At 46.3% G+C, this 72,089-nt stretch overlaps 1 protein-coding gene across 2 annotated transcripts; it reads left to right on the plus strand.

Annotated features, from left to right (window-relative positions):
* The first annotated feature begins 20,894 nt into the window (after window positions 1-20,894).
* LOC117875929 (potassium voltage-gated channel subfamily A member 3-like) lies at window positions 20,895-53,591 on the plus strand. Of its 2 annotated transcripts, XM_034767531.1 has the most exons (3): window positions 20,895-24,530; window positions 35,126-35,545; window positions 42,754-53,591. In XM_034767531.1, exon 1 carries the CDS (start codon window positions 20,978-20,980, stop codon window positions 22,733-22,735), a length of 1,758 nt encoding a protein of 585 aa, XP_034623422.1. In that variant the 5' UTR covers window positions 20,895-20,977; the 3' UTR covers window positions 22,736-24,530; window positions 35,126-35,545; window positions 42,754-53,591. The 2 variants fall into 2 exon arrangements, with proteins under 2 accessions (XP_034623422.1, XP_034623421.1); XM_034767530.1 differs by lacking the exon at window positions 35,126-35,545.
* Window positions 53,592-72,089: the final 18,498 nt, after the last annotated feature.

A 72,089-nucleotide genomic window follows, 5' to 3' on the forward strand; every position in this document is an offset into this window, starting at 1 on the left:
CCCTGGGCTCAGCTCCCTGGGCTCAGCCTGCCCACACTGACCTTTTCATAGTCCTGCTGCTATTCTATCCAGCCAGCCAGGCACTTGGTCTTTGGCAGCCTTCCCTGAGCTCAGTTCTGCCTGGTGAGTCTTCTGCAGTGAGCTGTCCATGGCCTGCTGCGCCTCTAGCCAGCCAGGCACTTGGTCCTCCCTCATCAAGTTCCACACAGCAACTGAAGGTTCTGCTCTGCTGCTTGCTTTTTATCTGGCCCTTCTGGCCCCTTATTGGTTGCTCCAGCAGCCCCTCTCATTAGCCGCTCTTCTGTAGCCACTCTAGGTTGCCTGGAGAACTTCTCGCTGCTCTATTCTGGGACCGGGGGCCTCCGGACCTAGTCCACCCTGCCACACTACCTAAAACCACGAGTCGAAACAGATAGCTGCAGTCTTTTCTTAACTAGGGCAGACAGCAAGTGTGAAAAATCGGGAAAGGGGGTGGGGAGCAATAGGAGCCTATATAAGAAAAAGACCAAAAAATCGGGACTGTCCCTATAAAATCGGGACATCTGGTCACCCTATTTCTTAACTAACATATCATGGCCAAGCTTCAGTACACTGAAATGTTAGCATAATGCAACCCCAGTCAGGCACATTCTCACCATGATAATAGGGACAGTAGGTACCCTGAATCATCCTCATTAAAAAACATTTACAATTCAGCTTTGCATAGATGTCATGCACTGTCCTTGCTGCTGTAATGGATCTATTAAAAGCATCACTGGAAGGCTATCAGCAAACAATAGGTGTGTAGAGGTACAGCCTGAAAACCCATTACAGAAGGGCTTTGGGAGACACGTGTTTTCCAACGCAATCCTGGCTCTCTTAGAAACCTGAAAGGCCTCCAGGACCGGAGCTGAGAAAGGAAGGTTAGGCCTACTCAGGCTCTTTGGTAACAGCCAGGGCCGGCTCCAGCATTTCTGCCGCCCCAAGCGCGCCAAAAAAAAAAAAAAAAAGCCGCGATCGGTGGCGGCAGTTTGGCCGCAGGTCCTTCACTCCTAGAGGGAGTGAGGGACCTTCCGCCCCTGAATTGCCGCACGTGCCGCACCTCTCCCTTGGCCGCCCCAAGCACCTGCTTGTTAAGCTGGTGCCTGGAGCCAGCCCTGGTAACAGCAAACAACATGTGCTGTTAGCCAGGCGTGGGAAGAAGAGGCTTCTTAGGATGACATTGAGATCCAGAATATGGATTTTTCAATAATACCCATTTTTACCTCACATGGATGAGTGGCAGCCACCATCTTGGCTGCCACACCAGTAGTTGTCTCAGAGACCTCCACCGATGAAAGCCTGAGTCTCAGTGCAGTGTGTGTCCACCCACACACAACAAGAAGTTACAGGTCTGAGCAGGATTTAGCTGTTTGGCTATTATTTATCTTGGTAACTGGGCGGTGGGGGACTATCTATTTTTATAACTGCAGCATTGCTAACCCCACATGTTCAAAAATCATGAGTCAGCCCCCTCCCCCCCAAATCATGAGATTGTCTTAAAATCATGATATTTAAAAAATGGAGTCCCTTTAATTTGCTGTCTGGCTTATGAGCCTTTTGGGGTCAGTCTTTTCCCTGCAATCACAAGGGTTGGAGACTTAAAAGTAAGTTAAAGCCAAGAGTCTCGCAGAATCACAAGACTCCAGAAGACCAGGCTTTAAGAAAAACACTGACTCTCATAAGTAGACTCACAAGAGCAGGTGATGCTGCAACTCTATTTTTCAAATGTCAAGGAGCACCCAGAGCCAAGGCCAGACACTTGCTCCATTTGATGGAATGAGTGCGTGGAAAGCAAAAGAAGAAACAACTAAAAGCAATTAACGAATTAATAATTAATTGTAAGGGGAAGCAGGTAGCTGTGTGACCCCAGGCACAGACTCAGAACCAGACTGCAACTCTGCTTTCTGGTTCGATCCCTGCTCTGGGGCTGGGATGGGAGGCCAGGGGAGGGTATGTTATTCCCCCAGGACTGTGACAGGACAGAAGCAAGACACCATTCCCTCCCCTACCTGGCCTCCCTCCTCCCCACCCTACTGCTGCTTCCCTCCACTGTGATGTAGCCAGCCAGTGCAGGAGAGGAAGCAGGATGTCTTGTGCCCCTGCCTGGGAGTGTTAGACAGGCAACAATGTGGCCTTTATGTGGGGAGGCAGAACTGGGTCTATTATATGTAAAAATACATATTGGCTACTCTTAAACTGACATTTGGGGAGGAAGGATGGTCTAATGGGTAGGCCAAGAGTCTAGCACTTAGGAGAGCTGTGTTCCTGTCCCTGCTCTGCTGTAGACCTAACAGGTGACCTTAGATGTGTCACGTAGGCCCAGATTCTAAAAGGTATTGAGGTACCCAACTCGCAATGGAGATTGGCGGTTCTGTCTCATTTCCCCAGCTATCAAATGTGGATAATAGCACTGCATGATGCCACACGGTAACACGTTAAAGATTGTGAATGCTTGGAGCTTATGGCCATGGGGGCCATCTAAGCATGAAGAGAGAGAGGGCTCTTGTCCATACTGAAAGGGCAGCTGTATGTTTCTGCCGTGTCAAAGCAAGGGATGTAAATGTTTGCTTTCGTAATATGATCTTATTCATGGACCCCAAATATGCAATCTCACGGAGGCAGGAGGAGGAAACAAGTATCGTCTGAAGCAGGCTGTTTAAATTTTAAACAACAACGTTATTTGCTGGAAATAGGAAGATAAACATGGATTTTAAAAGAAAGGGGAAATAAACTCGAGAAAAGGAAGTAAAACTTGTAATCTTTTAATGGAGTGTTTTTTCTTCAGTGACAGTTCTTGGTTTTAGTTCATTAAACAAGATCCCCTCCGATTTCCTTCCCATTCTCTCTGACTGCAGACTTATTACTGTAGTCATCTATATTTGCTGGAAAGCCTCCATCTCAAAAGTTATTCCTGTTTGTAGCCACTTTAGAAAATTACCAACGGACACTGACTTTTGAACCAAAATTAGTTCATTCGGGAAATTAAAGTTTCATTGATGTTAGCTGATATTTTTTTCTTGTGTTCATTTATAATTGAGTTTTTGTTCTTTAATTTTTTTGGGGGTGGAGAATCTTCCAGCAAAGCTTTTCATTAAAGGTGATCAAGAAGCAGAAACAGGCAATGACTCAACATCCCTTCCTGCCTCCATTGGGAGTGAAGCTGTTGCTCAGGTTACAGTCTCATGTGACATCTGATGTCACCATTCTTCAGATCCTCCAGTGCTCTTGCCAGCGTCCTCTAGCACTATGAAGACCTGATGTTTCTATCATTAAAAAAAGAGTAAAATAAAACAAACGCCCTCCCTCCAAACTTTATGAAGCTGCCTCATACATCATAAAGATGCTGAAAAGAACAAAATGAAGGATTTAGTTTTTGGTTTGCATTTCACCTTTAACTAAGCACTGGGCTAAGAGAATCCATAACTGTTAGAAGACTTCTTTGATGATGGTAGTGTCTATGTGCTCCAGTCGTGGACCAGGGCCCCATTGTGCTATGTGTTTTATACATAACAAAAAGATGGTCCCCATCTGAAAGAGCTCACAGTCTAAGTATAAGATGAGAGACACCAGGTGGATACAACAGACAGATGGGGGAGCAGAAGGAAACAATACTGATCAGCATGATAGGCAATGGTATCACATCAGTTGTCTATCCATTGTCAAGTGTAACTTTAAGGAGAGCAAGATTGGGTCCTACATTACTATATAGATTTTGTAATATTTATTGATTTAGGTGCCCATCCTGCAAATGCGTATTTGATCCTGTGAACTATATGTGTTTAATAGAACTGGTTGGAACATTTTGATTAATTTTTTTTGTCGAAATATGCTCTTGCCTCAAAGCTGAAAGATATGGCAGCGGTATATTGATTTCAACCAAGTTTTCCTTGGGAAGGTTTCTGAGGTCCAGGGTAGACTCTCAGTCATTTCCAGAGGGAGAGAAGAATCGAAAACCTGACCTTTTCTGTTCAAAGATGGGCCTTTTGGCAGAATTCATTTTCAAAAAATGTTCTTAAGGTTTTGTTCTGTTTCCAATGCGGAATGAAAACAAATTTCGAAACCTCAAAAGTTGTTGTAAAGTGGACTTGTTGTTCTCTGGCCTGCTCTAGTATTTCACGTCAAGATGTACCAGTGTTTACAGGATTCTATCCCTATAGAACAGCTCCCACGAGCCTCATGGTGCTTCCAATGATAGCAATAAGGTCCTGATACTGAAGTCATAATGCAGGCAAAACTCTCATTGAAATCCATGGCAGTTTTGCTTGTGTAGGACTGAACTCTTAACAGCTTGGCAATACCAAAGTTTTGTAAATTTGCAAGCAATAACACAGCACAACATTAAAAAACAAAACAAGAAAAACACAAGCTACTTGAGTATTTAGAAGTTGCTGAAGATCCAATAGGATTCCTAGATTTGGAAGTGAGTAAGAAAAAACAGATGTACCCCACTCAATGAAAGGGACAGATATAATCTCCCCCCTCTAATCTGGATGTTTCTGCCAATGCAACTCCGTCATCTCTGTGTTATCCACATTGAGCTTCATCCAATTTGCTCTCTTCCAAGCTCAAGTCTCTGGCTCTGGCTTCATTGCCAAAATAGGTCTGTTTTTAGCATAGCTATCCAGCTGTAAAACCCTAGTGGAGGGAGGGCATTATAGTTGTTACCATGAGGTAACTAGGCAAGGTCAGCACTATGGTCCGATTCATGGCTCATATGGCCTCGCTACCTCTGGTATAAACTACAGGGCCTTGTCTCCAGTGGGGCTCTACAATGGGATCTCTAATATGCTTTATTATCCAAACCCCGCCCCTGCCCCCCAACATCACCTTGTTTTCAGTGAAGATACAGCCTAAGTCAGACTCTGGGGACATAAAGCAACTGAATTATCCAGCTCTGGTGAAATGGAGATGCAAGGCAGAGTGTCATCCGTGTACTGATTGCCGGGTACCAAAAACATCTCACTACCTCCAAGTCTCCTGTACACACCAAACAGGAAGGGGGACAACAGAGAACTCTGCAGCACTCCCCACAGAGCAGCACTTGGATTAGATGAACAGTCACCCAATACTATCCTCTGGGTCCTTTCACAGAACAGAACCTCTCCAATACCACTCTATCCATGCCTGGGCCTGCTGCCATGTGGTCAATAGCATCAGAGGTTGAAATATAATTGGTATGGGCACCTGAGCTTTATCCACCACCAAAAAGACATCATCAGCCAATGAGACCTGTGCAGTCAATGTCCCATCACTCTACTTGTCTGTGATATCTCACCCCTGCATCTGTCTTGTCTATTGAAATTGTAAGCAGGCACCATCTACTACTCTGTGTTTGTACAGCACCTTGCACAATGGGCCCCACTCTTGGCCGTCCCTTGGGCACTGCCATAATAAACTTTTTAAATAATAATACCTAGGTTGAGGATGCCAGTACTGCCAGAGGTACCTCATCACAAACCACTCAGTAGTGAGAGGCAGGGTGATAAGTGGTGAGATTCTTATGAAATGCTGACTATGTCCCCACCCATCAGGAGTAATTTATAATATCCCTTAGATTTAGGAGTATTCCCCCCCCCCCCCCCAGACAAACCCTCCCTGATGTCAACGGAATTTCTGTGCAGGCTGTGAGAGCGCAGTAAGCAATGGAGATCTGCAGCGGGGACCCAAGAGCAGAATTTAGATCATTGGAAGGAAGGATGTCTTGCATTAGCAGAGCCACACTCTGTTCCAGGTTCTACCACCATCTTCTTAAGTGGGCAAATCACTTGGTCTCGGGTCCACATTTTCAAAAGTGTCTAGTAATTATGGATGATTCCGGGGCCTGATTTTCAGAAGTGCTGAGCACCCACAGCTCCAACGGAAGTCAAAGGGAGCTGCAGGTGCTCAGCACTTCTGAAAATCAGGACCAAGGTGGCTCAGAGGGGTATCCAGCAGTGCAGGCACTCTAAATTAATGGCCACTTTTGAAAATATGCACCTTAACTTCTGCAGCAGTCAAATGGGGGAGAATAACACCTACCTTGGCCAAGAATTATGGGTGGAGAAGTCCTTTGAATAACAGGCATGTTTTAGCCCTAGTTCTCAGCATCCGTGATCACCAGATTACGTGCCTGAAGGTGCAGCATGACGATGTGAAGAATAGTCAAATGGTACTTCAAGCAGAAGAGTTTTGTACACAGACTGCCAGCTAGAAAGTGAATAATGATAATACTTAGCACTTTTACGGGGCTTTGCAGCTTCACAGAGCTGTACAAACATGAACTAATTAATCTGAAAGTGCAGAGGCAGGAAGACAGGTCTGCAATAATGATTCTAGCACAGTGGTGTGCAAGTTTTAATTTCCTATTTAGCCATCTCCTTTGAGAATTAAAACCAGATGAGAGTCACAGGGGGAATCTGTGGACCCCAGAGCTCCCTGCCTTTGCCTGTCATCCCTGCCTAATTGCTACCATGTAGCATTTCAGTGCAGACTTGCTTTACTGTGAATCCAAGGTTTAATGCCTTGGACCAAAACCATCCTTTGTGCAAGTCCTTTGGTTCCAGTGGAGTCACATCAGGAGTCAACGTGGCCCTTGTTTGCTAGAAGATGCACAGAAATCAGCTAGGGGTGAAGGGAAGGATTCATTCATGTCTTATAAGTCCATCATGTTCCTCATTATGTCCCCACTGTCCACTTACCTTTGAGGTTCCACTTCCAGCTGAGGACCTGACTGGAATTCCCTTTGGAGTTGACCAACGTCACTGCTATACAATGAGAGGCCATCTTAACCTTCCACCACCAGGGACTGATTACGGTGTCTCTCTTAGTCCCGGCTAGTCTGGAGACTGAGACTCTGGGGGAATGAGAAATAAGTCTGCTTTAAAAATATGTACATCTATATGGGCCAAGCTTCATCGCCATTACTCAGTGAGAGTTTACTTCAGCATGGATTACAGGCCTGATCCTTCTCCATAGAAGGCAATCGGAATTTAGCCTTTGGTTTCAATTGGGGCATAACAGAGCTTTTAATACAGATTGAAGAATTTGGCCCTGTGTTATAGTCTAGGCTGCTACCATTGGCTATTAAGATTGCCTGACACTTCCCGTTATAAAACCCTCTTCTTAATTGAGTGTAACTGCTAAACTTTAACTATTTGGATGGACATTTTCCATGCCAGGTGTCTGCCTCAGGCTACATTTTTGGGAACGTTTCCGCCAAAATAGTTTAGCAATTTTGGAGAATGAGGCTAGAGGAAAAGACATTGTTTTGCCATTTTGAAACAAGGCTGGCAACCTTTTCTTTGAGAGGCTCAGGCTTGGAGCAGGAACTTGAAATTTGGGCCTTTACCAGCAATTTCAAAAGTCCCTGGTTAAAGGGAGTCATTCTGTCACTTGCTGCCCCTGCTAAAAAGTACTATGTTAGTTGACACATTGCTATTCACCATTGGCTTCAGAGCTTTCTTGATCAAGTTTCTGCAAGCCAGGATTGGATGATATATCCCTCTATTACAATGTTCATTGAACTAGTAAATGAAAGGATATAAAAAGATTTTGAGTACTGAAAAAAAATAAAGCCAAGAGACAAACACAGTTCAAAAGTCCTTGCCTGCTTTGCAAAGGGCAATTATAGCTCACAGACATGCTGTACTCTGGGAAGACACCTGAACGCCCTTGATAAAAATCCTGCCTGCAACACAGCTTGCTCAAGCAACACTGAACTATTTGCTGTTAAAGCAAGGTTTCCTAGTGAATTGGGCAGTGGATGTAGGGCTCAGGACTCCAGGGTTCTGTACCCCACTAATCAACACATGAACTAGGGAAGGGGACTTGGTTTGACTCACCTGACTTGGTTGACTCACCTGTATAATGAGAAAAATAGATTCCACAATGATGGGAAAGGTGCAAGAACCTAGAGAGAACAGATGAGACTAGAAGACATCCCAGGTATATTGTGGGGCTCAATTGTTACTTGTGTAGAGAACCTTGGGTGAAAGTTACTGTGTAAAGGAAACACTTTATTAATCTGGAATTTTTAAAGCAGCCTATAGGAGTTAGGCACCCAAACACTTTGGAATCTTTACGATCCTCTGAAAATCCCAGCCTAAAGCACGAGTGTCATGAGACAAAGCTCTTGCGTTAGCACATACTATCGCATAGTATCTGGTATTTCTCATAGTGACTGCAGTAGTGCAGATCCACGGATTTACAGTAAAATGATTGGTCTTGGTCTTCAGGTGTGCTCAGGCTCCACAGATCTCATTGGCTTCATGTGGAGTTGTGGTTTGGCTGGCTTACATGGGACTTAAGTGATGCATTGCCCTTGTGCTGGGCCTCTGCACCAGTGCGAATGTCTGAGGGGTAACATTCACAGAATCAATTATTTGCTGTGAATTCCTTTCCCCAGTTCTGATCTTCACAACACGTTTCAGGGAGCAAAAAATACAGTCAGTCAATTCCATTGACCATGCTTTTGGTATTCCAATCTTTATACTGAAATTGTAGCATCACAGAGTCTTATTTTACTTTGTACTGAACAAGTCATAATGGCATCATGATAAAGTCTCCAAGGACTTGCCTTGATATTATGTTTCATCATAACCTTCCCTGGTAATTGCGTTATTGTGTGGTCTTCTCACACTTGCATGGGCATTTTGACCATTGTAATGAAAACACAATAACATTGCCATGCTATCTCCCTGGATTTGTGATTAAATTGCTTTGCCAATGTAATTTTATATCTTAACAAAAAACCTAATGGCCTGGAAAAGGCACTCCCTAAGAACTCACTGGATATCATTTTGCTGTCATTATAATGGCCTCATAACATGATCTCCATTAGAGTGAAATTTGCATTAACATTGTTTGACCAGCATAATCCCACTCTGTGTTCACATTTTTATGATCTTAAAGTAGATCTCGTTATATTCTGAGTTGTAACCCCTGGATTTCCAAAGAGTTGGGTGGGATTTAGCTAGACATCTCCAATTAAAGCCGATGAAGTCATCTCATCAACTAACTCTCTGCAATTCCGAGAAATTTAGCTGAGCTTGTTTAGCCACCAAATCTTGTTCTTCAGTGACAAAGCAAAGTAATGTTATTGCTAAATCCATAGCATCATGACAAATATTATGAAAAATAGCTACTGTACATGCTCAGTACCTTAGAATCCTAGATTATTAGGGTGGAAGGGACCTCAGGAGGTCATCTAGTCCAACCCCCTGCTCAAAGCAGGACCAATCCCCAAATGACCCCCTCAAGGATTGAACTCATAACCCTGGGTTTAGGAGGCTAAGGCTCAAACCACTAAGCTATCCCTCTCCCCCAAAAATCACAGGGCTGCCGGCTTGCCCCCGTTATCCCCAATGGGTTGACCTGATGGCCCAAATTCCTGCTGGATGCCATCTCCACCCAAATGGACCTGAGGGCGGGTTGTACGGTTAGCGCTTTTAGTTCAGTTTTCTTTACTCTATTAAAAAGAATGGCTCCACTTCACCTGAATGACTTTCTGCCTCCAATAGATAGGGCCAGATTGTGCTAATCCTGCACTGGGGCACAGAGTGTATTTATTATTATCTTATGTGATTCTGTAGTCCAGTATGGCCTAAAGGACCCAAATGATGTCAGGGTCCCATTGTGCCAGGAGCTGTACAAACCCAGAGTAAAAGGGAGTGCCTGCCCTGAAGATCTTAGAATCTAAATATAAAACGGGTTGGAGAAAACAAGTACTATTTTCCCCATTTTACAAATGTGGAGCTAGGTACAAAGGACCAGATCCACAAAGGGATTTAGACACTTAAATCCCAGATTTAAGTGCCTAAGTTCCAGTTTTAGGCACCACTGCAGTCCACAAAACCCCTCCTTGGTGCTGCCAATCCCCGGAGCTGCCTCAGCTTACTCGGTGCCTAAATTTTCACTGTGAAAGCTCCATAGGCATCTAGGTTTCTGCCACTAAGCATGCACTCTGGAGCCTGACAGGTGCCCAGCTGTCCACCATCTCCCATGTAAGCCTCAGTGTGAACCACATATCAAGGGATGATAGCCCATAGGTACTGGAATTAGGGGTGCTGCTGCACCCCTGGCTTGAAATGATTATCATATACAGGGTTTACAGTTTGGTTCAATGGCTCTCAGCCCCCCTGTACAAATGGTTCCAGCACCCCTGGATAGGCCCCATGCAAAATCCAGTGGGAGAAAGAGGTGGTGGTGGCTACTTCCTTATAACTTTTAACCCAGTTGTTAGAGTGCTCACCTAGGACGTGGCAGACCCAGGTTATGTCTATACTACCCGCCAGATCGGCGGCCAGCGATTGATCCAGCGGGGATCGATTTATTGCGTCTAGTCTAGACGTGAATAATCGACCCCCGAGCACTCTCCTGTTGACTCCCGTACTCAAGCACCACGAGAGGTGCAGGCAGAATCGACGAGGGAGCGGCAGCAGTCAACTCACCACAGCGAAGACACAGCGGTGAGTAGGTCTAAGTACGTCGACTTCAGCTATGTGAATATTATCCACGTAGCTGAAGTTGCGTAACTCAGATAGATTTCCCCCTCCCCCCACTAGTGTAGACCAGGGCACAGGTTCAATTCCCCCCTCTGCCTGAGGCAGGAAAAAGATTTGAACAGTGGTCTCCTACCTCCGAGGAGCGTGCTCTAACTAGTGAGCTATAAGCTATTCTGATGGGGTTGCAATGCCTAAATGCCTTTGCAGATCGGAGACAGAGAGATTAATTGACTTTTCCAAGGTCACCCAGGAAGCCCATGTCACAGCCAGAAATAGGAGGAGAGGAAGGGTTTCCTAGTGGTCAGAGCACTAACTTCTGGTGACGTGGATTCAAGTCTCTGCTCTGGCATAGTCTTCCTGTGTGATGAGGACACGTCATTTAGCCTCTCGGTTCTCCATGTGTAAGATAGGGGATCACAGCAATTTCCCACTTCATGGGACTGGTGTGAGGATAAACACATTAAAGTCTGTGAGACACTCAGACCCTATGGTAAAGGGGCTTATGATACACAGATACTCCTCAATCTCTAAGTCACAGCACTAGACAATCCCTTCTCTCAGGGCAGGGCCGGTTCCAAGTTTTTTGCCGCCCCAAGCAAAAAAAATTTCCCGTGGCCCCCCTCCCCGCCCCCGCCCTCGCCCCAAGTCCGCCCCTTCCCCACCCTATTCCAACCCCTTCCCCAAATCCCCGGCCCCACTCCTCCCCTGGGCCGCCACATTTCCCCTCCTACCCCTCCCTCTCAGGCTTGTAATCCTGGGGGGGGGGCGGCGCCAGAGGAACTGCTCACCTCCGCTCCGTCTGCTCCCCTAAGCGCACCACTGCCGCTCCGCTTCTCCTCGCACCCAGGCTTACCGCGCCAATCAGCTGTTTTGCAGCAAGCCTGGGAGGTGGGAGAAGCGGAGTGGCGGCGCGCTTGGGGGAGGAGGCGGAGGTGAGTTGGGGGGAACGGTTCCTCTGCTCCCCCCAGGGTTACTTCCTGTGGCCCTCCCCGCACCCCCCACCGCCGCAGCTCACCTCCGCTCCGCCTGCTCCCCTGAGCGCGCTGCCGCTGCTCCGCTTCTCCCCCCTCCCTCCCAGGCTTGCCGCAAAACAGCTGGTTCACGCGGCAAGTCTGGGAGGGAGGGGGGAGAAGCGGAGCAGCGGCAGCGCGCTCAGGGGAGCAGGCGGAGCGGAGGTGAGCTGCGGCGGTGGGGGGTGCGGGGAGGGCCACAGGAAGTAACCCTGGGGGGAGCAGAGGAACCGTTCCCCCCAACTCACCTCCGCCTCCTCCCCCAAGCGCGCCGCCACTCCGCTTCTCCCACCTCCCAGGCTTGCTGCAAAACAGCTGATTGGCGCGGTAAGCCTGGGTGCGAGGAGAAGCGGAGCGGCAGTGGTGCGCTTAGGGGAGCAGACGGAGCGGAGGTGAGCAGTTCCTCTGGCGCCGCCCCCCCCCCAGGATTACAAGCCTGAGAGGGAGGGGTAGGAGGGGAAATGNTACAGCACCCCATGAGCAGGGCCGCTCCAAGTTTTTTGCCGCCTCAAGCAAAAAAATTTTCCCGCCTCCCCCAGCCCCGCCCCAACTCTGCCCCTTCCCCACCCCATTTCAACCCCTTTCCCAAATCCCCGGCCCCGCTTCCTCCCCGGGGCACGCCGCATTTCCCCTCCTACCCCTCCCTCCCAGGCTTGCAAAACAGCTGATTTGTGCGGCAAGCCTGGGAGGGAGGGGGGAGAAGCGGAGCGGCGGCAGCGCGCTCAGGGGAGCAGGCAGAGCAGAGGTGAGTTGCGGCAATGGGGGGCGGTTCCTCTGCCTCCCCCCCAGGGTTACTTCCTGCGGCCCTTCCTGTGCCCCCCACCGCCGCAGCTCACCTCCACTCAAGGCTGGCTCCCAGCTGTTTGCGCCCCAAGCGCAAAAAAAAAAGGAGTCTGAGTGCCGCCCCTTGGAAAGTGCCGCCCCAAGCACATGCTTGGAGCGCTGGTGCCTAGAGCTGGCCCTGTCTCAGGGTAACTTTGGAAACAGTGGATCTGATGGTGCATGAACACCCCCATGCACCGCTCTGAAGAGGGGATACAAAAGGGGCAAGCCCTAGCTATTTGAAATGTGAGCTGTTCTGGCTGGGCACAGAAGTTTCATTGTATTATTTCTGTTCCCTGACTGCCGGATCCTAAGCCTCAGAATCAGACAACTGGTGCAAATATTTGCAGTTATGAATTGAAAAGTCACATCCTGCAAATATTGCGCAACCTTCGTAATAAACGTACTGTCTCTGTGCGCATCCTTCCCAGGAAATTTGCCCACTGGAAAAAGCTGTAGAAAGCAAATGCAAAATGCAAGTGAACATGGCTGAAGCGTGTTTGCTTAAAACAGCGAATGAATAGCAGCAGGACTTTCTTGGCAGTATTTGCCCAGTTCTAGATATGAAGGGCCTGATTTTCAGTTAGGGTAAAGACCCTTTACACCACTCTGACAGCACAAAGGCACCTTAAAATGGGCAGAAACAGCCCCTGAGTGTACCCTTCTGCAAGGGCATTCCCAGCCAGTGCAGAACTGGTGCAAGGGTTCTAAACTGGCTTCAGCATCGGGGGCAGATCAGGTGCATGTTGGGTGCATGGCCAGAGTGCACGGTGCCGGCATTGGGAAGCTGAGCCTAAATTAGAGCAGCTGCATAGTCCTGGATTATGGGGACTGTAAAGATGGTTTAAAACCTCCTTCCCTATCACTGTCCCAAGTGCAGCAATATAGTCACTGAGAATCAGGCCCAATGAGAGAGAGAGAGAGAGAGAGAGAGAGAGAGAGAGATATCTCCACAGACATAGAGATCTGCAAAGAAAATGATAGTACTCAACTAAGCAACGGTATCAACTGGCTTCTTGGACGACAAAGGTCTCAGTGGAGAGGGGGAGTTTGTAAACATTTCAGAAGCATTGGCTACATTGCTAACGATGGACTGAGAAACAAGCAAACAGCATTTGAAATGTTTTATCCAATTAAGATTGAACTCTATTGATTTCAGCGGAGGAAATACAGCACATCAAGGTATTTCACAGATCTGAGGTGACATGATAGCTGTTCTGAATGAGGTACTGCTATCTTGATGTAACAACTGAAGCATAGTGAATTCTGTGCCATAGGGAGAATTCCAATACGCTTACAGCACATTAAGACATCACAGTAATATACCAGGGCTGCAAGGTTTCTTAGCCTTAAAAAAAAAAAAAAAAGGAAATTGGCTCAAAACAACTCCACACTAAAAGGAGGAATGGCTCTGATTTAAATCCAATATAGGACAAAACCTCCCATCTCCATCTGCAATTGAGATACCATTGCTTATTGCATCAGTTGGACTATTGCACAAATGCAAAGTGGGGGGAAGAAGAAATAGCTTCTCCCCATCATGTGTGTAACCTACTGGTGAATGTGTGTTACAGGTACCCTGCTGTGCCAATCCACAAAGGATATGAGTTGTTACAGCCCCCCACCTACTACACTTGGCTTTTTAGTTCAAGCTGTGGCAGCTCATGGTTTTTAGCTTTGGAGATCCCTGGTATGTTGTCTAAGATGGTGGCTATCACACATGAACACCAAGTCTGGGGGAAAGATTGTGGATTGTCAGCCGTACAAGGAGATCCTTGTGGGATACCTTGAGCAGCTGGATGGTTGGGGTAGCTGAGTGGATGGACTTGTCTAAGCAGGTACCGCAGTTGGGAGGCTTTTGACTCTTGGGTGGAGGCACATAACACAGGAAAGGGGATGGGTGGGCAAGTTAGGCAGCTGGGTGGCAAAGGAATGAAATGGGGGAAGTTGTCAGCAGCACAGGATAAGCCGTGTTTCAAGCGGAAGTCAACCGTCTTTTTCTTAGATGACCTTCTCGTTATTGCGAAAGAGAGAGAAAAACAAAGGAAGGACCTTGTTCTGGTTAATGTTGTTATTCATATTTATTTGACACTATGCAAACACTTAAGAAGGAGGCTCAGTGCTCTGAAGAGCTACTATTCTCAGGACAGACATAACCAGGCTTCAGGAGAGAGGGACTAACAATAGGCAATGTATGTACAAATTAGCTTGATGCACAGTGGAAGGGGGTCTTTAAGAGGGATTTAAATGTGAACAATTGTAATGCAATATCCCTTTTCTGGTTGACCAGAAACATAAAGCAGATGTTTCCCCTTATCCCGCTAGAAAAACGAACTGCCATCAAAGAACAATTGTTTACTTATGTCTAAAAGTAGCAATACCAAAGAGCTCACATGCTAGGATGCTGGTGGAACTATGTAAACTGCAGTGAGAATGAAAACCTCAGCTAGAAGGTGGCCCGGCTTAGCCCAAGATACTGGCAGAGGAAAGTAGTCAATGGAAATGCTACAGCACTCACTGGAAAGTGTCACTAATCACTTCATCCAGGAAAAGAATCTTCTAAGCATGGAAAAGGGAGGAGATTTTCAAAAGCACAAATGGGAGTTATGTGCCCAACTCTCATTGACATTCAGTGAGAGTTGGGCACCTAAGCGTGCTTTGTGCCTTTGAAAATCCCCCCCTTACAGGACCATTGAAGAAAAATGAGGGTAGAAGTTTGCTATATTTTATCACAAGCTTTCTTTTCTTGTACAGGTTAGCACTGCAGACCACCCCCGGCGTGTGCGCGCGCACACACACACACAGAGAATTTCATAAATGCCAGTTAAAAATTTAATTCAGTTTGTTGAGATCACAAGAACTAGTGGCCACCAAATGAAATTAATAGGCAGCAGGTTTAAAACAAACAAAAGGAAGTATTTTTTCACACAACACACAGTCAACCTGTGGAACTCCTTGCCAGAGGATGTTGTGAAGGCCAAGACTATAACAGGGTTCAAAAAAGAACTACATAAATTCATGGAGGATAGGACTATCAATGGCTATTAGCCAGGATGGGCAGGAATGGTGGCTCCAGCCTCTGTTTGCCAGAAGCTGGGAATGAACGACAGGGGATGGATCACTTGATGATTACCTGTTCTGTTCATTCCCTCTGGGACACCTGGCACTGGCTACTGTTGGAAGACAGAATACTGGGCTAGATGGACCTTTGGTCCGATCCAGTACGGCCATTCTTATGTTCTTATCAGCTGCATTAAAAAAAAAAATCTAGATGAAAAAAGCACAGAGACAGAAACCCTCAAGGAAGGATTTAGGAACCTGGCTTTAGGCACTTGGTTTTTTTTTTTTTTTTTTTTTTTTTAAATCTTGGCCATAGAGTGGCTTCTGGAAAACTTTCTCCATGCAATTGCACTGGGTTAATAAAGTTCTTGCCACCACTCACAGAGCAAAATCAAGGCAGGTCTTCCCCAAGAACTGAAACTCTGCTTAGAATTAAGTTTCTATTGTGGAAAAAAAAAATCCCTTTGATAGAAAAAGGTTCCATTGTACAGCATTTATGTTTGCATTGCTGAGAGGATGCTTGGCACGAAGACACAAGGGGCCAGACACCTCACTAGAGTAAGCCAGTGTAGCTCAATTGATTTTTGATGGACTTAGGTTGACTCACACCAGCTGAGATCTAGTCCAGGGTGTCAGGAGAACATACACACAAATATCCTACTTTTTGCCATATTTCTTTGTCCTCTGTCATTTCAATAAATTCATATAGTTTCCTTGACAGATTCATGTAACCCCCATCATGCTACTAATAAAACCCATCTATCAACTGGACAATCAACCTCATGGCCCTAAAATAGTGCCATTTTCTTCAGCTACAGCTTGTGGGAAGCCAGAGTTCTCTATATGCAGTGTTTGGCACTCATTTTTCTTGGAGATATGTTATTCTCCTGACTGAAAAATTCCACATCAAACTGTTGTATTTACATACATTATGCCTTCTCCTCTTGAGCTTTTCCTTATCCATTAAAGCTGTTTATGGTCTACAGCGTTCTTGTTTGTGTCCTAGAGACCAGACAACACTGATTTATTGGCAACATTTCCAGCAGGGGGAAGAGGTAAACCACACAAAAGTCTTCATGCGCTACACCTATATAATGAGTGTAACATGGCAGTTAGAGCAGGAACATGCGAACCACAGAAAAATAGATTCCCCTGGCTCGGAAGTTATTATCTGTTTAGAGTTGAGAATTTCCTTGGCTTCCTGTCCTACACTGTCGGACTAATAATAGGTGATGACGGTACTAGATTTACATTGCATCTTACTACATGCACCATCTAATATTGCAGATCCACAGGGGAATCCTGAGGGTTGGCAGGAGAGAATATGATTCTGCCTGTGCTGGGTCTATGATGGGGAAACTCTGAAGGAAGGATACTATTTATTAATTATTAACATGATTACTAATTACGGTAGCACCCAGAGGTGCCAGTCAGCTTGGGGACCCATTGTGCTGGATGTTGTACAAGTGGATAGTAAGGAACAGCCCCTGCCTCAAGTTAAGATGAGACACAGTAAGTGGTACTAGTGAGCACCTGAAGGAAGGATAAGAATAACGGTGAGAGGAACAGACGGTTGCCTTGACTAGTTGCATACACAAGTTGCAGGTGAGTGCCACTGAGACAGTCACCCAGGTGAGTGTCTTCAGGTGCACATATTTTCTGAGGTGACCATCCTGAAGTATAATGGACATTTGCCAAAGCATGTTATACTGGCTGCCAGCTAGGTACCAAGGAAACACATGGGATGTACGTAGTAGTTTGAAAGGAGGCCTTGCTTGGAATGGATATAAAGTCCCAGGGAACAACTGGCTGATCAGGCTGTGGGTTAGAATGCTGAGGCTACAACGGGATATGGAAGCATTTCCATGTCTCAAGGCAGAGAGAGTGGCAAAAGGAACCCTAGTTTGATGACCCCTAATGGGTGTCGTTTGCAATACGCCAAAATTTTCCTGTCGATAAGTCAGCATTGGCTCTTTTTGTCATTTTGTTTGTAGTTATCCTCTCATGCTTGGCTCCTTTTATATATTTGTGTATTTTATACAGCTCGTTATTAAGTATAAATACATTTGATCTTTTTATCGGTTTCTCCCCTACCTTCTGGAGGCTGTTTTGTTTAAAAATAACCATAGCAATAAATCAAAATGGGGTGTAGAATCTAGAACAATGGTGCCCTACATTTTCTTGGTACCCTGCTCCCCCAGGAACGCATTGCTATTTAGTCAGGATCCGGCCTGGACTCCTCCTCCGATGTGGCAAAACGAGAAGGGCAGTGAATCACATACAGAGAATTCTACCCAGTATTCACCCAGGATGGGAGACAACACTAGGCACAGGAAAATGAGGACACTTAGAATAAGAGGAATTTTGTGTCCTTTATTGAAAAAATCCATCACATTGTGTTGCACAACCCACTAGTTTAGGGACCAGGGCAGAGGTGAAAGTAAGATGGTACAGTACAGCGTATCGGCAAGAGCCGGTACACAGCCAACCATACTGGCAGGAGGAAGCTTCCCCAAGCTGACAATTTAAAAGGGTCCTGGGCTCCTGGCAGCAGCCAGAGCCCCTGGCCCTTTAAATTGCCACCAGAGCCCCCTGACAGAGCCCTGGGGCAGTGGCAGCAATTTAAAGGGCCCGGGGCTCCGGCTGTGGTAGCAGTGGCTGGGAGCCCTGGGCCCTTTAAATCACCGCCAGAGCCCTGGGGCTCCCGGCCGCCACTGCTACCCCAGGGCTCCGGCAGCGGGGCTCTGGTGGCGATTTAAAGGGCCAGGGGCTCCAGCTGCTGCCAGGAGCCCAGGGCCCTTTTAAATTGCTGGCCTGGGAAAGCTGCCCCCCGGGCTGGCGGTGGCGGCCAGGAGCCCCGGAGCTGCAGTGGCGATTTAAAGGGCCTGGGGCTCCCGGCTGCTGCTACTGCAGCCAGAGCCCCGGGGCCTTTAAACTGCCATTGGAGCGCCAGGGTAGCAGCGGCAGCCGAGAGCCCTCGGGCAATTGAAAGGGCCTGGGGATTTAAAGGCCCCACCCCTTCCGCCCAAGGCCCCGCCCCCCACCTTGCTCAGAACCCCGGCCCTGCGTACCAGTTAGTCCCTTAAGTTACTTTCACCCCTGGACCAGGGATAACTTAATTATCACTGGGTGTGCTCCCCAGCTGTGGGCAAGTTTCACGCGGTAGATATGTGGCGAATATCGTCTTGGTGAGCGTGTGTGCTAAGGTGGACAAGTGGGCGGAGGTGACTATTAAAGCTGGTCAACATTTTTTGTGCAGAGTGTTTTCCTGCCAAAAATATCAGTTTCATCAAAACTGAAAACTTTTCAAGGGAAAAAAAATCCATTCTGATGAAAGAGCTTGGTTTTTCCCGCAACAAATTGTGAAACACAGACTTCCCATTTGAATAAACATTTCTCAGTGAAATAAAACATTTTTTTATTTTGTGGTGATGTAAAATGTTATTTCCTTTTGTTTTCGTCCAGTTTAAATAAAAATAAAAGCCAACAACAAAATAATCAAAATGCTGACACAAAACAAAGATGTGCCTTTCACCTCTCCAACGCACCATCAGTGATCTACAACCCATCCTGGACAATGATCCCTCTCTTTCACAGACCTTGGGAGGCAGGCCAGTCCTCGCCAACAGACAACCTGCCAACCTTAAGCATATTCTCACCAGCAACCACACACTGCACCATTACAACTCTAACTCAGGAACCAATCCATGCAACAAACCTCGATGCCAACTCTGCCCACATATCTACACCAACACCACCATCACAGGACCTAACCAGATCAGCTACAACATTACCAGTTCATTCACCTGCATGTCCACCAATGTTATATATGCCATCATGTGCCAGCAATGCCCCTCTGCTATGCACATTGGCCAAACCGGACAGTCACTACGTAAAAGGATAAATGGACACAAGTCAGATATCAGGAATGGCAATATACAAAAACCTGTAGGAGAACACTTCAACCTCCCTGGCCACACAATAGCAGATGTAAAAGTTGCCATCTTACAGCAAAAAACTTCAGGACCAGACTCCAAAGAGAAACTGCTGAGCTTCAGTTCATTTGCAAATTTGACACCATCAGATCAGGATTAAACAAAGACTGTGAATGGCTATCCAACTACAGAAGCAGTTTCTCCTCCCTTGGTGTTCACACTTCAACTGCTAGCAGAGGACCTCACCCTCTCTGATTGAACTAACCTCCTTATCTCCAGACTGATTCTTGCCAGCATATTTATACCTGCCCCTGGAAATTTCCATTACATGCATCCGATGAAGTGGGGGAGATAGCTCAGTGGTTTGAGCATTGGCCTGCTAAACCCAGGGTTGTGAGTTCAATCCTTGAGGGGGCCACTTAGAGATCTGGGGCAAAATCAGTACGTGGTCCTGCTAGTGAAGGCAGGGGGCTGGACTCGATGACCTTTCAAGGTCCCTTCCAGTTCTAGGAGATGGGATATCTCCATATAATAAAATAATAAGTGGGCATTCACCCACGAAAGCTTATGCTCCAATACATCTGTTAGTCTTAAAGGTGCCACAGGACTCTCTGTTGCTTTTTTCATTTCTTTGTAATCTTTCATTTGTTTCTCAAGAACAAACCAAAATGCACTGGGTTTCCAGATGTCAATTTAAAACAAAAATGTTATATCTCCAAATTCCCCATTGGGGGGGAGGAGAGGGATAAATTGTGCATTCAAAATTTCTTGCAGGAAAAATTAAGGTTTTCAGACTAACTCCAATGAATATTATCAGTAAGCGTTTCCCCCGGAAGAGCTGGGTGTGTTCCTCCTCCTGCCATGGTGGGCATCTCCCTGAGCATCCTTGTGGGCTCCCGCTGGCCTGGGCGGGAGGGTTTTGTGCCTCCCCTGGGATGGGCATGCCTTAAGCTTCACCATCCCCTGGATTGAGCCCCTCTGTGCAGGGCCGGCTCCAGGCACCAGCTTCTCAAGCAGGTGCTTGGGGCGGCCGCTCCGGAGAAGGCGGCAGGTCCAGGTATTCGGGGGCAATTCGGCGGATGGTCCCTCACTTCGCCTGGGAGCGAAGGACCTCCCGCCGAATTGCTGCCGCAGATCGCGATCGCGGCTTTTTTTTTTTTTTTTGGCTGCTTGGGGCGACCAAAACCCTGGAGCCGGCCCTGCCTCTGTGGAGCAGGCATCTCCCTAGGCTTCCCCTTCCCCGGGCTGTGCCCTGCGTGGGACGAGGCAACCTGCCCCACTCCATGCACATCTCTTTACGCTTCTATGCCCTCCACCTGGGAGGCATCTGGGCTTCTTCTCCGGAGCAGCACTAGGGCTTCTGGCTGGGCTGCAAGGACACCTCTCCCCGGGGTGCCACCTGAGCTCCCGCCGGGCTGTCCCAGCCCAACACCCCGCTCCCTCCCCGGCGCGGGGCGGTCTGTGGGCGGCCCCGGCGCGGAGTGACTGGCGCTGGGCGGCGCCCGGGCTGGGGGCGGATTTTTTGAGCCGAGCCCCGGCGCTCCTCTCTAGAGCGGCGGCTGGCGGCAGCGGCGGCGGGCGGGTCTCTCTCCCTCTCCGGCCGGGCGAGGCGGCGGCGCCCCCCCGCTGCCCTGCCCCGCTCTGCTGTATGGACGAGCACCGGAGCCTGCTGCGCTCGCCGGCCGCCTCCTCCTCCAGCAGGCATCCGCGGGGCGGCGGCAGCAGTAGCAGCCACCACAACCCGGGCTACACGGAGCCGCCGCCCCCCGAGCCCCCCCAGCCCGGCCCCGAGCAGGAGGAGGGGGAGGAAGCAGAGGAAGAGGAGGGCGGCATGACCGTGGTGGTGGGTGGGGGGGACCCCCTGCTGGAGGAGCCCCAGCACCCCCACCCGCTGCTGGCAGGGGAACGCTACGACCACCCACCGGCCCATGTCCCACTGCCCCCCGGCCACCACCCGGTGGGTGGCGGGGAGCACGAGTGCTGCGAGCGAGTGGTGATCAACATCTCGGGCCTGCGCTTCGAGACCCAGCTCAAGACCCTGGCCCAGTTCCCCCAGACCCTGCTGGGCGACCCCCGCAAGCGGATGCGCTACTTCGACCCCCTGCGCAACGAGTACTTTTTTGACCGCAACCGGCCCAGCTTCGACGCCATCCTCTATTACTACCAGTCTGGGGGCCGCATCCGGCGCCCAGTCAATGTGCCCATTGACATCTTCTCGGAGGAGATCCGCTTCTATCAGCTGGGCGAGGAGGCTATGGAGAAGTTCCGTGAGGACGAGGGCTTCATCCGCGAGGAGCAGAGGCCCCTGCCCGACAAGGAGTTCCAGCGCCAGGTGTGGCTCCTCTTTGAATACCCGGAGAGCTCCGGGCCGGCCAGAGGCATCGCCATTGTCTCAGTCCTTGTCATCCTCATCTCTATCGTCATCTTCTGCCTGGAGACCCTGCCTGAGTTCAGGGATGATCGTGACTATGAGGGGACGGGGGGGACCTTTGGCACAAGCAGCGGCCCCTTGGCGATGGATGTCTTCACCAACTCCTCCTCCGCGGCTGTCTCAATGGTATCGTCCTTCACCGACCCCTTCTTCGTGGTGGAGACACTGTGCATCATCTGGTTCTCTTTTGAGTTGCTTGTCCGCTTCTTTGCCTGCCCCAGCAAGGCCACTTTTTCCAAGAACATCATGAACATCATTGATATTGTGGCCATCATCCCCTACTTCATCACCTTGGGCACGGAACTGGCTGAGAGGCAGGGGAACGGCCAGCAAGCCATGTCCCTGGCCATCCTCAGGGTCATTCGGCTGGTCAGGGTCTTTCGTATTTTCAAGCTCTCACGACACTCCAAAGGGCTGCAGATCCTGGGGCAGACCCTCAAGGCCAGCATGAGGGAGCTGGGCTTGCTTATCTTCTTCCTCTTCATTGGAGTCATCCTCTTCTCCAGCGCTGTCTACTTCGCAGAGGCAGATGACCCCACCTCAGGCTTCAGCAGCATCCCTGATGCCTTCTGGTGGGCGGTGGTGACCATGACCACGGTGGGCTATGGGGACATGCACCCAATCACTATTGGGGGCAAAATTGTGGGGTCCCTCTGTGCCATTGCTGGGGTGTTGACCATTGCCCTTCCCGTGCCTGTGATAGTCTCCAATTTCAACTACTTCTACCACCGGGAGACTGAAGGCGAGGAGCAAGCCCAATATCTGCATGTAGGGAGCTGCCAGCACCTCTCCTCTACGGAGGAGTTGAGGAAGGCACGTAGCAATTCCACCCTGAGCAAGTCGGAGTACATGGTGATAGAGGAGGGGGGCATCAACAACACTGCATTCAAACAGGCTGCCTTTAAGACGGGCAACTGCACAGCTACAAACAATCCCAATTGTGTGAACATCAAAAAGATCTTCACTGATGTTTAAAAAAAAAAAAGCCTCTGAGGAAATGTTGAAATAATAATAATAATGCAAAGTGACCATGTAATCAGTATTGTCTGGAACATGCATCATCATTGGTCTGTGTGCGCCCTTGTCCAACACCTATATTTTTTAGATCATTCCTTTTAAAGAACAAGGAAGAGGATTACAAAATAATCAGAAGATAAGAGGATGGGGGTGTTTGCGGAAAGAAAGATCAGAGGACAAAAAAGAAGAACACGCTCCCCGTTGAAACAGGTGTTTTTTCTGCAACACGTTGCAGGGCTGCTTTGTGGGTTTTTTTTGTGGGCAGCCGGCCTCTTTTCTCGTTTTTGCAAAGAGTCGCTGTGTAGCCGGTTTCCCTTCCGATCACGCACACACGCACTTGTTGGACTGAAAACCGTGAGTTGGAAGGGAAGAAAATATTATATTGCAGAGCCTGTTGGCGGGCAAGGGGAGGGCATAACCATTTAATTTTGCAAAGCATCTCTGCTACCACATTGTTAAATGATGCTTAATACTGAACGTGTGGTATATGTCCTTTATGGGCACATCTTTGATTTCTTTTCTTCCCCAGCCAGATCATCTATGAAATTCTAATCTCTTCAGAGACCCAAGTGTAATCAGTTTTGATTTAATCAGAAAAATGCCCCCCTTCTCTATTCCTAATTCCCTTCTCCCACAACTGTATGGAATTGTTTCATCCAACCCAAAATTCCTGGCTGCACGGTGTGTATGGGGAAATGTTCTTCCCACATGGAAAGGTTTAACAATTGACTAACTGAACAGCATCCTGAGCGTTTGAACATCCTATCATGCAAATGCAGATTGGGGATAGTTAAGCTCCCATTAAACCAGTAATGGGCTTTTTGAAGTGACTCCAGCCTCAGACAAAACCTACCAAGAGCCTAGAAACAAAGAGTGGGGGTATTTTTGTCCATTTCCAGTGCATCTGAGATAAGCGTCTGCATCTATCACAAGAAGATTAAAGTGACAAACGCCTTCCAGCGGAAGTTACTAATTCGGACCTGAGTGATGCAGTTTCCATAGCAACCCTGGTTTCCTGGGAAACCCCAAAAGGTTGTCATGGTATCCCTTCGCCCCATCCCCCTTCATCCTGTGCTGTTTCCACAGTAACCCTTCCAGATGGTTCCAACTTCTGTGATTCCACGGAAAAGCCGCTGCCCTGGTAAACTGCACACACACATACCGAGAGTTAATCCCAGAGAGATTTAGGAGTAGAAACTAGTTATTATCCTAGATGCATGGTTCTTTAGATCTGAAACATTCCTGAAGTCCTGGTACCTACCGAATCAAGAAGCAAGATGATCATCCCTGGAATGCTGCTGCGCACATGTGCTGAATAAAACACCTGTTCATAGGCAATAAATGCAACAAACCTCCAAATTCCCCTCGCTATCAAGTTAATATCTGGGCAGTAAAATTGAAAATTGATTCTCTATATGCAAATCTATACATCTGCTCAGAAGTTCTAGAAAGGCGATCTCATCCCTGACAGAATAAACCATACTTAAACTGATGGTACGTGACCTAGATTTTTCAAAAACCTCCCTCCAACTCCAAACAGCAATTCCACTTTCAAGTGTATACGGAACTGAACAACCAGACAGGAAACTTTATAACACAAAAGGATATCAATCTTTTGACATTGGGGTGTGTGGAGGGGGAGTAAGCAGAGGCCTATAAAGTGCAGGGGTGCAAAGTAACCAAAACCCTGAGGGAAAATATGCCTGCCTCATCTCATCCAAGTCAGCAGCTGCGGAACATCAGACAGAAACAGGTGAGTTATGCGCTGTGGAGAGAACAGATTATGCTTTTTAAGACATTTGTGCTTTCAGATATAGACCTCATCTTTTTGTACCAACCACAGCATCCAGCTCTCCCTTTACGAACATGTAAATGAGCTAAAGTGCAATAATCTTTTCCATAAGAGCCCCCTGACTTTTTTCCCTCCAGCTAACTGTATGGTCTTATTTAATTTTGATTTTTCATATCATTTGATTTCAATAATATGTATTTAGTTTAAATAGCACTACACATACTCATTCTGCAGCGAAGCATCAATACAGTTTGTGGCTTTGATCACCAATATTATGCTAAAATTACAATTTTCACAATGGTTTAGTTCACTTAGTCTCAGATCCCTTTTAAAAAGAAAATCCAATGACAACCCATTCCTCCCTGTAAAGATGCAACCTTGGTGTCAGCAGTAAGGGTCTGATTAAGATGCGCTTAAGTCCCATTGAAGGTAAGGGCTTTGCTGAATATGGATGGGTTTAAGCTTAAGAGTTTTGCTGAATTGGAGGAATTTGTCTTATTTACAGCAAAATAATGTAGAAAGGAATGGGACTGGGCAGGTTATTATAGGCAAATAATTATCTGATTTTAATTATAAGCTCAGAGTTTTCTTAAATTTATAATATGGTTTTATTCTTTATAAAATTCTTGGCTCTATTGAACTCAACAGAGTTTCACCATTGACTTCAGAGGAGCAAGGATTTCACTCATGATTTATATGTGATATTCTGTTCTGATCTTATTTAACTGTACCCCTTTGCCTCCATCTTCTTTTTAGCTCTCCCCTCTTTCAATTAATAAAACCTTTGAGAAAATTCATTAGGCCAGATCAGCTAGTGTAAATTGACATAAATTCACTAGAGCTCCATCAGTTTACAGCAGCTCAGAATCTGGTCAATTAATGATTATGCAATGGTCAGATATTATGGTGAGGGGAGCTATAGTTGTAGCTAGATAGATGTGAGTGCCCCTTTCTTGCCAGTTTTGTTTTAGGGGTGGGAGGATGATATACAGAAATTTGATCCTCCATATTTTTCTTTCCATACTTTCATGAACACTTTTGTCATTCGTCCAAGCACAAGTTGTTTGTCCATCAGTTGTCTATATAACTCCTTAACATGCCTTTTACATTTGTGTACCTGTACTTAAGTGTGATTTCAAAGACAGCAAATCCTCACTTTGATAAAACCATATGCAAATTTTCTCACAGAGGGAGAACATTCAGTGTTCCTCATTTTCTATTGAGGATATAAGACTTTTTTGGACGTGTTTTTGAAATGTTAATCACAATTAAAGATTTTATTCACCTGGATTACAGTGGGAAAGCAGTGGAAATACTGTCCGCTTGACTTCCACTCAGAGCACAATAGATTTCCAGATGAATTCTGTGTTTGAATTCTTCTAGTGTCAACATGTTTGGATATGTGGGGGAGACATCTTATAAGCCCAAATATGGCACTTTGGAATCATTTAAAAAAAAAAAGCACACCTGTGTGCATATAATGTGCAGTGAGGTGTAACTAATAATTTTGGATTTGCACGACCACTTCTTACCACATGGGGGGGGGGGGGAGGCGGGAAGGTGACCAAATAATTGGAAAAAATTATGTTTTTGTCCAAAAAAGGTGATGTCCATAAGAGAGCTTGAAAAAAAAAAATCCAGTGAATAGGATGCAATAAAAGAGCCCATTCCCCAAATATAGCATATGGTACAGCTGACAAAGCATGTCTGACAGCCACCAAAAATCGCTGCTGCTCTCTTCTTTACAAATGTAAACCGTGTAGACAAAATATTGAAAGCAGAGAGGTGGGAGGAGAATGGGGAAAAGTGGAAATTCCATCGCTGGCTACCTGCTCTTGTCTCCACTTCATAGCAGTGAGTTTAGCTTGGTCAGTATCAGGTACCGTATCTCTGCACAGTTGTGCAGTCTGAAGGTTACGCTTTCATTAGCTTTTCCAGACGGAAAATCTCGAGACCTTTCCTGTAGAGATCGGGGAGACTGTTGCTCCCAGTGATGAAGGACTGTTCTCTCTGCAGCCTGCTAGCGCTCTGTAATGCATTTTATCTCCCATCTTGCCATGTGCCTAGTGGATCTCTCAGGACTCTGACAGTCATTTTTGAGATAAAGATCGGCACTTTGCAGCACGTCAGACTAGAATGTTTTTAACATGCTTAGAAGGGGCAGTGTTAGAAGATTAGTATTATCTCTTCTGCTGCAGGTAAATTGTCTAGCAGTTTATGGACAAACCTTCCCTAGCAGGGGTTGTCTAGTGTTATACACCATTATATTTAACGGAGGAAACATGAATAAAACTTCCCGTTTGACATTGTATGTGTACAGACGTCAAGCAGTTCAAAGCTAGGATTTCTGAAGCAGCTGTAACTTGGCTCATCGGTAGTACTTTTGATTGCTCTACATGATGTTAACTTGAGTGGCTATAAAATGCATAAAGCAACAAAGGGTCCTGTGGCACCTTTAAGACTAACAGAAGTATTGGGAGCATCGATACTTCTGTTAGTATTGTTAGTATTGTTGCTCCCAATACTTCTGTTAGTCTTAAAGGTGCCACAGGACCCTCTGTTGCTTTTTACAGATTCAGACTAACACAGCTACCCCTCTGATACTATAAAATGCATGTGCCTAATGGCATGGTTACCATTGCGGTGGGACCCGTAACTGAATTTTCTGGCTTCTGTGCTTTCTTGCTGCATCCCTGTCTTTCACATCTCTCATCTGGCAGCAGGGGTGACATTCACTCCCTGCATTGAAGGACAGAGAGGACAGAATAGAAATAGACCGTTCCCGCCACAAGGAACAAAACCCCGTGCCTCCTTGCTATTTGTAACCCATTGTGGCGTGGTTGTCTGGGCTTTCACAGACCTGGTCTTCCAAATACTTTTTTTTTTTTTTTTCCTTTCTTCAAATTCAGAGTTCATGCAGGGCCACCACGTATCTTCAGGACATTAATGAGCCATTATAATTCTTGGCCTTCCCAAATTCTTTTGGTTTCATTGCACTTGTGTGCTGCTTATTTCCTAGACCCCATAAAGAAGGGTGTGATCCAATGCACACTGAAGTCAACGGGAACTTTTCTGGTGACCTCCGTGTGCAGGTCCCATCACGGAGAGACTGTATCAATGATACAGAGGAATTTAGAAGTCCTTTCCACATGGTAAATTGTCCCTGGGCTGCATATCAGAGGGAGTCTGCTACCAAGATGGGGTGCAAGTGTGTGTGTGGGGGGGGGACGGACTGCAACCACTGATAAGGGCTCTTAAGGGAGCTTCACTTTACACCTTCCAGTTCTAGTGTAGACATGCCCTAAACTTCCTCTAGGATGGCATGCAATGGGTACCACAAACAGCAGATTCCAGCCTTCACAGCAAGGGCCTTGTTGATACCTGGTGGCCCTGGTGAATTCTTCTTACCAGGTATCCAGGATCCTTGCAGGAGGAGGAAAGGGGCTGAATCTAGCAAGGCTCCCATCTATTCTGATCAGGGACAAGTTGAGGTTTCAAGTAATTATCTTAAGACTTCAGTGCCACAGTGGCTGAACCGGCAGATCCTTTGATTCTCTCCAAAGCAGTACCCTTAATTAGCCAATCCCCGAGGGAGGGGTGAGCAACGGTCTCATTCTGTGTAAGGTCATTGCCATGACTGCTAAATATTTCATGAAGACACCAAGTACTGGTCCAGAAGGTAACACTGAATTAGTAATGCTGTTCCCCTATGGGAAATCTGAGATGGTCTCTTTCTCTTTTCCACATTTCGCTGCCCTCGTCCTCAAGTTCCTTCTCCCTTTACCCACCCTCCTGTCTTCCTCCCAGAATTCCTTCCTCTCCCTCTCTTCAAACCCAAGTGCCCCACCCAACAGATATACAACTAAGTTTTGGCAACAAATCGGAAACAAAAGAGTTCCACAGCTTTTTCTCTGACATGTCTTGTGCCTGGCATCCTCCTGAGTGCTCTACCTTGTACCTACTTCTGTCTTTTTCTATTGTAAGTTTTTTGGAGCAGGGGCTCTCTCTATATGTTTATACAGGTCATCGCACAGTAGATCTTGATTTAGGCCCATTGGGCACAGTCCCAATACAAATAATTGATTATAAGAACAACACTGCATAACCCCGTGTGTGCGTGTGTCAGTCAGGCCTGGAATGCGTAGCTGGTCAGCTTCCTCCAGAAGAGGTAAAATTTCTCCCTGGGAAATCGTTTTAATAATACCGAGCTCCGACATAGCACTTTTCACCAGTAGATCTCAAAATGCTCTACAAAGGAGGTCAGTATTATTCTTCCCATTTTACAGATGGGCAAACTGAGACATGGAGCAAGGCGGTGACTCTCACTGGTTCACCTAGCAGGGCAGTGGCAGAACCAGGAATAGTACCGAGGTTTCCTGAGTCCCACTGCATGTAGTAGCATGTTCCAGTGAGTATCCGCTGGAACATGCTACTACATGCAAGGCACAGCCTCTGGTAAATTACGTACTCCTTCCCGTCATGAGAGCCAGTAAGAAGGAAAATACAAATATATTACTATCCATTTGGTATTGCGCCAGATTCTTTTCCACACTATGGGACCATAAAGGCGTCAGATCTGGCCTTCTGGACATTCCCCAGGTATAGTGCAGAGAGAGCTGGTTTTTGTGCCCTGGCAAAGGGGGCATATTAAGGATGTACCCAAGAGGACAGGGTGTGGGCAGGGTGCTGCTGTACGTCAGTGATGTCCCAGCTGGAGATGGAGTGAGCCTAGAACCTACCCTGGCCCTCAGGAGCTGCAAGCAGTTTGCTGGGTGCTGCTGAGAATCTGGGCCATTGTATTTCTGTTGCAGTATTTTAGACTCATTTTTCTAATTTAAAGAGGTTTTTAAAGTGAGAAATTTTAAAGTAAAACAATGAGGGCTGTTGGTTTATTTTAAATTCTTTCCGCTGTGTCCTGCTTATTTCCTAGGCAGTGGTTACCTTGGAAACAGCTGTAGGTTGGGATTGTCTGTCTTGGCTTTGATGGGCAGACTCTTTGGTGGCGAGCCTGTGTGTCAGATGCACAAATAAATACATAATAACGTAGTTGGGTAGCTTTTGCTTGTGTGAACTCGTGAAAAGAAAATAGCCCGTCTGGAATACCAGTTAGTCGAGAAGTTTTTTAGGAATTAAATTTGGACTGGTGGGTTTGTTCAGTGGAGGTGGGGAAATTGGTCTGAACCAATTTTTAAATCAGGAGTGTATTTGCCCCCCCCCCCCCAAAGATCTGCTCTAGGAATTATTTTGGGGAAGTTCTGTGGCCATGTTATATAGGAGGTTAGACTAGATCAGCAGTCCCCAACCGGTCGATCACGATTGACTGGTCGATCCTAGAGGATCTCCCAGTCAATCGTTATCTCTGGTAGTGCAGTGGGGCTGCTGCTAAGGCAGACTCCCTATCCCAGTCCCACGCCGCTCCCGGAAGCGGCCAGCGCAGCCCTGCGGCCCCGGGAGCGTGGGGGCAGGGGTCTCCTTCCGCGTGCTGTTCCTGCCTGCAAGTGCCGCCCTCACAGCTCCCATTGGCCGGGAGAGCTCCAGAGGCGGTGCTTGCAGAGAGGCGCAGCAGGCGGAGCCACCTACCTCCTGCCTACCCCAGGGGCCGCAGGGGCATGTTGACCTCTTCTGGGAGCGGTGTGGGGCCGGAGTAGGCAGGGAGCCTGACTTAACCTCGCTGTACCCGCCGCTGACCGGGAGCCAGTATCCCATACCCACTCCTGCACCCCGAACCTGCTCCTGCACCCCAAGCCCCACCCCGAGCCCCCTCCCCCCGCCTGCACCCAAACTCCCTCCTAGAGCTTGCACCCCTCATCCCCACCTGCACCCCAACGCCCTGCTCCAGGCTCAGCCCAGAGCCCTCTCTCACATTGCGAACCCCTCGGCCCAGAGCCCGGACTCCCTCCCGAACGCCAAGCCCCTGCCCCAGCCCAGTGAAAGCAAGTGAGGGTGGGGGAGTGCAAGTGATGCGGGGGGGGGAGATGAAGTGAGTGGGGCAGGGCCTTGGGGTAGGGGCGGGGTAGATCCTGGGTTGCCCTTGGATTCAAAAAGTGATCTTGGGCGTAAAAAAGCTTGGAGACCACTGGACTAGATGATTACAGGCCTTGAAATCTCTAGTGAGATGATTATTTTTGCTTGAATCCCTTAAATAAAGTTAGCCTGATTATTAATACCAAATTAATCTGAAAACAAGATACACATAAGGTGGCGCATAATCCCAGGGGCAGCTGCAGAGCTATTTCGGAGGAATAGAGCTAGGTGACTTTTTTTTTTTGCCAAATATGAAATTCACTGAAAAAATGCACCAACACTCTTTGCAAATTCATCGAAAACAATTGGAAAACCAACTCAGAAATGTCAATGATTTGTTTTGACATTCCCTTTCAAAACTAGATTTTCAAAAGAAAACGTTTTGAACCACTGTTGAACACATTTCGTTTCACCCAACCGAAGTGGTTGTGGTTTTTTGTTTTGCGGAGGAAAAAAAAAATCGGGTTTGTTTCTAATCAAACAAAACTCACCTCTCCCCTCCTCTCCCTGGAGCTGTCAGTCCAGCCACAGACCTGAAAAAACAAGAATTGGTTCAGCTCTCATGGGGAAACTGGTTGTGAGCGCTCCCTGACCTGTTCCTTGATCTCCAACCACAGCAGGAGTTTTATGGGGAAGGTGTTGGTGGCACGCTTCCCCTTTCTGTTTCAAGGAAGACTAGCTCATTACTCAGGGTATTGGGGACTGAGACAACCTACACCGTGGATGTTTGACATCTTTACCCCAATATACCTAACGTTGCAAATGCATGCATCAAAGTGAAATCAGCTACACAGCATCTTTTTCCTCTTTACCCTCTGCCCTCCCTCTTAAATCAGTTGCGTCCTGTAACCAGTTAAAATTCCTTACAAATTATAGAGCCAGATCCTGAGCTGGCGTGTATCGGTGTAGCTCCATTGACTTGAATGGAGCTTGATTTATACCTTCTGGGGATCTGGCTCTCAACCAAATTTTTCTGATGGCATGAGCATCCGCAGCCTAATAGAATTTGATTGACACCTCACTTGTCCGGATGAGATCGGAAGCTTGCAATGCATTCCTCCACACGCAGATGGACACCCTCCTTCATGCCATATAGCTGAATATTGCTACGGCTGTCGGTTTCTGTCTGCGGACATGGGCTCAAAAGCTTGTTTTTTGTTTAAACCCTCTCCCCTCCCCGAGATTTAAAGAATTCTAATTCATAGCATTGCCGTTGGGAAGCGGCATAAGGAGGAAGATCAACAGGAGGAAGGCAGGAATGGTTGGGCTTAGGAGATGCGGGGGGTGACTGGTTTATTTCATTTTGATATCGCAGGACGTCCCAATCCTGCCGCCCAGCAATGAGGTTTCTGCAGAGAGCAGTGACGGTGCAGGTAGAGGAGCTGGGTTCAGAGAATGGGGAGAGAGGACAGAGCAGCACTGACCCTGCCTGCCCTGGCATGTGTGTTAATGCTTGCCGTATTCAGAAATAGTTTCTGCTGGCATCAACCCAGGCGCAGGAACGCCTGGGCAGAAAATCTACCAGGGGAGGGTGCGTCACTGGGAACTACCCGCAACCGCCCCTCTGGAGGTCTACACTGGCAGGGCACCGGTCACAAAACACAAGATGCCCCCTTCCCCCACCAGAAAAACGTGAGGGAGGGCAGTTTTGGTAGTTTGCCTGCCCTTCCTTGGGGTGATATTTCCCTGGGATGCAAGGGGCCAGGCTCCTGAGACTCACAGCACAAGCTGTGGCTCCCAGATCCAAGGGCTGGTTCTACACAGCCCCAAGCCCGGTGTAGTTTAGATTAGAACAGCCTCAGGGCTGCTTTGATATACACCAGCTGGTTATGGCTCCCAATCAGCTGTCCATCAGCCAGGGACTGCAAGAGTGGTCTGGCTGTGCTCCCTTCCTTCCCTGGCACACCCCCTGCACCAGGGGCTGTATGGGAGTAAAGGGGTCGTGTAGAAACCACTGATGCCTTTCCTGCTGGAGGAGATCAGGTAGTTTTGTTAGGGTTACCATACGTCCGGATTTTCCCGGACATGTCCGGCTTTTTGGGCCTCAAATCCCCGTCCGGGGGGAAATCCCAAAAAGCCGAACATGTCCGGGAAAATAGGGAGGGGCCGGTGCCGCTGGGTGCTGGGCCGGGGGCCGGGCTGGGCGTGCTGGCCCGGGGGCTGGGGCCGGCGGTGCTGGGCTGGGGCTGGGGCCGGGGCCGGGAGTGCTGGGCCGGGGGCCGGGGTGCTGGGCCAGGGGCCGGCCTGGGGCCGGCACCCCAGGGCCCGAGCCGAGCCAGGCTGGAGATGCTGGGGCCGGGGCCGGCCGCCGGAGGGAGCCGCTCGGTTGGGGGGGCCAGACTGGGCCGTGCCTCCTCCCCCCCCCCCTCCCCCAGCTTACCTGCTGCCTGCTTCCCGCTTCCCGCGAATCAAATGTTCGCAGGAAGCAGAGGAGGGGGCGGAGTTGGGGCAGGGACTTTGGGGAAGGGGTGGAGTTGGGACGAGGGCGGGGCCCTGTGGAGTGTCCTCTTTTTGGACACTCAAAATATGGTAACCCTAAGTTTTGTGGCCCAAAGGGGCTGAAGCAGGGAGAGAATGCACTCCATACACATACATTACATACTGCAGGCTACATTCCATCGCTCTCAATTATACCAGTGTAAGCCTGCAGACACTACTCAAGTCAACAGAGCTACTCAGTTATATGTGTATCTGAGACCAGAATTTGGCCCTGAATCCATGGACTCTAAGTAGCTGCTCTTTGCTCTCCTTTTTGCAACCGTTCCAATCTTTCGGGATGGGTCACAGTAGACGTATCCAGATTTCACATTTTGTACTAGGCTTACTGAACAGGGAGAACGGAAATACGCTCACAACATCTACGTGAACAGCATATTCATCATATGCCCATTAAGAAAACATTCCCTCTTGCAGCCGAGGAATATGTACCTGTGCTTGTTCTTTTTATTGAAGCCATTTTAACACTGCGGCTGGTAGTACAGGGCAAAATGCAACCAACAGTGCTTTGCTGAAAAATACTGCTCATTAATTCCACGGTGACTATTTGATTAGACCTTCTATGAGCAAAATGCTGTTTTACAAGCTCCACAAGTTTCACGAATCCATCTGTGTGTCATATATCAACGCACAGGCCTTAGATTTTCATTCTGAGTAAACCCTGCAGTAACACATTGATAAACATTCCTGCATGAAAATCCCCTCGGGGCTCCATCATTCTCCCCCTGCGCGCCGCTCCCCCCCCCTTTTTAAAAAATGAATTGAGACATGATCAAGTAAATTAAAACTGGTGTGGGGGAGGGATAGCTCGGTGGTTTGTGCATTGGCCTGCTCAATCCAGGGTTGTGAGTTCATCCTTGAGGGGGCCACTTAGGGATCTGGTGCAAAATCAGTAATTTGTCCTGCTAGTGAAGACAGGGGGCTGGACTCCATGACCTTTCACGGTTCCTTCTAGTTCTATGAGATAGGTATAAATATCTTCATATAAAAATATATATATAGACTGAGATGAAGCAAGTTTTAGCTTGTCAGTCTGGTTCAGTGTGGCTAAGTTTCTCACCCACTACTGCTTTCATCCCAGGTCACAGTCTGAGTAATCCTGGTGAGATGACTACATTCATAAACTAAAATCCAAACAAACTGAAATGCACAAAGCTTGATATATATGGTTGATTTTTTTAAATAGATCATTTTTCGGAAGGCACTGCCATTCAGACATTTTTCAATGTTTTTTCTATGAGTCTGCACATGGACAGTGTATGCAGAGATGTGTGTGTGTGTGTCTGTTTATATTGATCAACATGGGGGTATGCTGTAGTCCTACATTTAGGTTTCAGAGTGGTAGCTGTGTTAGTCTGTATTAGCAAAAACAATGAGGAGTCCTTGGGGCACGTTTGAGACTAACAAAGTTATTTGGGCATATGCTAACACTGACCTCCCACTTGGTAAGGCAACTCCCATCTTTTCATGTGCTGTGTATTTATACCTCTCTACTGTATTTTCCACTCCATGCATCTGATGAAGTGAGTTTTAGCCCACGAAAGCTTATGCCCAAATAAATTTGTTAGTCTCTAAGGTGCCACAAGGACTCCTCGTTGTTTCTACATTTAGTGCACCTGATGTTTGTCTGTAAGTTAATATTTGGTATTAAGGATTTTATACAGATTTGGGATTTTTTTGTGAATACAAAACAATACAAGTGCATCTGCTTGATTTGGGCAAAACAGACACAAGTGTTAGGAGTTGTCAGACCAGATCAGAGCAGGAGCTCATGTAGTATTATCTCTGACAGTGGCCAGAACCAAGTGCTGCAGAGGAAGTGCAAGAAACCCCATAGTGGAGAGTTATCGAATCGCTCTCTGGACCAGATAGAGTTTGAACAAAATCTCTGCTGATTTCCCCAAATGCCATTTTTCAAAGGACTGAAACACAAGCTAAAACAGTGTGCTTCAGACTGAACCCTTTAAGCTGATAATTATGAATATATAATGGATTGATCATTAGTGAGCCAGCTCATGGTTCTAATCTCTCAACAGATTGAACACCGGAAGTTTTGACTGTCATTTAGGAAGAAGGGAACAAATTCAATCAGCGTTGATGGATGGATGTGAAAGCCCCGTTCTGCAGCTGACTGTGTATGAGAGTGGGGCTCCATGGAGCAGCGCATCCACATACAGTCAGGTTCAGAGTCGGGACCCAGAAGATTGTAACAAAGAGCCCGCAAAGGATTCAGGCAGATTTAGTGACTGGACCCCCTAGGGGCTGTACCATTCAGCAGAATTAGAGAATAGAAATTAAACAAGGCAATGTATTTGCTGCTATTCAGATGAACAACCAGGAGCAGAACAAGGCCCAGGGTTATTGCCATAGTATGGTTCAGTGGACAGAGCACTGGATTGGGACTCAGGACATTTCGATTCTATTTTCTGTGACACTGGCCTGCTTGCTGACCTTGGGTAAGTCACATCCCATCTCTGTGCCTCAATTTCCCTATATGCAAGAGGGGGATAATGATACTGACCATCTTTGTAAGGTGCTTTGAGAGCTACAGATGAAAAGCAAAATATATGAATTATAGAGTTTAAGGACAGAAGGGACCACCAGATCATCTGGCCTGACCTCCTGCCCCAGCACCTGCACACTAAACCCAATAATCAAAGTTAGACCAAGTATTACAGCCCACAGGAGAATAAACTATTTATGTGTCACAGGCAGAGAACAGGAGGGACTGAGGTGCACCAGTGCCCAAGGCCCTGCAGTGGCAGGGAACTGGTTAAGTGGGAAATACCCAGATAATTTGGCAAGTGACCCGCACCCACATGCTGTAAAGGAAGGTGAAAAAAAACCCAGGGTCACTGCCAATATGACCTGTGGGGACAGTCCTTCCCCGCCCACATATGGCCATCAGTGACCCTGAGCACTGTATTATTATTATTTACTTTAAACCTACAGGTGGGTGAACCACATGGAAGCTGGAGCTTTTATGAAACTTGCCTATTCTTTGAGGGTATTTGCAAAGCTGATTTAAGGTTCATGAACCTTTTTTCCTCCCCTGTAATTTAAACGTATGTTTAGTTTGCCAGAAGCCAGGAATGAGCAACAGGGGATGGATCACTTGATGATTACCTGTTCTGTTCATTCCCCCTGGGGTACCTGGCACTGGCCACTGTCGGAAGACAGGATATTGGGCTAGATGGACCTTTGTCTGACCCAGTATGACCATTCTTATGTTCGTTTTTCATCACAAGGGAAATTCATTCAAAAATATTTTCCTAGCTGAAAGGGAGCCTGTGCTTTGTATTAGGTACAGAAGAACTGCCCCCAAACTCCCTGCACACCGAGAAAAGCTAGGCCGTGGCGAGTGCTTTGACTTGTTGACGGCACTGGGGTTAAACTGGGCCAAATTATTCGTGCAGTTCCATTCAAGTTGACAGGGATGCAACAGGGCAGATTTTAGCTCACTCAACCAGATCCTCACTGCTGTACTTTGGAGTAGCTCCCGTGACATCCAGCGGAGTTATACCAGTTTACACCAGCTGAGGATCTAGCCCAACGTATCTGTTTTCATTAGAATTTCTCTCTCTCGTTTTCCCTGCTCATTTCCTCCTCTGTGTCTCTGTGTTTGCTTTTCCTCCTCCAGCCTTTGCTCCATTTCTCTCTCATTTCTGAAGTGTCTATATCAAATTTTCATCCTAATTTCCCCCTCCCCCCGCACTTCTTTTATCATTCTCTCTCCAAAACAGAGCTCAAACCTAGCATTTGAGCTCAAGTTAAGTTCCCAAACCCACAGGACTGGAGCGGGTTTGCAATGAGACAAAACAACTTTGTCCATCCCTAACTTGAAACTAGCATACACATCTTCGAGGCTGTCAAGCTGGCATCTCTCGACAATGCTCAATTCACTTTGAAATATAATCTGTACTGAAAGGTGTGAAAGGAAGCTAGCTTGGCGTTGTGTGCCTGGCACAACACGCTATGGAAGGAAATGCTTTTTAACACCTCGTACGTGTCGTGTATGCCAACGCATAGTCCTTGAACTTTAGGTGTTTTTGAATAAGGCCTCGAGTCACAGATTGCTAAGCATTCTGCTTTAAAAAAAAAATCCCCTCTGGCTTTCATAATCATCTCCTCCCTCACCCTTTTCATTTTTAATTGAATGAGTCTAAATGAAGTCAATGGGATGAATTTGGCTCCTGTCCTGTACAGGAAAGCAAATCCCATTTCAGATTGACCTGAATCAGGCATTGGATTTTATCTTCTTGCTCTGCTTTCAATAGGACTAAACTTTCCAGCCAGTATTGCTCTCATCTGTAGTTCTAAATCTGAGTAATCCCGAGAAAGGCAGCGTTATTTGAAGGCACCAAAACAGACAGTAAATAAGTCAACGATCCTTCCTCACCCATGCCTTACTCCTGCCTAGCTGCAGTTTGGATCATTGCTCATTCGCTCAGCTGGGTTCCCCAGTCCCTGCAGGAGTAGGGAGATGGGGTGGGAAGGGCAAAGTGGTGCTTCCTCCCCGTTGCTCCTGGATGCACCGCCTTGGTGTTGGTTGCTGGGGCCACCAGCAGGGGTTGGGCCTTGCCCCACTCTGGAGTCACCTGGGGCATAAGGCTGTAGGAGCAGGCAGCCAGTGAGTTCCCCACCTTTCCAGGGGTGGTGGGGCTCAGGGCTTTGGGCTCCAGCTGTGGCAGGCTCTCGCTGGAGAGCTTCGGGCTCCAGTCCTGGGTGCTGGCTGCATGGCAGCAGGCCCAAGGGTCCGGCCACATAGCTTCAGGCTCCATCCTCGGGCCTCATCCTCCGGCCACGGGACTTTGGGCTCTGGTCACAGGGCTTCAGGCTCGAGCCCTTGTTGTCTCCCCCAGCCCCCACCCCCATCTCCCCTGGCCCTCCCCCAGGGCTTAATTTGTCCCCAGGCTTGCCAGGGCTGAGTAAGTCTGCTGTGAAAAGTGATACTTGTATGTTTGTTAATATCCCTTTTCACAACAGACTTACTAGCTAGCAGTAAATGAATTACAATGATTTGGATGTGTATATGTGCATATTTATTTGTTTTCCCTAAAGCTAATTAAGTATTTAAGGAAAACGTGAGAGAGCGGCCACCAGCAAGAGTTGGTGGCTGCACTCTGAGGCCACCAAAAAGTTTGTCCCGAGAACCCCTGTAATGGCAGTTTCTGAAAACCCCAGACTTTACTGAGCCTGGACAGTCACGATTTAAACCCGGCTATGAGCAGAACCTGCACCTGGTTATGTTAGGCTGTGAGCCTCTCCTGGCACTGGATGCAGATAGTGACCATGCCTCGGCAAGCAGCTTTTGATACCAAAGGCCCCGGGGTTCTCTTTCTGCAGACCCCAGGACCAGGAGGGATGGTTGGAATCATTTTTAGATGGTGGGGAGAGTGCTCCTTTACCCCACGAACACAAGGGGTTCTCTTTTTTCACCTCTTCTATTTCAGTCTTGAACAACCCCCAGCTTGCAGGGGAGTGGGGGATAAACTCCCTCCCCTTAGTCCCTTGCTTCAAGATAGGGCTCTGGTTTTGATGTTGACCTGTGGTGCCCACTCAGCAAAACGTACTTACGGTAGCTTCATGCAGGGCTCAGGTTTTGTCCACAGAGAACCAGATGCTTCCTGTTTGGTTTATGGAGACTCATTATATCTAGTTCTGTGTCTTGTTCATTGGCCTTTTTAATCAGTCTCTTTATAACTTCAGAACAAACATTTCTTTGGAGCTGAAATTTAGCACAGTTGGCTTCCACCTGAGAGTGAATTATTTGCCTAGCACGGGGAAGGGCTGAGATTCTTTGAATTAGACACACACACAAACCTGCCCTTCCAAATTGCTGGGTGCTGCATACTTGTTTTTAAATTGCGCACTTTTTTGCTCTGCAGGAATCCCCCTAGGCTGGCCTGTTTCCATCCTCTCCTTCAGCACTGCCAGAGGAAAGTGTAAATGGTGCTGAGACAGATATTGCAACTACATGCTGTATCTATTTTTGGGAGGCCGTGGGGGGTGGGAGGTCATATTGTATTTTATGTTTAAAGTATGAACGCCTCAAAAATCATTATCTTGAGACAGGCCCATTCGTACCCCTTTGTACCAATACAGATGACAGGTATTTATGTGCTCCTGGTTCACTGTGGGGAGGTGCGTTTCCTGCAGAATCTGCAGTCACTAGTGGGTGATTAATGCAAAATCCCCCCATAGGTCACAATTTCAGGGAACTGTGCCTTTGACCTTCCCGCTGCCGGGGTCTGTTCTAGGAATGCCCGTTCAGGTCTAAGGCCTCTAGCCATTACCTCTCTTGGGGCAGGACTGGCTCCCTGCGACACAGCCTTGGTAGCCTGACCCCCTGGGGAATAGGAGAAGGGATGTGGGTCCCTGCCCTTAGAGAAATGAAGGCTAGAGGCCTCAGACCTGAATGGACATTCGTAGAGCTGACCACAGAAACGGTCAAAGGTGCAGTTGCCTCAGAACTGTGACAGGCTCCACAGAGGTGGTTGAGCCTCCCTTCCCAAGGAGGGGAATGGTCCATGCACAGATAGTCCTGGTGCCTAACTCTCAGCTACTCCAGTTTAAATCGAGAGTGATTCAGTTGAAGTCACTGAAGTTAGACAGGTGAGAAACACGTCTGAGAGGCAACTCGAGCCTAGTATCGTTTTAATGACGAATGCAAGGTTTCTCCCGGAGATGAATCTGGAAATGTGAGCTGCAAATGAATTTAAGTATGTTTTAAACTGACAGCCATATAGTTGTCATAAGTATATTAGATAATGGCCATTTGGGGCTATTTAGGATTGCAATAAGCAAACCTAGTGGTAACAAGATGTTTGAGTAGTACAGGAAAATGCATTTTACTTCTCTGGGTAGCCACTGTAGAGTCCTATGAGTGGTGAAAACCCATTATAATTCATGTGAAAAATCCCTCTTAGTAAACTAAAAGGTTTGGGGAAAAAGGCAAAATTGCCTTTGATACACTGACCGCATATTTGCCAAATATAAATTATCTCCCACCCCTCCAAAAGCCTTTGAATCATTGATTTATCTTTATGAAGTAGGGTTTTTGGAAAATTAATTAGAAGCAAATTTAAAATGTATAATTATTTAGAGGAATAGCAGTAATGTGGCTCATGAACATTTGTGCTGGAAAGAGTAAAATATGTCTGTTGTAGTATGATAATTGGGACTGGAGAAAGAGGGTCAGTTTTCAGGAGGGACTTAATTTGGTGAGCCAGCCGAGGTGCAGGACTGCAAGTTGGGGGCCAGGCTGCAGCCACTGGCAGCTCTTTCTTCATGCAGCATGGGCTTCTCTGCATACTCAGTATAGCTCTACAATTCTACCTGCCTGCTCGGAGCAGGGAGCTTGACCTTCGCTCTCCTGCTCCTGGGGGGCCCTAACCACTGGACTACAGCATCTTTCCTACTCTCTCGGGTTCAATCACTCATCATTTATCTACAATGGAACAGCTTCAACAGCAGAGCTTGTGGGAGCTCAACATCTGAATATCCCATAGTTCAGTAGTTATAGCATACAGAGGTGGGAGACCCCTGTTCAAATCCGCTCTCCTTTTCTGGCAGGAAGGGGGAAAATGAACCTGGCAGGCTGGGTTTTGTGAATTGCATTTTTAGGTACCTGCTTCTCCCTACTAATTGTATAGGGAACCTTGGCATCTAACTTGGCTTTGTGGGTCACAGCGTAGTTCCTATGATTTTCTAGGTGCCTAAAAGTTAAGCGCCATGACACTCAGCGTTGCAACATTTAAGTCCCTTTGTGGATTGCAACCTGGCTGCCTAAATATCTTTAAAAATCTGGTGCATAGCCTTGATTCTGGAACATGAACTGCACCAGCGGACACATGCAGAACCTCCTGAGACTCGGGGCAGGTGAGCAGAGAACCGGTGAAGTCAGCAGGACTCTGTTAGGTGCGGGGTGTACTTGCAGTCAGTCAGTTTGCAGACTTGTGTGCTAAAGGGGCCTATGGATTAGCACCTCCTACTTCATCCATTTAGGTTGCAATCCTGTAGCCACTGTATATCCTAGTCATCATAAGATCCAAATATGGACATAATTTAATAAGGCAAGTTTTTAAAAGCATTGCACGTTGGGGCACACTGGGTGCCGATCTCTTTTGAAAATCGTGTGGTTACTTAGATGTCTGCGTGGGAGCTGAGCTCTTTTGAAAATCTGACCCTGGTTGTGTGTGCTGAGAATTTGAAAATCTGGCTCCACATGACTGCAGTGGATTGGAAGAGGACATGGTCAGAGATCAGAGCAATTTATACTCCGCAGAAACATTTTTACAAGCATCTATGTGATTTAGGAGCCTAAATTGGAGTGAAAGTCAGTAGTACTTAGGGCCTGTCCACATGGGGAAATAGATGTTGCAAAATAGTTTCTGCGTGGACACGTTTATTCCACACGAGAACCTTTGTGCAGTTTAGATTAATCCATTTTGTAAGTAGATTCATCCATTAAGCTCATCTGTACAAAGGCACTCTTTAGTGCGGAGTAAGATTGTCCACACAAGATCTATTCCGCAATAGTTTTTGAAATATAATCTAAGTGTATGTCTTCACTACCAGCGGCAGTGCTGTAACATGGCTGTGTAGTCGTGGCACCAGCACTGGGAAAGAGCTTTCCCAGTGCTGTAAAAAAACCCTGCCCCCATGAGGGGAGTAGCTGCCAGCGCTGGTGCACTGTCTGTCTACGCTGCTACTTTCCAGCGCTGAAACTTGCATCGCTCCGGGGTGTGTTTTTTCACCCCCCTGAACGAGAAAGTTTCAGCGCTGGAAATTGGCAGTGTAGACAAGGCCCAAAGGTATGCATTTAAAGTGCAATAGCTTCCCCCTGTAGACAAGTCTAAGTCACTCAGGTGGATTTGAAAATGTTACCCTAACTACATACTCTAAGCAGGAGTTTTGGTTGCATTAAAAAAAAGCAGGACCATTAATTTTGTAGAGTGATAGATTTCCAAAACTCTCTCTGGTTTGTATCTCAAAGAAACAGTGGGACTTCCCCTCTATTAAAGGTCTCTTTATATTTGCTTTGTCCTAGTTAAATGTCTGAAATATTTAGATCTTATCTAAATGTGGCAGGTAAAGTTTCTCCGGGGTAGTGACAATATGTAATATTTGCAGTCATTAGAGAGGACTGGATTTCCCCCACCCTTTTACTACATTTGAAATGGTAAAATTACGGGTAGATTTGCCAATGTGGCAAATACTTAGGGTCAAATGCTGTTCTGAGTTCAGTGGTGCAAATCAAGACTGCCTGCTCTGGCCTTACTCTGCATTTCCACCGGGTACAAATGAGATCAGAACCTGGCCTCGCCTCTCTGTAATCATTCACATACATTTGCCATCATCAGTTCACACTAATTTTGTGCCAGATTTACAAGACTAACCAGTTGCTAAACATGATTCAGATGATATCAGGCCTTAACAAAACCAGCTTGATTGAGAGAAACATGATGAGGGAAAGCAATGTCATGCTAATTACCCCAGGTAGGATTTGAGACTCAACGTTAATGAGAGATAATAGTCAATAATTTGAGCATAGTTTTTGATCGGTTCCTGTCTTTAGAATAGCAAACTTTGTTATTTAGACTGTGCTGCATTTAGACTGTTAAACTGCTTTAATTAGCTATTCTGTACTTTTCATTTTTAGGGCACGAAGATTTCAGAGGTTCTTAAAGGGAATCTGTGCGCAAGATGTGTTCCACTTTGCCTTAAAAAAAAAAAAAATCCAAACACCTTGTTTTTCTTTCAAAGCTGTTATTTACCCTGCCCAACAGATAACAGGAGTCGTCTCAAAGTAAGAGCTACAAAAACTGTAGCTGGCCAGTAAAATATTTATTAAAAGAATCAGACACATTGAGAATGCAGTGACTAGTTATATTCTGTACTTCATGGACTGAACTGATGGATGGATGGCCTACCCTCTTATGTATGCAGTACTTTAAATTCTAGTGGCATAAAGAGTTCTACATGTTATCTGTGTTTTCTAACAAGTGCATTATGTAGAAGGGAACATCTTTTCAGCCAGAAGATTATCTTCAAACCACGTGCAATATAATAATGAGACCGAACAAAGCCAGGAAAAAGCAGAATGGGGTGGAAAGTCATTTGGACCTTATTTCAGCCTTTAAAAAAACAAAAACAAAACCCCACATACTCATGAAAGATTAAACAACCAGACCGGAAATGTTAAACAGAGCAGCTAATAAACAATCCAAATATTTTGTTTGTAACAATTCAACTGCTCATGCTGTTTTATTTCAAATGACTATCACAGGCTGCGTCCAGCCACGAGAAATGAATGAGTCATGTTCTATTTTTCTGTGAAATGTTGGTTATAACTAGGTATGTTCTGTACCAAAGGAATTCCAGTTTACTCTAGCCCTAATTACTCTAGGAGAAAACATCATCCACGGACGCCGAAGAGGAAGGTGTTGAAGTGTCAGCTAACAAGTTGAGCCTGGCTTTATAAAGCAATTCCGTTTAAAAGAAAACTGAAGTGTCCAGGCAGATAGCTATGGGAACTATGCGTGACTAATAGGGACTCTAGCATCACCATAATTCACTCCTCATTTCACAGACGTCAATACTCCCTTTTCTACAGTATGTTGAACTTTATCAGGAGTGCATATTATAGTATTGGTTTAGAATACTATAATAAAAAAGGAGTCCGTTATTCATTTAACAATTGCTGTTTTATTTTACATTTGTTTGTTATTTTCCCACTGACATCCAATGCACGGGGTTAAAGAGAGAAGCAGCAAATCCGCTGATAAAGCGGATCCTCTCGCGTTTGGAGTGATGTCTAGGAGACACTGCCAATGACAATGATGTCAGCTAGTAGGTGAGCAATTGCAAAGGGAAGGAGAGTGCATCACAAAGAATCCGTTGTTCATTTACTGACCATTATGATACTTGGTTGTTTTTGCTAGTAACACTAGTGTATTAAATAAGGCCCAGATTTTAGCATATGGCCGAGGAGCCTACAACATCAACCGGGGAATGGGTGTGAAAAGATAGTGTAAAGCTCACCTTTACACTCCTGCCCCATCCCAGGCTGCCGGTACTCTAGTCGGTCCCGTGGTAGAAGTTATGTTGGCTGCAAAGGCCTTAGGGTACATCTACACAGCAAACAAACATCATTGGCTGGCCTGGATAAGCTGACTCAGGCTTCCAGGGCTCTGGCTACAAAACCACTGTGTAAATGTTTGGGCAAAATAGCAGCTAGGGATTGAGGAATGCAGGGAAGTCCTGAGAACACCTCCCACACCACTGGCAGCAGGAAGCGGGGTGGCCTAGGTGCTGTTGACTGACTCTGTGCCACCAGAGTATCCCCTACACTGGTTACACCAGCACCGGCTCTTGTGTCAGCAGCAGCACACCACAGCTGAGACGCTTGTCCAAACCCTGCTCAGGGACATGGGACTTCAGTACAGCATCCTCTGCTCTGAAATCTTTGCTTGGAAGTGTGGGAAGATGCCATGTTGGGGTATGAATCTTAAGGTGTGCAGATCAGTGAGGTACAAGTGTAATCACTGCTTGATGGGAAAACTAGCAATAGGCTTTCCCCTTCTCCCCCACTAATATATATAGCGCCCAGCTGCATTCTAAGCAAATGATTCGTCTCCCCGTCCAGAAACGTAGCCACCTGGGAGATCAGATGCGTGGGTGTGAGGTGCGCTAGCTAATCTGCTGTGCCTATGTTTTTCCTAGGACAGTACAGCAAAATAGCAGTTCTCTGTACTTTCAATGATAGGACTTAAGCAAAGCCAAACTGCGAAGAGGCAGCCAAGCCCCAGTGCGTGGCTCTAAAAGGCTCTCTCCTGCCCACATTTTGTTTTTGGACATTCATACTCCTGCATCGCTCCATCTGACGCTCTGCCTACATCCGCTCAAAGCTGTACCAAACACTGACAAGTATTTTGCACGAGGAGAAGGGTTATGACTGCAATGGGTTTAGAGTCTTGTACAAAAGCAAATATAGATAGGGCCTGAGCCAAAGCCTATTGAAGCCGATGGGCTTCGGATGAGGCTCTGCATGGTATTACTTAAAAAAAAAAAGTGCATTGTTTATTTTTAACCACATCACGGCAGCTGTTTTCGCAGAGGCTGCTTGTCAACCCAGACTGGACTGGCTGAGACGGAGTTGGTTCTGTCTGCTGTGCAGGATGCAGAAGCAACAGCAGAGCCACCAACACGTGAAGAAGAAATAGCATGAGCAGAGGCATTGAAAACACGAGGAGTGGAGACTTTCTGTGGGGGCCGTTATTCTCTTTTGGGTCAGTATTCCAAGAGCATTTGCAATGTATATACAATACAGGAAACAGAGTAAAGACCATTGTCTATTGTACAGTTGGCTAGAACATGTGTCTTTCCCAGCTTTGTAACTAATGGTAAAGTGTGCTTGGAGCGGAAGCCTACATATACTGTATGTTCACTTGCATTTCAAACCAGGATACCAGGCAATCAGACCATGTTGAACATCCCTGGGCCAGAGAAATGCTTCCAAATGGGACTCTAAGTCAGGAAAAACATTTTTAAAAAATAAACATCCTCCCCCCCCCTCCCCCCCGGCTCTAGAAATCAAAAAATTTCTGTAGAGAGTTTTTGGGGCTATGAAGTCAACCGATTGACCTGTTTCACTTTGCACTAGAGCTACGAAGAGGAATCAAACTAAAGTTAATTTCTTCAAAACCTTGGGTTTGGGCTGGATCGACAGGGGCCTGTTTGTAGTTCACAATTGCCACCCTGGTCTGATTGTGAGGCCTGGCTGGTGTAAGATCCTCCTAATGCTCAATTTATAAAATTAGCAGTTGGGGGCAGGGAATAACTTCCTTGAAGGGACACTGCTAAGTTTGTTTAGGCCTCAAAACTTATCTACCTGAAAATTGTCCATGCCTTTAAAAACAAAAAACAAACAAACACAGAAACAAACCTTGCTGCCCCCCCCAAATTCTTTTCTTGAATTCTTCTCTTCCCTCCCCCAAACTAAAGAAACATTTCTGCTAGTGTCAGCAGACCAGAGGCCACAGGGCTGAATGCCCATATACTGTGACCATCATTCAGTAAGGCAGGTCTTCTGGTTCCTGAAAACAGTGGTAACTGGAGCTGGGAGCCTGCATAAGGGGGAACTTGGCAGAGAGTTTGTTCAGTGCACATGGCCCATTAGGGGTGTGAAGGAGAGAGAAGGCTCAGAGAATGAGCAGAACCCTTGATCATTGGTGGCTGAGTGGGCTTCTCCAAGTGAAATTTTCCTGTTTTGTAGATTAAGATAGAGCCCTGGGGTTGAGGGGTCAGGACTTTGGATTGAGCTAGAAGCCTGGTGGTAGCAATGGAAGGGAAGAGGTGGCTGAACAGGAAGGGACCGTTTCTTGGGTATAAAGCCAGGACGTATAAGATGGAAAGGGAAGGAGGAAGCGTTTAGGAAACTTGTGGAGTTGCTGGCACCAGTTCAAAGTCAGAATGGCAGGATGTTAGAACCCCCATTGCCTTTGTACAAGTTGCTCCACAAAGCAGAAGGGAGTGGAGTCCCCAGGCCCTCGGGTTGTGTAAGGAGAAGAGAATGAGTGTGCTGAGGGTCCAGGCATCACACAGCCACACTGAGGTCACCACGCTGGTCCATGCGAGTCAGGCAAACACACCAGGCCCAGACCTCCTCTCACTCACACGACCTTTACCCCAGGGCTACTCCACTGGGTTTAATGGAACCGCTCCTGAGTCACACCTGCATGAGAGCAGTCAGGCTGAACCCTGCATTTTCCCCCCGATTCACAAGAGAAGGGGTGTGGTGTATAAATGAAGGGTGCCAAACTGAACCCTTTTCAGTTTTTTAAAAACACTTTTGGGGTCAATTAAGAGCTCAGTCCTGAACCCACTTGACCGCTATTAATTTTAATAGGAGTTAGAGCCCTTAGCACCTTTTACAGGTATGTGAAAACAGCTCACGGAGGGAGAGTTTCAAAAGCACCCGAGTGATTTAGGAGCACAAGTCCCATTGACTTTCAGCATAACGTGTGCTCCCAAATCTCTTAGCGGCTTTTGGGGGGGGCGGAAAAAAAAAACACTCTCCCTCTAGAGACTGAAGTCCTGCTTGTCCACAGACCAGCACGGCCTAGAGGTGAAAGGTTCTGTTTTCCATTACCAATCCCCAGAGGCACCCAATCCCGGAAACTCTGCTTTACGGATTGAGGCCTGGCAAAGTAACACAGATAAGTACATTTAAAAAATAAAAAGACATTGGGCCAGATCCTCAGCAAATTTAACTTCACTGAAGCTGGGCTGATTTACACCAGGTGAGGTTCTGGCCCTTAAACTAAGCCCATCTCCCTTTAACTTGCTCTGTATATTTTTTCTTCAGATCTGTAGATTCCCACTGGCCTTCTCTCAAGGCCAGCTCCCTCCTATCAGAGCTATTTGTGCATCAGCTTCCTGACCTCAATGAGTCCTTACAGGGTTGAAAACAAAGCCGAGTTATGTGGCCCGAGCCTGGTACAGAACACTCCTACAGAGTGTCTCACTTGCCATGAAGAATCACAGGATTCTCTGCTTCATGTGTGTAGGACGTTTGAGACTGAAAGGATGTAGCTTCTGTGCACAGTGGGCGGGATTCTCAGAAAGGCCTAAGTTACTTGGTGGCTAACACCTCATTGAAAAAAAAAATCAGTTGTCGAAGGATTAAGGCTGGAGATTTTTCAAAGGGGCCTAAGTGAGCTAGGCACCCAAACCCCATTGAAATTCAGCGAGAGCTAGATGCCTAACTCCCTTAGGCTGCCAAAAGGCAACAGTAAGAGGAAATACTTCAAAGCACCTGCCATAATTTGACCAAAAGGATTTGTGTCCAACACAGAGACGGTCTTACTCTGCACCCGGCCAACATTCAAATCAAAGGAGCGGAGGTATGGGGGGGGGGCAGATTCTGATCTCATTTCCACCAGCATAAACTAGAGCAAGTCCACTGTCTTCAGTGGATCTGCTTCTGATGTAGCTGAGATCAGAGTCAAGGGCCCCTGGCTCTTGATTTGGTGTAATTGACAGTCTCGCTCTCAAATATTAAGTATATGTGCTAAAATGTTCGTTTACAGTGTTTCCTGCTGCTTAATATGCGTGTGGGGTTGGACTCTTGAGTCTCAAAATGAGATGAGCAAAGGCTTCGGCAGGTTTGAAGTGAGCCTAAAGGCACTTGTAACTAGCTCAGAAAGCACTTTTCCACCCCCGTGAACATCCAGGAATCGATTGGATTGCAAAACAAGCTGAGTACCAGTCTAGAGTCTGATCCAGCACCTCTCAAGTCATGTGGGTAGCCCTTGCTCACAGCAATAATCCTACTGACTTCAGTAAGATTACTTACATGAGTAAGGAGACAGATTGGAGCCACACATTGGCAGCAGGAAAAATTAATTTCCTAGAGTGCATCTCATCACCAACCTTGGGAAGCTCTGTGGCTACCAGTCCCAAAGGGGTTAAATGAGTCTTAAAGGGGTTCTTTTGGAACATTGGAAAGTATTCCTTAAAAGACAGAGAGGAAATCCATTTTTAATGGACTTGTACTTGTTTTTATTTTTCAGTGGTGTTACTGGGTAATTTTTATCTGGTGTGTATGTGTAACATTATACCTCATGCATTTGCAGTAGCAGCCCATTTTGTGGAAGTGTCTCTCTGGTATGGTTTGAAGTGCATATTTTGACTTGCAAGGTGATTAAAAACGAGACTCGCTTTGCCTGTCGCGTTTGGGTTTGTTGAGTGAGAACGTTCCATCAAAAACGTTCCATTCCAAGAACAAATCGCAATCCCATGTGTTTAATGCCGTGATGGTCTCTGTCAAGTAGCAAATTCACCTAGTGACAGACATCAACAGCTGATAAAAACTTGCCAAATTTCATACTATTTTCATTACTGTACATAGAGTTAACAATGAAACTGACATTCGGTAAATGTTTTCAAGGTGTGTTCTATGATGTTTCGTTGGGTTGTGTTACAAGCTAGTTGTCGGTGTGCTTTTCTAACTCATCAAGACGACTTGATACTCTTAACTCTTCAGTGCAATGTACTACTTGGATAATGCTGACTATAGCGTTGTGCATTTTAGGAGAATACATCATTTGGAAGACAAAGGCTGTATTGCATTTCGCAAGTGAAGGCAAAGTAAAAGTGCACCCAGTCACGCCTTCTAAAGGCAATTTAATTGTGGTTGATATCTGCAAAAGAGCAGGAAAATGGAGCATCTTCATTCTCACAATCTGATGCAGGCTACTCATCTTTAGTCATAGCCTTTCAAAACCACACACTGGGAGATGCTGGAAGCCTATGCATTATATGTGATCTTTAGAAATTGGGCACCATGCAGTTCTCCTTTGAACCCAACACAACTGTTGTCTTCTTGGAGTTTAAGGCCAGAAGGGACCATCAGATTATCTAGTCTGACTTCCTATACATCACAGGCCACCAACACCCCCCAGCACCCACACACTAAACTCAACAACCAACATTAGACCAAGGTATCACAGCCCATAGTAGTCTAGATTATTAATAAACGTAGGGTCCAATCCTCCAGCCCTGAGCTATGGACTTCAATAAGGCTGCTCATCTGAGTACAGGAACAATCTTGCTGCCCTATATTGGTTGGTATGGGGTGTGAGCCTTTCTTCTCCAATAGGCAACATGAAAGCATTGAGAGGCAGTGTCACTGGGGGGGGGGGGGGGCGCTTAGAGTCAGGACTCCTGGGTTCCATTCCCTGCCTCATCAGCAATTCACTTTTGGCCTGGTCCTGTTTCCACTTATGCCAACAATCAAGCTCCCATTGACTTTAATGACACAGAATTAAGCCCTTTGGAAAAGAGCTAAATTCCTCATATATACTCAGAGGTATAATACTTTACAAATGTTAATTAAAACTTAACATAAAGCTCATTAATATCCTTGGAGAAAAAAATGTTCTGTGTACAAAAGAGTCAATATTTACAGTCTAGATTTTACATTGAAATCAATATCTTTCTTCTAAAATTGAGAAACTTCACAGGAAGTCAAACTCTCCCCCCCCCCCCCCCCCCCCCCCAAAAATTTTTTGAAGCCAACACATTCTGGACCTTCTACTTCTGCTGTCTTCACTGCAGTAGTACATTTATCCAGAACGAGGTCCCTATAGCTTAGAAGATTAGAGCAGTGACCCTAGGTGAATTACCCTTTAAATCTGATGTTCTGACCTGCCAGCCTTTGATACAGGTGAAGAAGGGAATGTACAATTTGTCATGGTTATTTCTCTCCCCTCCCCTCTTAGAGAAACACAGTTGTGTGACTTAAAAAAAAATAATCAACCCAAAACCATTTTATCCGCTTTGGCAGATTATGTTTATGCGATACCTGCTTACAGTAACATTTTCAAGCTTATGCTCCTAAAGTTGGGGATCAGGTACATAAGGAGGCTATTGCAAAATAAGCTAGAGTATGAATTTAAAGTGCTCTATTCTGCACTAGCTCCCCATGCAGGGATGGCATGGTATTTACCAGAGGGGGTTTTTACCAGGCAACCTCATGGGGTTTACTGCTGCAAGCAAAAAATCAGTCCCAGTTCAAGGTATTTTCTATTTTAAAAATGGTTTCATTAATGCACACCACATTACACTTAATTTGAATGTGCAACTAAAACTGTGGTTCCGTAAGCCAGTAGGTTTGGAGATTTGATTTGTACAACCCTAACAAAGTAAAACTGCAGGAGGTATAATATTCATAGATGTATTCTAGTACTGAACATTGGAATGTCTGCATACGTTTTGGTTGGAATTTTCTCAAGGAAGTTATACGTGTCATGACATATTTCAGTTTTCAGTATTATCTAAATATTATGTGTACAGAAAACTCATCAAGTTGCTAAACATTTCAGTAATTTGCATTAGTATATTCTAATACTAATGTTATTTTTCCCAGTTTAAGCCAGCAGGTACAGTGTCCGGTCCTAAACTACTGTTTCCCCAGGAAACTGCCATCGCTGTCCCCATGTGCACACTCTTATTCTGCACCAAGGCTACATCTGCTCTGCTACCAGGGTGTCATTTGCAGCTCATGCGGACATACCCAAGCAGGCTTTAATCCAGCTAGTTTGCTACAAGTAGTGAGGGGATGGCATCAGTGTCAGGGCTGCATGCACCTGTCTGGCCCCCTTGGGTATATGCTTGCATTTCTAGCCTGTACTGAAGCCCACGCTGCTGTGTCCCCATTGCTGCTGGTCATGGGGTAGCTAGATTAAAACTAAGTGAGGATACATCTACATGAGCTGCAAATGATCCACCCCCCCTCATTGCAGCGTAGATTTATTTTAAGAGCATGGATTAAGCTAAGCCCCACAAAGGCACTTTTAGGGCAGAATAAGAAAATCCACATGGAGAGCTAGTGCACAATACCTATTCCAAGCTTCTCTCCCCTCCACCCCCCTCCGTATACAAGCCCTTAGGCTCCTACGATCATATTTAGATACTGAAATGAAAGTGACCTGATTTTCAGCAGTGCCGGGCACCTGATTCTCCCATTTTCCACAAAGGGATTTTGGGGGGAAAAAACAAAAATACAAACAAAAACACACAGGCCACTTTTATTTAGGTGCCCATGTTTGAAAAATTATGGCCTAACTGATTTGCCCAAGCTCGAAGACTTGGCATAAGAGCCAGGTTAGAACCCTGGGCTCCTAACTCCCAGTTTCATGGTCTAATCCCTAGCCCACACTGAGTTCTCTGATAGAAGCACATACTTGTCCTTTGCAATCCAGCATAAGAATTGCTAGCCCAGTCTCTCATTCTTCCTGCTATTATTGATGTCACCTCAACACTTAGAGAACACCTTACGCTGTTCCCTACCTGTGTTAGAGCTGCATTAAAGGCAATTCTTATCTCACAGTATGGTGGACACAGAGTATTTTACTGGTATATAGAGCTTTTAGGCTAAAGCAAAAGCACAACAAAATGGTAACAATCCCCATGGCCGAGCCTCCAAAAAGCAACCACTTTGAACGATCCATCTAAAGGGGGAGAGTCTCACCCTCCAACTCCAACCCATTTCTGCTAGACGAAAGGCTGGACAAGCCTCTGTTCTGACTGGGAGGTGGGGGAAGGAAATTCCTCCAGTGCAGGAATTGTGGAAGGCAACCATAAAGCTACCTTGTGAGGAACCCCTTGCAAACCCAAACATCTGGGACTATATAAATTACGTTGCAGCCACAAGGCAGCCCAGGTTCAGCAGGGCATAAAGGTGGCTTAAAAGTGGTCTCCCTCAGACTGCAAGTTGTGTGCTGCACCTCTTAGACCCACAGCACAGAATCTCACCCAGAGTTTCTAGGACAACTTGTTTGGACTCTTGCTTTAAGACCACCTTGTTTTAGGTGGCCAGTTATCAATGACAACTCAAGTCCACTGTATCCATAGAGAATGGGCTACAAAATGGTGTTGACAACATCCAACATGCTTCACAATAAAAATCTGATTTACTACTCATTCCAGAGAGCTAGGTTCAAATCGTAGATGAGTGGGCCACTCTGGCATTGTGTAATAGTACCTTACTCCTTGTGTAGTCCACTGTAATAGTGGGGACTATGCACTCAGTAAGGTACTACTCAGTGAGAGGAAGGTGGCAGAATCTGGCCTTAATTGTTGAGGGTGAGATTTTTCGGAAAAGCATCTGAGTGAATTAGTTAGAGCTCAGATCCTCAAAAGATATTTAGGGGTTTAACTCTCGTTGACACCTAAATACCTTTGAGGATCTGGGCCTAAGTGTTCAACTCTTTTCAATGGACAGAAGGTATCTAACTCACGTGCTTTTGAAAATTCCACTTAGAGAACTTTGCAATAAGATGTTGCATGTCTGAGACTGAAACCCAGCAAGGAAATACTAAGCCACCAACTTCCACCACTGAAATAGTTAAGTTCTCGCTTTCCTTCATCATACAGGACATTTCCATTTTGTTCTCCTATGACTAAAAACGACCGGATATATTTTTGCCTTTGCTTTCCCTAGCTAGACCTAATAGCTCTGTGATATACACACACTGAGTAGTACTGCAACATGTTTCTATCTGTATCAGAACACATCTGGATGCATTTCAGCAGAACTTTCAAGCTTGTCTTGAAGTACTGCCTTTTGAAATTCTGTAGTTAAGACAGATAAAACCAAACATGCGTCTCTTTAAAAAAATCATTCATGAATAGGTGCCACGAGAAGAATGTAATTCAAAACCTGGTCTTTTGTTTCAGGTTGTTGTTGTTTTTTAATTCCAGTTTTGAAAGTAAGTCATGTTAAAGTTGTTCCTTTGATACCAAACTAAACCAAGCTGTTACATACTATGTTCTAAAATGTAAATGCCATTGTAGTATGGGGCCTTGTGTTAAGTTACCAGTAAACACAAGTGATTTTTTTGGTTGTGTGATTTTTTTACCTAATGTTGAATTTATTTTTTTAATGTTTTGCATTAGAACTTACAAATATTAAATTATTTCATATGCAAAGTTCAATAAAATGTCTAAAACATGTACCCTGTTGACTCACTGTCTCTCATGACCAACTTTGCTGAAAAGACATGTGACGGTTGCGGGAGGAGGCAGAACAGCATGGTTACAATCCATGATATAAGCATCAAATTTGAAATACCTAGTCTCCTGGAAACAGATATTTACATCCCCTGGACTGACTCAGTTTATTTATGTCTGAAGGATGAGAAGCTGAGAACCTCGAAGTTCATTGGGGTCATGTTTGCCCCTATACAGAGAGGCCTAAGCATCATTTGAGTCCCACTTAAGCCCTCCGGGGCAGATTTTTGAGAGCACTCCACTCTCTTTAAGCACTTAAATAAGTGGCAAGATCTTCAGGAGAGTGCCCCACAATGGGTGCATGCTGGAATCTGAGCGCTTCTGAAAATCTGGTCAATTAGTGTCCCAACAGGAGCTGTTGGGTGCTGAGCACTTCTGAAAAATCTGGTGCTTATTTAAGTGCCTAAATTGGAGCGGAGCCATTCTGAAAACCTAGCACTGAATGTGGGTGTTGAGCCTTTGGAAATCTGGTCCTTGGTGCTGTCCCCTCTGCACATGGGTGAATATCAGCCACAAATAAATGTTGACCTCTGAATATTCATCATGGCCAAATAAAGACTCAAACTTCCATAGACATGGAAGATCAGCACATACTTATGTCCCAAATCCCCATCTAAATCCCAGTGATTTAATGAGCGCCATTTAACCTCAAACAGCTGTAACCAGTCACACTTCTCTGATCAAGCAATCAAGGAGGCAACACAACCCTGAAGAGAATCTCCAACACCACTGCAGACGTGGAGAGTTTGTAAAGATTAGTCAGGCAATTCCTTTCAGTCTTTTTTAAAGCACCTGGCACAACATCCTCTAGGTTAGTGGCTCTCAAACTTTTGTACTGGTGACCCCTTTCACATAGTAAGCCTCTGAGTGCGACTCCTATTATAAATTTAAAATACTTTTTTATATATTTAACACCATTATAAATGCTGGAGGTACAGCGGGATTTGGGATGGAGATTGACAGCTTGTGACCCCCCCCCCATATAATAACCTTGCAACCCCCTGGGGGGTCCCGACCCCCAGTTTGAGAACCCCTGCTCTAGGTAATTGTTTACAGATCTCATTTAAAAGCCACAGGCGAGATCTTCATTGGGTGTAGTCATTGAAGTCAACAGAGCTACACCGCTTTACACCAGCTGAGGATCTGGCCCAATGATAGTGTGATCAGCTGGAACCAAATTCCAAAATTCAGCACACTGTAAAGTCTGGGTCCGGATCCAGGCTTTTGCAGGTTGGACCCATCTCTGCAATAAGAGTGGGTTCAGTTAAACCCCTTTCCTTTTGTCAAGAAAGAAAAGCAACAACCCAGATTAGAGGTAAGGTCCAGACCTTGACCTTGCCTCTGGGTTTCCACGAGGCTTGAATGCCACAGCTGAGGAGGTCTCTTCATCAGAAATGGTAGGAAGAGTGCCAGTGTGAGGTGGGTTTATAAGGCATCACACCCTTCCATAGTCTTAAAATCCAGTAACAGGCTCAGGATGCGAAGATGCGAGACCCAGGTGAATAATCTGTTAAAAGAATGTAAGCCAAACACACAAACTACTTTCAGAAGCTGTGAAAGACAAGCTGGATAAAAAAAAAGATGAATTAACTAGAGATAGAAGCCCCCAGCTAAAATTCTGTTTAATAAATTCATAGATTTTAAAGCCAGAAGGGACCAGTATGATAATCTAGTCTGACCCCCTGCACAGGACAAGCCGAAGAGCCTAACCCATTCAGAACATTGTGGGGCTATATGAAATGCTGATCTGAACTGTGCATTGTCTCTGCTGAATTAAGATTTTCGCTTATGCCATTAAACCATGCTCACAGTTTCCTAGAGCAGCCTATTAATCCAGCAGCGTGAAATGCTGGCGCACAAAACATGCCTGCTCTTGTATTTCATTCTGAACTCACAACTCCACCAGGGGTCATGAGCCAGGGCTCAGTATTAAGCAAAAACCGGGCTGGGCTATCTCAGATCAAGTGAAACGTGTGCACTGGTGAGGTTCTGAGACAAGCCCAGGAATGTTTGCTGTTCAGCTTTTGAGCACTGTTCTGTGATCCACTAGCACCATCAGCATGCATACAAATGAATGGGTTAACCAAAGGCAGAAGAGAATGTGAACAGGCAGACAGACACAACTCCCTGTTCTGAGAGCTATTGTAGAGGAAGGAGGCGAGAATGCCCCTTGAAGACTGAAAATAAGCCTCTCCTCTGCTTTAGATGGGCTGAAATTCACCCCCCGTGCAGAATCATAGAAGTGTAGGACTGGAAGGGACCTCAATAGGTCCAGTCCCCTGTAGTCAAGGTGAGACTACGTATTAACTAGACTGTTCCTGACAGGTGTTTGCCTAACCTGTTCTTAAAAACCTCCAATGACAGAGATTCCACAAGTTAACAGTTAGGAAGTTTTTCCTAATGTCCAATCTAAACCTCCTTTGCTGCAATTTAAGACCATTGCTTCTTGTCCTATCCTCAGAGGTTACAATTTTTCACCCTCCAAAACAACGAAGTCCCATGCACCACTTAAGTCCCGCATAAGCCATAAGGATTTGAATGGGACCTAAATGATCATTTCAACCAGGAAAACAAACAAAAGACACAGGACTTGATTTTCCACTCCCCATATTTTGCGTCCATTGATTTTAATGCAGTTATTCCTGATTTACATCTGCATAAGTGAGAGCAGGGTCAACTCTGCCATACAGATCTGAATGGCAACAAATTACAGACTGTCCTTCAGCTGTTTCTGGAGGAACATGCTGTGACAACGTGGGAATTTTCTGTAGTAGTTGTACGAAGCCTATGTGTGCCCCAGTTTCCCTCTGTACTTTGCATGGTTACTGAGGGTAGGGGAAAAGGGTTAAGTCTGCTCTTGGGGGCAGCCCAGGGCATCAGATGTGTGTGTGATCTTGCTGGCTGGGCTACAATGAATAGGGTAATTAAGGAATTGTCTGGAAGCGACCCATAGCAATGCAGAATCTGAAAAAGGCAACAGAAAAAGCCCCCCAGGGCCAGAATATTGACACTTAGCAAACAATGACCCAGACGAAGGAGGTTCCTTCCACCTCTCGGCTGGGAAGCTGAGCAAAGACCAGCTTGAGAACAAAGGATTGAGACATGACAGGCAGGAAATAAAGTGTGGGCTTCTGGAGAAAGCTGGCTGCCCTCTCCTGGGACTGACTGAAGAGGTTGGAGAGAGACAGAGCCTGAGATGGAATCCACTGCAGCTTGGCTGGTGGCTTGCTCTGGCTTGACCAGAATGAACTATGCTTTAACCTTTGTTTCTCTATGCGAACCACAAGTATGGTTAACATGGTACAACCTCTTGTGACGTTAGCTGATTAAACTATGACCATGTAGATCACTGTTATATAATTGCAACAAATCGTGTACAAAATGTGGCATGTATGATATTTATGGAAAGGTTATGATTCACTGAATACGATTACACTGTTTGTATGCATGTATCATTTTTGTAGCTGAAGTTAGGAATATTAACTATGTACCTGTATTTCTAAGGTATTTGTTTCTGAGTAGTACCAACAAGGTGTTTAGCCAGCACATTGTGAAGGAACTATTCAAGCAGAATGGCCCATTAGAACACTATCACCCAGTATTTAGGACATGTGATGTTTAAAGGGGATGCCCAAAGACATCAGGAGATGAAAGGGAGGGAGGAGTGGCTGAGTTTACCAGGCCCCTTCTCTGAAGGGAAAGAACAACCCAGTTACAATGATCACAAGGACACAGTGATAAGAAGCAGGAGATATCTCACCCCCTCCTCCGCGCTGCCACTTTTGGCTCCCTATCCATTTCCCCTCTGGAGGCTATGTGAGGATGGGTGGGATGGTGCCTCTAGAGTGTAAAGCCATGTGGAGAGAATCCCAGCTTGTGATGCCAAGCTAGGAGGGGGGATTCCAAGGTGTGAGGGAATGCCAGCAGGTGATGCCATGTGAGCACGGAGGAAAGGGAGGAAATCCCTGCATGTGATGTCACATGCAGAAAGGGAGGTTCCTAAAGAGTGATGACATGTGGGGGTGATCTCAGGATGTGAGGCCATGTGAGGATGAGGGGGGAGGAGAATCCTAGGTGGGGATGTACATTGACTCCAGGCTAAGTGGGCAGGCAAGATAACTGCTCTGAGGAGCTCACATGAAAACAGATGGACAGTGGATAGTGGAAGCAGCAAGCAAACAACAACAGGGTGAGGGATTTATGGTAGAGGACGCATGGCGAGCTTCATGGTCTGCAGAGAAAGTGACAAATAATTATCTTATCTCAAACCCCACTCAACATCAACCTGGGTTTGATTTACCACAAAGCCAATGGAGCCTTCTTAACCGGTTTCGTACCGGACATGGAACTTGTGCTGCAGCGGAATTTGGATGGAATTTTAGAGACAGTCCATTAGGTCAATGTGGGCAGCCACAAACCATGACACATATGGCTGCAAAAGGACTCAACTTCCTGGAGGTTTTCGTGCCTTAAACACCATTGGTAAGAGGCTGTGGCTTGGCTTGACCAGATTGCATACACCAAATAAATAACTGCAGCACCTAGAGGCTCTAGCCAAGATCAGACCCCATGCACTAGATGCTGTCTAAATTGTCAAGGCAGAGTTATTCTCCCCTTTGGCAGATGGGAAACTGAGGCACAGAGAGGTTAAGTGACAGAGGGAATTTGTCACAGAGCCAGGGACAAAACCCAGATCTCCTGAGTCCTAGCCCAGTGCCTTAACCACAAGACCATCCTTCCCCCTCTAGGCCACCCTTCATTTAAACATCTCAGAGTGCTTTACAGTCATCAGTTAATACTCACAGCATCCTTTGTGTGGCAAGGAAGTATTTTTACACCCACTTTGCAGGTGGAGAAACTGAGCCCCAGAGTGATTAAGTGACTTTTCCAAGCCCAGTGGCAGAGCTGGGTGTGGAACCCAAGAGCTCCTAAATCCCAGGAAGCCACTGATCTGAGCACTAGATGACGCTGCCTCTCAGAAAGGTGAGCAGGTGAGAGAAAGATTGACTTGAATTTCTTCCAAACAACCTTTCTCCTCCCTCCAAACTGCTGAGACATTTCAAACCTGAGGTTTGCCGTTCTTGAATAGAAATGTGGCATGGTGCTTGCAACCAGCCTGTGAGCAAACCAAAAGCATGTGAAGCTGCAATTTCCAATCAAGGCTTGCAATCAGCAGATGACAGTCCTTTAGTATTCTGCTGATACAGGAAACCACCTTCTCAGAACAGGAGTGTAGGGGAAGCTACGTGGCTATAAATAGTCATTGTTCAAAGAAGAGTCTGAAAACAGCTGAGTCGAAGAAAGGGGGTTTCCATGACAACTGGGAAGTCTCATGCTCCCAAGAGAGGGAGGAAGATGAAGAAATAGTAAATAAGACAGAAAAATGACAAAGAAGCGGAAATGATATGGCGTTACAAACTGAATGCTACCAAGACAGAGAGGGTTAGCTGGAAACCATGCACCATCTGCTCCAGACCTGTCAGCCGAAATCAGCACATGCTGCAGTTAGACGACACAAAGGAAGGAACTTGCTTTCCTATTGCTACATAGTGATAGCGTCTATCATTGGCAGGCAGCCTGGATGAATAAAGCGCAGGAGATCTGAGTTCTAGTTCTGCTACTGGCTTGTGGGACCATGGGCAAGTGACTTTTTCTCTCTCTCTCTTATTTGTATTACTTTAGCACCTAGGCATCCTGGTCCTGGATCAGCTCCTCATTGTGCTAGGCACTGTACAGAAAGATGGTGCCCTCCACAAAGAACTTAAACTCTCTCTCCTCATCCGCTTGCGTGTCTTGGCTGCTTCGACTGTAAGCTCTTCAGTGCATAGATGGTTTGTCACTATGCATCTGTACAACACCTACCGCAAGGGGAGCCCGGTCTCAGCTAGGGCATCGAGGTCTAAGACACACAATAAAAATAAATCGATCCCCTGGTCAGCCAGCTGAGCACCGACATTCATCCAACCCACAAATCATTTCTGCGCATGCATTTCAGTGGCATGGCCATCATCATTCAGGCTTATTATTTAGGCTTAGCCCTTGATCCTGTGCCCTTTGAAATCAATGAAATCAAAAGTATTTAGATGCCTAACTCCTATTGATTTCAGTGGATTTGGCCTTTTGAGGGTCTGGGACCTAATGATTAGGGAAAGGTTCCTACATAGGCGTGGAAAGTAGGGGCGCGTGGGGGGGCTGCAGCACCCTTGGGCTCCCAGCTGCTGGCCCTGTGTGGGGTCTTGGCTGCTGGCCCCACGCCCGGGGCTCTGCTGCCCCCCCGTGCCCAGGACTTTGCTCCCGGCCTGAGCTTTTTGGGGGGTGGGGGGTGGACAGAGGTAAGGGGGCTGGCTTTCAGCACCCCCACTATTAAAAATGTTCCAGCACCACTGGGTCCCTAAGGGTTTGTCTACAGTCCACCGCAGTGCGGACTACTGGGCTGTGAATGGCAGAGCATGCCAAAGTGTTTCCTTAGATTGTATGGGTTAGATTTTCAAAGAGCTCAGCACCCCGCAGCTTCCATGAAGCAGCCAGTGGAGCGGAGCGCCTTTGGAAATTCATCTGTACAGTTAGGTGCTATAGAAAATCCTCAAAACAGAGGGGAAGATTATATAGTGAAATATGTCTAGTGCCTGTTTACTGTCTTCTTATTTGTCCATAAGTAACTAGATCTGCAGTTGCTCAGAATCTGGCCAGGAGTGGTGGGAAAATGGTATTTCAGCAAAAAATTTCAAAAGAAATCAAAAGTTGGGGGGGGGGGTAGTTTGACATTTTTTGCAAAAATTTTTTTTTTTAAATGAGAAACTGACAAATTTTTATTGGTGTCCGGTCTTCAAAGATCAAAACATGTTTGGTTTTCCATGGAACAGCTGGAAAATTAGGACATTTCTGTGAAAATTTTCATTAAAAAAAAAAAAAGCTGTATTTAGCAAAAAAGTGTTTCAACCAAACTTTTTTGACCAGCGCTGGCAGGCAGATCCCTGACACAGAAGGGACTTACAAAGAGTGGTCCCATCCTGAAAACATTAATTGCCAAGTGCTTGCTATCATGATGTGACTTATCAGAACTAAGCATTGTGCTTGTAGTGAGCAATTGCTGGACTGGGTCAAATACCTAAGGACCAAGGCCCAAATCTTCAAAAGTATTTAGGTGCATCGCTTCCATTGGAATCAAAGGGAACGGGCTCAAAATTAGACAGAACACCGGCAGGAATGACAAACAAGGGAGGTCAAAAATGGTATGAGGAGATGAAAGATCACAGAGTGGAGTTTAATGTTGCACAAGCATTGCTTTAGTTCCTCTCTTACTTCCCACCCCCCTCCAAAAATGATTGAACGTAATAATAACCCCTAGCTCCTACTCATCTCCATCCATAGATCTCTAAGCAGAACGCATCATCCTAATTTTACAGATGGGTAAACTGAGGCACAGAGCAAGAAAGTGACTTGCCCAAGATCACCCAGCAGGACAGTAGCAGAGCTGGGGATAGAACCCTAGTCTCCTAAATGCCAGCACTCTCTCCAATAAGCCATGCTGTCTCCCCTGTTTTTCCTCCTCTATCCACTAAACCCCACAGCTAGAATTTTTGGCCAGGGTAGAAGAAAGCAATGAAAAGCTAATGAAAAGATGTGAGTTTCCAGGAGGGATTTGAAAGAGTAGAGTTATTCAATCCCATATCAAATATTGGGTATTGGCATTAGTTAGCTAATGAATGTGAATAACATGTACACTTGTGTGCCTAAAGTCAAGCATCTAAATCTATATTTAAATACCTAAATAAATGGCTTAATTGTCAGAGGTGAATGTAAGCTCCTTGGGGCAGGTGCTGTCTTTTTATGTGTTTGTAGAGCACCTAGCATAATGGGGAACTGGTCCATGTGAGTAAGGACTTCAGTCCATCCCCCTGTGCTGAGATAAGACCAAATATACTTAGACCACCCATGACAGGTGTGTCCAACCTGTTCTTAAAACCTCCAATGATGGGGATTCTACAGCTCCCTAGGTCACCTGTCCCAGAGCGCAACTATCCTCGGAGTTAAACAGTTTTACCTAATATCTAACCTAAATCTCCCTTGCTGCAAACTAAGCCAATTCCTTCTGGTCTTTCCCTTGGTGAGCATGGAGAACAATAGATTGCCGTCCTTTTCAGCATAACCCCACTTTTAGACTTGTGGCTAAACCTTCACCTTAAACAAGACTGAAAGAGCAGCAAGTCCCAGACAGCCATTCCAACCACATTCTAAGGCCCCGCTTTGCTAATATGATCACAGGATTGTCTCTTTCCTATGCACAGCATTCGGCACCACGGGGCCCCAATCCTGGCAGGGCATTTGGGGGCTGCCATTATATCTACCATCAGCAATAATAGAGAGAACAGAAAACGGACATTATCAATTCTGATGATGATCGCAGAAGCAGCTCAGAGTCCCGGGCTCAGGCCCCATTGCGCTGGGCACTGTACACAGACACAGAACATTAGGATTCATTTTTCTCCCACTTTCAAACCTCCGCTGAAAATGTTTCCTAACCCTGTTAACTATGCTTCCGATTTCCAGTCTCCTGCTCTTGGTATTTATTATTTAACACCATACTATTCATCTCTATAAAGCCTGAAGACAAAGTCCAGGAGAAAGAACAGACATGCAGCCAGCAGGATTCTATGGAATTTCCTCTAAAGCATATCATTGCATCATTTCCTCTATTATTCCATAGGACTTTTCCATATGCAAGTGGTTTGGGGGCACAGTTACCACACAAATCCCGTGCACGATACAAATGTTAAAAGTCTTGGCAGGAATTTTAGTGCACGCTGCATCTCAGGAGACGGTTTTGTTTTTCAGCTGCTCGTTTTCAGAGGGTTGGAATACTGTGTGCTCCGCAGTAGAGGTGACACATTTCTATCATGCTATAGGCTGCCACCTCGTGGTAAAAAGCGGGGACAGGTTCTTTGTCTTCAAGGTACACTGCCTTGGTAGTGGAGACAAGGAGTTTGATAAGGAGGAGGTGGTTGCTTCCGGGTGATCTCTGGAATACCCTGGCATCATGCACTCTGCCAGGAGATCCCACCCTGGTGTTCATGAAACTCCCTCCATGGTTGACCAAGGCCTGCATAAGGGGCGACCCATGCCTGCCGCTAGTTGGGGTGGAGTGAGGGCAGCCCACTTCAGCAGTGTTACTGAGCATGCTCAGTACAAGTCAAGCAGCAAATTGGGGTGGGGGGAAGGGGTGACCTTGCATGCCCCCACCCCACATGTCGCCTCATGTGTACCTTGTGGGCAGCAGATAATGGGCATGTGTGAACCACTGATGGCTCTGCACTGTTTGGGAACCCCATTCCCTAAAAGCCAGCTATTATTCTGAGGACATTACCAATCTTCACCACCAGTGGGTGAACCACAGCAATAAGTGCCTCACAAATCTCCATCATTGCAGCACCAACAGTTGATTTGTCAATGCCAAACTTGGTAGCCCCTGATCTGTAGCTGTCAGGGGTTGCCAGCTTCAAACAGGGCAATAAAACCCCACTTCTGCAGTAGTATGGCTTCTCTCATCTGCATGTCCTGGCACTGACGTTCCAGGCTCCTTACACAGCTTCATGGAGGTGTCCGTCCTCAAGTAGAAGTTCTGCAGCCGCTGCTGGGTCATCCCCGGTCTGCAGGATGATGGATTGCCACTACTCTATGTTTGTGGTCCTGCTCCAGGAGCACTGGTCAGCAAAAGGGGAATCCACAACCTCCATCATCTGTCTCCATGTCTGCATGCAGCCTCTGTTATCCCCTTAGCAAGGCATGCTGCCGCCTTCTCACAGTGCAAACCCTCTAACTGCCTCCCATTGTGCAAATGGGTGGTGCATTAATGCCAACAGCTGGAACAGGTCCTAGGCCTGAGTTGGACTCATGCCTTGGGACCATCCAGAACAGAGGTCGTGGGCAGAAGTGAGCAGCAGGCTGAGATGGAAGTGCTTTGGTTTACTGAGTTGGAGGTTAAGAACACTTCCATGCGGGGGGTCCAGGAAAGATGGACAATTTCTCCCAAAATACACTGCAAAACAGTTCACAGAGCAAGACAGCTTAATGCAGCACTAAGAGCCATAGGATTTGCCCACAGAAATTTTAGTGCCTAAGACAGGTTAGTGGCATGCAGTGCCACCGTGAATGCAGCTACAGAGTTAGAACTCAAGTGTGGGTTAGCAGTGTGGGCACTCACACCTAGGCCTGGCAAATGCAGGTTCCTATACCCAGCTGACTAGGTCTGGGTCAACTCTGCAGTGAAGACATATGTTAAGCAATTTCTGGTCCTGCTCTGTCCAAAGTATGCTTTAGAATTTTTGGAGATTCCGCCAGTGACTTGAATTTGTCCAGCCTCATAAAGCCAACTCACTTAAAAAAAAAAAAAAAAGCATCAAGAGATAGGCTGATCTTGTGGCAAAGACATTGGCATGAATCTCAGGAACTCTGGGTTTAATTCCCAACTTTGCCATAGACTTCCTCTATGATCTTGAGCAACTCACTTAATGTCTCTGGAGAAAATTTTCAAAAGTGGCATAGGAATTTAGCAGCCTAAATTTTCTTCAAAATGTTAGTAAAATTTCAAATTTAAAAATTTGGAATAAAAAAAAAGAGAAAACGGTGTTGCAAAAATATTGTGAATTCTATCCTCTCTCTCTCCCCGCTTTCTGGAGCTGGCTCATGATTTTTGAATGGTTTTGGCAATACTCCTTGTTGGGTCCTGCTGAATGTTACTGGGATCAAGAAAAACGGAATGAATGATTCCAAATGCATAATTTATTCTACAGAGCTTCACTTTCTTTTTCCATGGGTGAGTTATCCAGAAATAGATTTCAAAATCCACCTACTGATTTGTTGTTCAAATTATGCCCTTATTTCCTGCAGCAGGACATTCTTGTCCAGCACATTGGTTGCAAAGAGTTCATTGAAAACACTTGTCATTCACACTGCCTTGTCTAGATACAGAAGTCATGGGGGTCTGTTCTCATCCTCTGATTAATTACAGACGCCATCCAATGAGGAGACAAGAATACCATGGGACTTCTGCAATTAATCAACACGGCATTAATAGAGAATTTTACACTTCAGTATACTGAACAGTTTGAAATTCTCTCCTGATGACTCGTTGAGGTGCAAATTCATCTTTCCCAGGTGTTTGCATTAGTCAAATTTGCACACGAGTCTAAGGAAAGCAAATTTCAGAGTGATAAAAGGAACTATTTTTTCTACATAACACATAAATAGCCTGTGGAACTCTCTGACACAATATATCAGTGAGACAGTGCAGGATTCAAAGAGAGATGACAAGAATAGGCAGCGTTAGAATAGTAAGGACTAAAACCAAGAATACTGGAAGGGTTACAGGACCAGATCCTCAAATTTCAATGGCAGTTAAACACCTAAATTCCTTTGAGGATCTGGGCCACAATTCTTCCTTATTTCAGAGCATGAGCCAATCTCTAAGTATTGAGGTTTAGGAGGACCCTGGTTAACCCATCCACTGCCTCCTGCAGGGGTTTCCACACCCTCTTTAAAGGTATCTGGTGCTGGCCACTGTCAGAGATATGGTCTTGGACTACATGGACCCCAGGTATGATCCAGTCTTGCAATTCCTGTGTGCATAGAAAGCAAATCCATCCTGGTCAATGAACAAATATTCATGGATTTTTTTTTCCTGCCAGTTTGTCTGACATGGATCGTGTGCTGCTGACCTGATCTTCAGTTCATATCCACAGACCACAGCTGCTCAGCATTTGGACCAAGAGGCCAACAGCAGAATGGTTACTCATATTCCATTCTAAAAATATCCCGTTTGTGCTATTCGTGCCCTTTGTTTGTGTGACTGACAGAATGATATTAGGGGAGATGCTCACATGCAGGCCATCTGCTGTGTGCTGAAACTAACAAGAGACCCACGCTTGCAAGGAACGCCCCTCCCCGCGCACAGGCTGGAACTATAATCCGTATGATGGCAGCTTGACAGGCGGATGTCTTTTCAGCAAGCCTGGCTTCACAAATTATCCTGATTGGCAGCTTAATGAAAAAGCACACACCGCTTCCACTGGGATGTCCAATAGCCTGCAGCACTTCACGCCATCTCAGCGCCGTGAGTCCGCCTTTGGTGACCGGAGAATCCCCTTTTTGCACCTTATGTGAAGATGAGCCATAGTACAAGATAGAGATGAAAGCAGTGTCCCATGCAATACATGCCTTTTGTGCAGATCCACCTCTGGCACCCCTCCTGAAGCTGAAGGGAAACTGATCCCATGGGATGTATCTACCAGTTCCGAATGGGTGAGCCCTGCCCAATGCACATGGGGATGTGAAGAAGAGATGAGAGGGTATCATGCCTTTGCCTGACCGGGAAAGAAGGCAGTCCAGTGACTTGGCAGCTTCTTGAGACTCCCAAGACCACAGTTCGAATCTGGATCTGCTGTGACCCTGTAATAATCATCTCCCCTGTCCGTCTTGCCTCGTAGAGCGTCAGCTCTCCAGGACAACTTCCCTCACTAGTATCAAAGGGGTAGCCGTGTTAGTCTGGATCTGTAAAGGCAGCAAAGAGAAGTGGGTATTCACTAGGGTGACCAGATGTCCTGATTTTATAGGGACAGTCCCGATTTTGGGGTCTTTTTCTTATATAGGCTCCTATTACCCCCCACTCCCATCCCGGTTTTTCACATTTGCTGTCTGGTCACCCTAGTATTCACCCACAAAAGCTCATGCTCCTATACGTCTGTTAGTCTATAAGGTGCCACAGGACTCTTTGCTGCTTTCCCTCACTAGGTGTCAGGATAGCACCTATCCCCTGATCTTGGTTGATGGTAAGTACTGTAATATAATTCAAATAATAATGGGGATAAAAACCCTGCTAATACATCCTGGGGAATTTCTTCCAGCCCCCGAACATTATGATCAATTTAATCCTTACCTATACTGTAAAGAGCTCATCCTACTCCTTGCATTGCTTCCTAGCATTGGTGTTTAGGGAAATTAGAAAATTGCAATAGCTTAAAAGAATTGGAGGGTGCATGTGGATTAATGGGAAGAGCCAGGAACTCCCATGTTCCAGTCACAGATCTGTGTTAGGCAGGGAAGCACTCTGCCTCTGCTTCACCATGAGTGACAAACTGGCATTCAAATACCCATCTCTAAAGTGTTTAATAAAGCATTCTGTAGAGGAAACCCTCAATATAATAAAGTATCATTATTTAGGAGACAGGAGGTCTCATAATAAGAGCACTTTGGGAAAGTCACTCACTTCCCCTCTCTGTGCCTGAGTTTCCACATCTCCAAAATGGAGAATGGTATGTACTCCACTTTGTAAAACACATTTGGATCTAAAGATGCTCAGGGGCTAAGTCTTGTCATCACTGTCATTTAGAAAGCCCCACCAGATCTAATGATCACAAACATCAAAAACGTAGTCACCAATATGAAAGGGGGCATTTTTCATCTCGCTAGAGCTGGATCAACCCAAAGAGCACCTGAGAGACTGCGCTGTATCCTCAGAACAAGAAAGGGGAAGCTGGGAGAAGCGTAGTTATCTGCTGGAAGAGAAGGAGAGGTAGCACAGAAGTTGCTTTAGGGCTGCAGTTAGTTGGCTCTACCAGATTTAAAGGTCTGGCCCCAGGAAGGCAGGGAAAAAAATCCCTAGAAGACAGCAAGTCTGCTGCCAGAACAGTGAGCCACCACAGAGGGTGCTCCTAAGGAAGAGGCAGTTTCTCTGTGATAACACTCCTGCTCTGTCAAAGCCCCTGTTGATCCTAAAACATTGCGACCTCTCTCCCTTCACCCTCTTGTCACCTTCAGATGGACAACAACATTCCAGCCACCCCCAGCCTTCATACCGCTTCAGCTGCCAGCAAGAGGTGGGATCAAGTGCTGAGCTGCTGCCAGCAAGAGGTGGGATCAAGTGCTCCCCGAGAGGGGAGCTAGGAAAAGTATCCCATTACTGGGTGAAGAAGTGTCTTATAGGCAACTTCAGCACCAGGCATGGGTGGAGAGCACGGCATTGGGAGTCAATACTACCTGCAAATGAGCTTTTAAGAAGGAATGTAATGCTAGTAAATTGCACCAGCCTCTGCAGTCAAAGGCCTCTATTTGCAGTACAAGCTTCCTCCGTGGTGTCCATCAGGTCTGAGTATCAGGCATCCATACCATCTCTGCTGGGACCAGCACCCAGAGTGCCACCCACAGGATGGAGGTTTGGTCATTGGGATACTTGCCCACTAAGAACGAGAGGGAGATCGCCAGTCTGTTTCACCCGGGCACAAGAAAATTTCTGGAAGGGATGTAAAGCCTCATGCATCAGGGCTTAAGCCCACCTCTAACTGTTAGGGACCAGGTCTCTGTGGGGCTCTTACACCTTCCTCAGTAGCTGACCACTGTCAAAGACAGGAGACTGGAGTAGATGGAACTTGAGGCTGATCCAGCCAGGCCACTCCCCTGGCTACCAAAGAGTCTTCAAACAATGACTTTCACTACTGCCTGGGCTGGACAGTGACAGAGTTAAGGTGACAATTAAGGTGGCTAGTGCCACACCCCCAGAATACCAGACATTCCGGTACTTCCGATAATGGTGTGGCCCCACCCCCACTGGCATGACTTCACACGCAGTGTGGAGGTCCAAATGGTGTCCACCGGCCACGATGCACACAAAACCACATCTAGTTTTGTCTCAGCCCCAGACAGGGGACAAAACCATAGGAAAAGAGGACTGTCTGGCTGAAAATCAGATGAATGGGCTGCCTACAGAGAACTGAAAATATCTCCCACTTCCTCGAGCCAACCAGCCAGCCGTACAGTATGTGGAGATTAGGAGAAAAAAATCACCGAGTGATTTACACGAACAGGCCTCTATATTCCACTAGAGGGCAGTGGTCACTATACCGTACACTCAAGCCAGTGCCTCATATTCCACTCCCAGTTAATAACACAGATTGTCCTCAAGCTCATAGTATCAGAAGTTCATGTTAGTTCAAGCTAACAGCTGGCAGCAATGTGTGACAGCCCAGAAACACAACAGTATTCATATACCAAAGTCTTCTGACTGGCTAACACCACCCATGGTGCTTTAGGATATAAACACAGGCCAAGATTTTCAAAAGTGACCAGTGATTTGGGACGCCTTAGGGTTTAGATGTCAAACTTGAGACATCTTAAAGGGCCATATTTTCAGAAAGTACTGAGCACCCACTCTCTGAAAAATCAAGCCCCTTTCAGGTATCTCCATTTGGGCTCTGGAAATTTGGGTCCTTTTTGAAAAATTTGGCTATAGAAATCCAATCTAATAAGCTCTAAAGGAAAAGTTTTATTTCCTTGGTTAGTATCAGTGTAAAGCTTTCATAATGCACTCACCACATTGTTAACTGAGCGCCTACTGGACGGGATAGTTAAAAGGCAGCAGGTTCATTAACTTTTCCATAGCGAACCGCAGGGAGGTATGAAATATTCCCAATCAAGGAATTTCAAACACATCCAAAACTGAAGTTCTCTGATTTCATTTTGACTGAGCAAAGTTCCTTCCAGTTTCACTGGAAACATGGAAGAGGTTGAGGAATTTTTTCAGATGAAAAATACAGACAGACGGCGTAAGGATCCCAATCCGTTGAGTGCCAACCTTGGCAGTCAACATTTTTGTCTAGATGCAAATTAAGACTCACATCAGAACACATGAAGTTTAAAAAACAAAACAAAACCAAAACAAACCCCACAACATGTTAATTTGAAAATCAGTATTGAAAAATATGGCATGAGACTGCATTTAATATTATTTAATTTTGCAAAGAAAACAATTGCTATTTTCCCACGGCCCCAGGGGGAAGTGGTACAGTCACCTCTGGATTGGTGTATCATGGCTAGGATAAAAGAGCCTCTGCTGACACTGAGAATTAGAGATGGATCAGAACCGGAACCCGAGATCTGGGCACCACCAGACACTGGGAAGATTCAGATTTGAACTCCATGGCTTGGGCCCAACTTTATTTCTAGCTGTAATTCAACAAAAGGAAGATAAGAAGCTGCTGCTGATGGGATAGGATGCACTTGAGATGGATTATGGTGGCAAGTGGGCTTATTGTAGAGGCAAGAGAAGCAAATCAAAGGATCAGCCAGGCGAGACAGGGGAATAGAGGCCTGAGAGAGGAAGGAGGGTTCAGTGGTTAAGGCACGAGTCTAGGACCTGGGGAACTTTGGCTCAATTCTCTGCTTTACCACAGGCTTCCTATAAGACCTTGGACAAGTTACTTAGCCTCTCTGTGCCTCAGTTTTCCATCTGTAAACTGGGCATAATACCACCCACCTACCTCATAGAGGGTTGAGGGGGTAAATACATTAAAGAGTGGGAGGTACCACAGATACGATGCTGATGGGGCCAGATAAATACCTCAGACAGATAGACTCAGAACTCCTAGATTCCTTTTCTGGCTCTGCCACAGGTAACCTTGGGCAAATCACTTAATCACTCTGTGCCTCAGTTTTCCTAACTGTAAAATGGGGATAATCATTCTGACTTACCCCACAAAAGTGGTTTGGGATCCTCAGATCGCAAAGATCAAAGTCTTAAGGTAGAAGATCAAAGTCTTAAGGATCATAAATGAACGACAGGCCAGGCTGGCCCCCATGATGTGTCACAGTGTTTCAGCCAATTAGTTCTCTACATCGGTTTTCCTCATTATTTAGAGGCTAGGCAGAGCATCAGCGTCAGCAACAACATTTGGGTGCAGTTTGGCATCCTGCTTCTCTAAACAGAAACGCAAGCATTAGCACTGAGAATACTCAAAATAGCTATAGGAACTAGCTCCATCCACTCACACATTTAATGCTCCTATTTGAGGGTGGGCACTCAGCTGATTTTTTTCTTGAGGTGACTCACCGCCCATGTCACTTGCTTTATATTTTGTCACAGCTGCTAAAATTAAATGGGGCCCAAGTACCCCAAATTGCTGCAGCTGGCTCACAAACCCACTAGCCCAAACTGAGGCCTGGTCTACACTATGACTTTAATTCGGATTTAGCAGCGTTAAATCGAATTAACCCTGCACCCATCCACACAACGAAGCCATTTATTTCGAAATAAAGGGCTCTTAAAATCGATTTCTGTACTCCACCCCGACGAGCGGAGTAGCGCCAAAATTGATTTTGTCATTTCGAATTAGGGTTAGTGTGGCCGCAATTCGATGGTATTGGCTTCCGGGAGCTATCCCACAGTGCACCATTGTGACCGCTCTGGTCAGCAATCTGAACTCGAATGCACTGGCCAGGTAGACAGGAAAAGCCCCGCGAACATTGTAATTTCATTTCCTGTTTGCCCAGCGTGGAGAGCACAGGTGACCACAGATAGCTCATCAGCACAGATAACCATGCAGTCCGAGAATCGAAAAAGAGCACCAGCATGGACCGTACGGGAGGTACTGGATCTGATCGCTATATGGGGAGAGGATTCAGTGCTAGCAGAACTTCGTTCAAAAAGACGAAATGCCAAAACTTTTGAAAAAATCTCCAAGGGCATGATGGAGAGAAGCCACAATAGGGACTCAGATCAGTGCCACGTGAAAGTCAAGGAGCTCAAACAAGCCTATCAAAAAACAAAGGAGGCAAACGGTCGCTCCGGGTCAGAGCCGCGGACATGCCGCTTCTACGCCGAGCTGCATGCAGTTCTAGGGGGGGCCGCCACCACTACCCCACCTCTGACCGTGGATTCCAAGGCGGGGATAATCTCATCAGCTACACCTGAGGATTCTGCGGACGGGGAAGAGGAGGAGGAGGAGGACGAGCTTGCAGAGAGCACCCAGCACTCCGTTCTCCCCAACAGCCAGGATCTTTTTCTCAGCCTGATTGAAGTACCCTCCCAACCCAGTATCCAAGATCACAATCCCATGGAAGGGACCTCAGGTGAGTTTACCTTTTAAAATATAAAACTTGTTTTAAAAGCAAGGGTTTTTAATGATTACTTTGCCCTGAGGACTTGGGATGCATTCGCAGCCAGTACAGCTACTGGAAAAGTCTGTTAACGTGTCTGGGGAAGGAGCGGAAATCCTCCAGGGACATCTCCATGAAGCTCTCCTGGAGGTACTCCAAAAGCCTTGCCACAAGGTTTCTGGGCAGTGCAGCCTTATTCCGTCCTCCATGGTAGGACACTTGACCGCGCCATGCTTGCAGCAAGTAATCTGGTATCATTGCATGACTGCCTGGCAGCGTATGGTCCCGGTGTTTGCTGGCATTCAAGCAACATCCGTTCTTTATCTTGCTGTGTAATCCTCAGGAGAGTGATATCGCTCATGGTAACCTGGTTGAAATACGGGAATTTAATTAAGGGGACAGAGGTGGCCGTTCCTACTGGGCTGTTTGCCTGTGGCTGAAAAGAAATCCTTCCCTGCAGTTAGCCAAACGCAGGGGCGGGGAGGAATTGGCCCAGAG

Source organism: Trachemys scripta, chromosome 4 (assembly GCF_013100865.1).
Source record: "Trachemys scripta elegans isolate TJP31775 chromosome 4, CAS_Tse_1.0, whole genome shotgun sequence".
In the NCBI taxonomy this organism is placed as follows: Eukaryota; Metazoa; Chordata; order Testudines; family Emydidae; genus Trachemys; species Trachemys scripta.

What these genes read in the sequence shown, in the direction of transcription:
- LOC117875929 (XM_034767531.1), top strand. Translation starts at nt 20,978, where the DNA reads ATGGACGAGCACCGGAGCCTGCTGCGCTCGCCGGCCGCCTCCTCCTCC.